The sequence below is a fragment of the Eucyclogobius newberryi genome, unplaced genomic scaffold, assembly GCF_026437365.1.
Source record: "Eucyclogobius newberryi isolate DKJ021-1_F unplaced genomic scaffold, fEucNew1.0.hap1 SCAF_16, whole genome shotgun sequence".
Classification (NCBI taxonomy): Eukaryota; Metazoa; Chordata; class Actinopteri; order Gobiiformes; family Gobiidae; genus Eucyclogobius; species Eucyclogobius newberryi.
This window is the reverse complement of record NW_027315790.1, coordinates 16,845,427-16,917,107: the sequence shown is the minus strand read 5'-3', so window position 1 is coordinate 16,917,107 and position 71,681 is coordinate 16,845,427. Positions and strand designations below refer to the sequence as shown.

The window sequence follows — 71,681 nt, the reverse complement described above, 5'->3', positions numbered from 1 at the left end:
AGTATCTGCGTCAAAGCTTATGGGTAAAACAAATGGTGTTTTCTTTAATCCAATAGGAATCATTGTAGTTTAACATTTTAATACGCTTTATTTTGGCTTTATTTCTTGTTTTGTATTTATATTTTCAAGTGGCAGGGCTAACCAGGCAATAGAGGCAGTTTTTTTACAATCCACTGATGGTAAAAGCCTGGACTCAACTCCTCTCAGATGACATCATGGGACGTTAGTTTGCCTGATGTAAACCTGAGTGACATCAAAAACATCATTTTGATACAGGAGCAGAAAAGAAATGTTGTGGCTAGAAAATTATCCAATTTGTGGCTTCAAATTACCATTTTATTCCCACAAAATGGAATTCATATCCTGAAATTAGTTAAATTGAACCCACAAATTAGCCAGATCGTTCCCGCAGACGGCATAATTAAAAAACAGGGCGTTGTATCAAATTAGCATTTATTCAGCGGGAGCAACTATGTAAATTCATTATTACAAACCAATTTCCTTCTTCTTTATTAGGATTTACCACCAGCTTTCCAGGCTGCTGCCACCGTCAGGTTTCAGGGGCGATTATTAAAACAATTACTAAAATAATAACTTAAATGTAAAATAAAGATTTCTTAAACTGATGATATAATTCATTACGTCATCAACATGCAACATATGGTGCACTCGAGTAGATTTTGCACATATCTACACACCGAGTAGATTATATATTCCATAAACTGTGCCTATATTTGTACAAATTGGCAAATTTGTGGGAATGAATTAGGTGATCGTGGAAACATTTTGGCTAAAATATGGTACAAATTCCATTTTATGGGAACATAATAGTCTTTTGAAGCAACGTCACTCTGTATCACATAAATATCTCAAGTGCATATGACTGGTAAGAATACTAATATCACTATATAACAATTATATTTAAGATTTTTTTCCAGTTTTAATGAAGTTTATAATGTTATGTCCTGGTTGGACTTCTACAAATGTCTCCTGTTCATGGCTCTTGTTACAAGCAACAATTTGATGAGTTTGAAAATGTATTTATTATTAATTTTTCTAGTCATTTTCATCCGACTATTTCTGTTTGCTCAAAGCTGAGACTTGGATTTAAAACCTTTAGGCAAGATATCACCATGAAAAGCGTACAGTACTTTTACTTGTGTACTCTGTTCCTTTCCACCACTGCCATCATGCCGTTACCTTTGACCCCAAGAGCGTTTGCGTACTTCTCCATGGCTGCCTCGTCCCTCAGAACTATGGACCTCCACAGTTTACAAAGCGCCTCTCTGTCCCTGAGTCACAAAGTCAAAAGTCTTAACAGTCGCTGAACATTTCCAAACCTACCTTCATTTCCGTTTTGTTTTTTTTGCTTTTTGCCGTCTTTACCTTTGGCTTAGAAACTCGTACAAGCCGTGGTCCAGCAGCACGAGCTCCGCGTTGTTATCCGGGCCTTTTCTCACCAGAACTGCACCATCAAATACAACGTCACGACAGTTCCAAACTAAAACGTCACAATAAGCACAAATCAAACAGAAGCACGGACCGTTTCCAGGGTGAGGGTCGGCGTGGATGAAACCGGTGTAGAAGATCTGTTCCGCAAACGTCCGGATCAATTTATCTGCAGTCTGGGGGAAAAAAGAAAAAAAAAACATGGTTAGATTTACAAGTGTATATTCACTTTTTCTGATCGCACTCACATCTTTTAAACTTAGTCCTTGTCTTTTGATTTCCTCAACGTTGTTGATTTTGCAGCCGTCGCAAAACTCTGCTGTGAGAACTCTCTGTAGAAGTGTAAAAATGTCATAAATTAGCCAAAACTAACATTCTTTTTGTTGTTATAGCCATTATATTATCATTTCAAAAAAGAAAAGATTTTGAGTATTTATTAATTTCTTCCACGTTTCTAATGTTTAATTCTAACAACCACCGACAAGCACAGAACAAGATACTGTATTTAGATTATATATATATATATATATACACACAATACAATACAATTTTCTAGCCATAAAATTGTATTTGAGCTTCACATAAAGTATTATTTGTGTTTAAGTATTTAATATATCTGTAGATAAAATGTAAAATTATTGTGCGGTCAACATTTTTGTGAATAATTGTCGAAAAATCCTTTTGCCTTAAATTATCTCAGATTTTCCTATGGAAACAGAACAGGAAACATCTTCAATGTAAAGATATCGATTCAAAACTCCTGTAGTTTACTCCCATTTTCTAAAAAAAAAGTTTTTCATCAAGCCATTTTGTCATATAGAAAACAGGCATATCCTTTTTGACGCATATTATTTTAACATTTAAATCTGAAAAATGGACAGCCAATTTTAAATGTCTTGCTTCAATTTGGTAACATAGCAGAAAGAAAGAAAAAAATCTACAGAGAGTATTTTAGATATTTTCTTTTCTTTTGAGTAAACTTGATCCTTTTGAAAACTGATCTAATCCCACCTCGTTCTGTAGTTTTAAAACATTAATAAATCAGGCTTAGAGTTAGATATCAACAAATCCTTCAGTGCGCTTCATCAGAATCCTGTTCACTCTAGGATTGTAAAGTTTGGTGTGTGTAGGTGCTACTTTAAGGGCTGATCTTTATCTGTCTGTGGGGGAAAATGCATTTGAAAGAATAAAACATCTTTACGAGCAGATTGGACAACATAGTCGTTTCCAAATGAAAGCCTATACGTTGAATAAAAGCCCAAAGCTGAAAACGTAAATAAAATACAATAGTAAATGTCACTCACGAATATTTGCCAAAACCACATACATTTTTCATATTTTGTGAGGTGAATCTAAGTTTCATTGTTGAAATCACTTTAAATTCCACTTCACACTAAATGTGAAACTGTAGCATCTGAAAGTCTCACCTTACTAGTTTGCTCCCAAAACACTTTAGGCACGACGATAAATTTAAAATGCTTCAGCTCCTGTGCGCATCTTTCCGAGTTCCGAGCTTCGTTCTCAAAGTCCAGCTCTTGAGCCAGGGTGCCCTTGAGGTCCTGGAAGATCAATACGAGGCCGGGTGAAGTGGAGTGAGAAACAAAAACAAGCCGGACGTTTGCAGAGCGCGCGGGCTGACCTTAAGGACCCATCTGAAGCCGAAGCTGGGGTGCATGAACTCCACTACGTCCAGCAAGATTTCCAATGTTCTGATGTCGCCGTCGAAGCGATCCCTGAGGTCAATGTACTGAACCTGTGGGAAAACAACCACAACTACTCAATATTATCACCAAGCAGAAAGCATACTTAATAGTTTTGTATGAGGTTAAAATACAGTGACTTCCCCCCCAAATGAGTGAAAAATCACCCAGAATACTACTAAATTTGACTTTACTACTATTGAAAGCTCACTTTGTTGTTGTTGTGTGTTTTAGTCTGTCCATTCAAACTTCCTAACAAACTTACTGGAAATATTTATCCAAGTTGCTCAGATTTCAGGAAAAAAAATTGGATTCTTTGCAAAGATAACGCAGTTAGAAAATAAACGTCAAATATTCAAAGGTCTGTGTTAAGTAGAAGAGTTTGCAGTGGTGGAAAGTAACAAAGAACAAAAGTACAAGTTATCTGTACTTGAGTAAAGTTTACATTTTTACTTTCTACTCCACTGCATTTTTTAACTGAACTGAACTGACAAAAGTTTTGACAAAGATATATTCATAAAAATTACTTGTTTTAATACTTTTTCTACAATGGATCACTCTAGGACAAATGATTACACAGGCTTTTTACTCCAAAACTACAGTTATCATGTGGTACTTCAATCATTTATATGTGATCCTCTTACTTTTACTTGAATCCTGTTTTGCTCCTGTATCCGACCAAACTTGAGCACTTTGAGTTACAATGTACTGTAGACTAGAGAGGCTCCTGTTGCCGTGGCAATTGTGCCAGCCAATTATCGAGTGTTTTCTTTGTGGTCCTGTGTCTGTCATTTCTCTGAATTATGAACATGAATATAATCGAAAAATAAAAGTAATACATTTGCTACCATTTAAAACTCTTAATCAATGAAACAAATGCTCTTAAATATCCATAGTATGAGTTGCATGCTAGCTGCTGGTATTAGTTACTACTCTATGCGTTACCATGGCGACAATCTCTGCAGCCTTTATTATAACTCATCGACCTCACCACTGACGCTTTGTAGAAACGAATTATTTGCGATACATTTGGAACTTGTCACGTGATTTGCCGTCGACCTCTAAACTGATCGAGTCGCCGTTCTTTTACATGTGTTTTCGTGTCGGCCGGTGGAGCGGTTCCTTCACCTTGACGGCGACAGTTGTGCCATCGAACAGCTGTGCTCTGTGAACCTGGGCCAGACTGGCTGCAGCGATGGGCTCGTAATCAAACGCCTTAAAGAGCTGCAGCGGAGATTTCTCAAAGTCCTCCTGGAACAGCGCCTCCACCTGAAACCACAAAACACACACACACGCGCGCAGATTTTCAAGCGTTTTATTTTGAAGCCTGCCAGGGTTGTTTGTCCTCACCTCTTTGTACTTCCTGTTCAGCGCTCGGTCTTCCAGGACCTGCAGGGTGTGGACGTACTCCGGGGGCAGGAGGTGGTTGAACGAGCACAGGCCTTGGCCCAGTTTGACGTATATGCCGCCGTTCCTGATGGCGCCGTCCACCATGCGCTCTGCTGCCCTCTGGTGGCACGCCGACATCTTGGACAGGTAAAATGGGCTGTTCTGGCAGGTGAGGTCAGCGACACAAAAGGGGAGAAACAGAAACAAATTGAATGCGGAAATGATCTCAACTTCCCCTCCGACTGTTTTCGCAAGTATATGTGTCTTCTTGATGTATCAACTGTATTTATTGTGTTTTTAAAATTTGTTTTTGAGCTAATGTAAAGGTGGAATGGACGATTTTTTTCAGCAAATGTGTTATCATATTTCCTCGTGGCGTGGATAAATCATTTGTCCTGCCACGTATCAATCATAAAACGCACCTACCGCTCACCTGCAGCCGCGTACGGTTCGTGTCCACGTTTCCGCGTGCCTAAGCGCATGGATCTATCGAAATATAGTTCCCTCAGTGTACGAGGCAAAATGAAGACGGAGAAAGACTGTTCGAGCTGACGCAGAAGTGGACGGAAATCTACGGGAGACGAGCGATGTGATCCGTTGCGCTAATAAACAAACGCACATGTGTGTTGTATCAGTCCGCGGGAGTGCGCATGCGCACTTCCGCCTGCGTTCTCAAATCGCCGAAAAATCGTCCATTGCGCCTTTAATATTGAATTTGGTCAAATCTACTAAAAGTCTGTTAGAAACCCTCCTCTACATACGACATGTTAATATATATTTGGTGTATCTGTCGCCATCAAAAATCTCAACAGAATTTATTTTATTTTATTTTTTCTTAAGACAAGTGTTCCTATGCTCTTGTAGTTCATGGGGCGACCACTAGAGGCGTGCCAGCACCACAGGGTGTTATGACATCATTGCATTTCACCCTTTATTCTTCCCTCCACCCCATCACCGAGTCCCTTATGATGTCACCGACTGTTCCGACTTTGTTCTTCCTTGGCTTAACGACGCAACATCGCAGCTGAGGACTACGAAAAGTCTGAGGAATAAAGTCTGGCGGTAATGCAACAATTGGATGCCAACCGCCATAAAACAACAACAACAACAACAACAACAACATTGTACCGTCTTCTGTGTCTACTTGTGAGCCTGAATAAAGCTACCAAAGCACCTCGTATCTTCTCGTCTTTCCGATCCTCATTCCTGGCCTCCAGTAGTGCTCTGACAGGCACTCTCGAGCAGTGACCTCTACAAACACAGAACTAGCACCGTCCGGAGTTATCTTTCCTACAACAAGTGTCTTTAAGGAGGACGTCCCCAGATTGGAATTTTACTATATTTAATCCATTTTGTCCACATCTGATAAAAGGGAACTATCAAGCTGCTTGGTATGTTGTTGTTAAAAATAAAGCTGTAACCCACTTATTTCCAGTCAAATCAATCATTCTGGGAAGAATCAGGGTCAGTTTGTACTCCAAACTCACAAATAAAAAAATAACCTAAAATAAAACAATAACACTTATTGGACTGTTACTCTATATGGATTCCCGCATGGACATTTTTTGTCCCTAAACCTCATCTTTAGTGAATTTACCTTACCAGCTTTTAGAATGATCAAAACAGAAGAAAAGCTCAAACTAGTGTCAGTCAGACTCCAGCTTTACTCATTCATATTATCTAACAAAGAAAACCTAGGCAGAATCCCTCTGTGCAGAGCTTGTTTGTACTTATAATTAGAGTAAACCAGACATCAGAATACAAAACTACAGAATCTCAGCTTCACAAAGTCTACAGCCAATTGTTTGTTCTCAAAGTGTTCAGGAACAGCTTCAGTTTTAATTAAGGCTCACTTTTTTCATTCTTACAATATTGCTGTTAGAGTTAGATACTTCCAGTAACTCACAACAGAGTTACTGGAAGTATCTAATAATATAATATAATAAATATCCCGATACTCAGCTCTTAATTTCATTTTTACAATTCCCTTAATATCAGAATTGTTCTTTGAATAATTGACCCCTTCGGCGCAGCAGATTCCGGCTGAATGCAGCGGTCAGCAGGTTAATAAAGGTTTAAATCTGCAGTTTAGAATGAATGTATGTTGTTTAAAAATGCACAAATGGAGTTTAACCACACAGCACTTACCTCGTCCATGCCTCGCAGAACTACATGAGTGGTCCACCAATAATCCACAGAAAGACATAGCCCTACAGAGAGTGACCTGGGAAAAAACACAAAAAACATACTGTAGTATTAACGGTAGTTGATAATTCATGACAAAAAAAGAGTATAATGACGAATAACTGTCCAGAAAAACAACAATCTGTTTTGTAAATACAGACTACACTTAAGATTTGAAAAGTATGCCATATTTGTGACCGTTGGAATTTGACCAATCTTCTTAAAATTTCTGTTTTGTAATCCTATAAACTCCAGCAATGTTGACTTGGCTTAATCCAAAATACCAACCTGCAGAAGCGCCCGAGCCCTTCAACCACAATCCTCATTTTCCTCCGGTCTCTGGGTCCCGACATGGCGTACTGGACCCCCACTGCTGCGGGCACGCCGATCGACAGGCCCACCACTGCCCTCCATAACAATCCTCTGCTTTTACTTTGCCTGTAATAAAGACATATGGGTACTTTTTCCATAGCATAAGGCAGGATCTAGGGGGGCCATATCGGAAAACAATTTTTTTTATTAAGATAAGATAAGATAAGATATTCCTTTATTGTCCCACATGGGGAAATTTCATTGATGCAACGCAGGTAGATACAGAGGTAGATACAGAAGAACAGAACAGATCACTTATAGGAAGTCTGAAAAACACTTTCAGTAGAAGATCTCCTATAAACAAAAACTCCCATTGACAAAACCTCCTAAAAAATATATAGTTTTAAAGAAAGAAATATATATAATAAAACAACAAAAACAAACAAAACACGAGCAGAGAGGGAAAAAATTAAACATGAGGAAGGTGAGGCATTCAAATTAATTAAGTTAAAAAAAATAAAAGTCCAATGCCTTGTTAAATTTGTCCATTTTCAGGTTTTCAGGTAGATATTAGACGATATTATGTCAATCCAACAGAAATGTTTTAAAACATGTCTTCAAACTTATTAATTGTGGTTTGATTATCAGATAAATGTTAAATATCTGTAAAAATGAAACACAAATGTTTTGAAAATGTATAACTGAAATTAGTTTCATTTTTGAGCAGCTCTTTTTGTAGCATTTTTTATTATAAACGATGTACTCAATATTCAAATGTTGCAATCTTCAAAACAACATTCACAATATTGTCTAAATGTTGACGTAGAATCCACCTTGTTTATCTTCCTTTTTAATCCCAAGAAATGAAAAACACGTCATTCCAAATTCCAATTCCACGAGGCTAAATATGCTCTGTAAAAGGTCTCATGAGTTTCTGTAAAGAATCATTACCTCAGAGAACTGAAGGACCTGACTGTTTGATGGGACACGGCAGGACAAGGACATCTATGGGGCAACCTTGTGTGATGTAGACACTGCCTAAACTGAAAGAGAGAGAAATACATGTAAACATATCACTCCTGGACATTAAACAACTTGATATTCAAACTAGGGCTGCACCATATTGGGAATTATTGCGATATGGCTGTTGAGAACTGTTAGAAATTACTATATTATTGCAATATTTTAATTAACGTATTGACCAGGGCTGAAACTACCATTCATATTAGCAGTTGTCAAGAGATTACGGTAATTTTATTGTACATTGAAACTTTTTAAATACATTTTAAATCAAATTAAGGTTGAAATATGGTGACTGACTAAGAATATTCATGTATAAAGTGCATTATTGAGGAAACTCTGAAATTGTTATTTTTTGACATTTTGATATAATAATGGTTCAGTTTTTGTTATATATGAAATCTTTTCAAATGTGAAAAAAATGATACTAAATGAAGGCTAATTTAGTTCATGTTTGAATCAAATCTGCTTTTTTCCAATGTTTTCAATTCAAATCCAGCACGTTTCTCTCTCATGGAGGACCTCGTTTTTATTGTGATATAATTACTTTGTTACGATACATATTAGTGCATCAGACAATAGTGCAATATCAATACTTTTGCGATATATTAACTCAACCTAAGAGGAAGAGACGATTGGAGGCTGTGTGTGTGTGTGTGTGTGTGTGTGGCGGACCAAGGCCGAAAAAAGCAGCACAGTGATGTTTTTGTTTGCGTCTGCGAAGGGACAGCGTGTTTCCCCTTCCAATACATGAGGTCAGCGAGACATGTCAGGGACCAGTGAGCTGCCAGAACGCCCTGGACACTTCACGACTGATTAATACCACTAGGACCAACAAGAAACCATCAAAACAAATGTGCACCTGTCTGGATTTACCAAAAGAGTAGCAGGATATTAGATTAGAAGAATGAGATCTGGCAATGTTAAAGGTGCAAGGTGTTGGATTGATGGTGAGATGTTGTTGCTTTTCCTAGAATATTCCAAAAAAACATGTCTTTCTCATGACAAGGCCAGGTTACAGGTCAGATCTATGGAGAGGCTCACAATAACAATATATATCAATGTACTTTGGAGCAATAAAAACACATGTAATTCATTGAATGCCAGAGAGATTATTCATTGTTTTGCTGTTTTTGCAACTTTAGTTATGTGAGTTTTATAAAAAAAAAAAAAAAGTAAATAAATAAAAACATTATTATTCTCTAACTGTCTAAATCTATTCAAAGCAAGTGGCTGACAAGTTACTGAAAAGTAATACAGTAGTGCACCTTTAATAGGACAACAAACAAAAAAAATATGCAACGTTTTTTTGTTAATAATAATTTTAGCATGCACAAAGTTGGATATAAAGCATGCAGAAGGAGAGACTGTGTACAATTGACTGATAATGACTTTGTTATATATGATGTCAAAACTACTTGTGATAACACGAGAGGATCAGAAGGTGACGCCAACAACAGTCTTCATGTTCGTTTTAGCCAACGCCACATAACGCCAGGTAACACGTAAATAAAAGCCAGATCATCATTTACCAGTTTTGAGGGGTCCCGTGGCATGATTATCCCAATTTCAGTCTACAATCTTCATTCACAGCGTGGATTGTCCGTCTTTTCCGTTAACGTGTGACCGAGATGTTTGCGTCACACAGCTGCAACTTCCGACCTCCAGAGGTAGAAGCGAGAGAGTTACGCCCTCTTACTTCCGGTTACGGCCTAAGTTTAAAAATAATAATAAAAAGTATTTATGTTTTTATTCATAGTTTATACAATCACGATAGTAAATAAAAACACATTTTGTAATAGTTTCAGAAGGATACAAGCAATTAGGGCTGGGTGTTGACTAAAGAATGAATTAATAATGAATTAATCATTTTGTTAAATAAATGTAAAGTACAAATGTCATTGACAAAAATCAACGAGACATACTTTTAATAATTACCATTCATTCCTCCAAAGTCTGAACTCTGCTCTAAACGGCATGGTTTTATTGACTGAAGATTGTAGGCCTTATGCTGATCCTGGACAAGAAATGGCTCACTTTTGTTCACCATCTAGATTTTGATTTATTGCACAGTGCTTATTGTGTGCTAATTGCGCACGTTTTGTTTACGGGTGTAGAATAAATTCCCTGGCATGCTACCAGCCTTGATCACACTTCTAAAGCATGAACTTAAACTTTATTAATTTTATTCATGCTGGTGAAAGTAAATTCATACAAAGTACGTGTTGTATATTGGGCCTACATACATGTCACAGTTTCATAAAAGAGAGTATACGGCAATGAAATTACAGCATCTTATTGGGATTTGTGGTATATTCTTTTTACAGTGGGTCCTGAGAGGGAATGCATTACATTATAATGATGCAATAACAACACAGGAGTTGTCCCATCTGAGCTGTCGTCAGTCTCTGTCATCCTTTCCAGTGCCACATGACGTTAATTTGGAAGGCTATTACAATATGTTACATCAGACAATCATGTTCTCAGTTTAGCAAATGCAGTGTCCTTATGGTAGGCCTATTAACATAGTTCAGGAAACTTCTTCAAAAACTGCTTCAGACCAGCCTGTCAAGGTACTGGTATTTACATTTCCTGAAAATGCAGACCTATTTAGCACCACCAAAATAAAATATTTGAGGACCGAATCCTTATGACCACTTGCGACATGCGCAAGCAAACTTCAGCAGTACGCAGCACGCAGCACGCAGCCGTATGAATAAACCTCAGAGACTATTGCATTTGGTCTGAACAATGGCCAGAGTGGATGAGGTGAACTCACGCGGGGAGTGAAATGGTTTATAGTTGAAGTATGAAGTATGAAGAGATATTCCACCGCAAGAGAGCAGTGTCGGGAGATCACAGCATAGAGGCCGTTGTGGAGGGAAAGCTCTCTTTGAATAGACTAAATTAGTATTCTGAATAGGTATGTTGTTGTACGTTTCTGCAGTTACTCCCTCGCTGCTCACATTTTACTTTGAAGAGCAGTTGTCCTGCAGTCCTCGCTCCTCGATGCTGCGCTCGTCACCGGAAGTGGGCCGTGTTGACGCAGTGTGGCGCTTTCCTGTTTACGGGCGGGAAGAGCGAAACACGCTCAGTGAGCTGCAGCCGAGAGCATCACATTTGTTTAAATCGCACTCAGAAACATGCCGCGCAGCTTCTACTGACGCCGTGGACACTAGGAGACCTTCTAGGACAGAGTTAGCGGGTCGTTTTCAAAGTGCTGGGTGTTTTGGAGCTGGCGGAGCAGATGGACGAGCCTCCCGCAGAGTCAGGCGGCGGTGGCGGAGGCGCTGCGGCGGAGGAGGGCCCCGTGGTGCAGGTGGCTCAGGTCTGTTTACCCCCCGGAGCTGTCCCTCTCCGCCTCCTGGAGTGGAAAGTCAAACCCGGTTCTTTCATCAACATGGACTCCGTGTTGGCCCTGGCTGTCCCGATTCCCCAGGAGAAGAAGGGCGCAGAGGGTGTCAGGCTCCCAGAGAAGAAGGTGAAGGCAGACCGTGCAGGAGTAGTGAAGGAGCTGTGCTGTCAGGTCGGACAAGTGCTTCGTCCCGGGTAAGTGAGGAGCCGAGCACACAGGGCACGATGTGGGGATCGTAGACACTATGCACATGGCACGTGTTCCTGTCCTGGCTCTGACAGTAGCTCTTAAAGCCACTGTAACCACTGCACGGAGCTAACAGCGTTAGCTTGTTTGCTAGCATCAGAATTTACATCTGTCAAGTCAATCAGAATAAACATGCTTGATTTTACTACTGCCTTCATAATAAAGCGTCGTCTCGTTTACAATAATTTAACAACCATTTGTTTCGGTGTTTTAAAATAAACATAACTACATCCTGATCTTACAAATAGTGCATATAAGAAGTAATTGCTGAAACCTTAAAGTAAAAGGACGTGAGCCCATGTCCAGCGCCGCGCCGCTTTTACCCTGAAGCGCCGTGTTTGTTTCGTGTTGTGCCGCTGGCGCGGCTGAGACAGGCGATCAGTGACACGCTGGTTGTTGTCTGGAGATTAAAGTTATGCACAGATGAAGGGAAGCTCCAAGTGAGTTTGTCCTCAAGCAGCTTCTGTTGATGTTTTTCTTATCTACAAGTAAACGTTTCCAGATCTGCCTCAAACTGACGCAAACATCCACATTTGACGAGTGAACGTGTCGACTATTGTAATATTGAAACGAGAACATTGTTGGCCACCTGTTTAGTTATAGAATATTTGATGTATGTATGTTTAATATGAACATGTAGGCCTATTTAAGTGAAGTGTTATTAAGGATGTCAAGATTATTCGGTTAATCGAGAATTGTGATTATTTTGCTCACAATATTGTTGTAAGAACCCAAATATTAATCGTGACAAATTTCGAAGCATATTTAGCCCGTTTAAAAAAAATAATTTTACATTTCAAAAAGAGATCTTTTAGTACTTTTAAATATTTCTTTATTTTGTCATTCAGAAAGTTCAGTTCTGGAATGTCGGTCACAAACCTGAGGAATAGCAAACAGCGAGAATGAAAGATAATTATAGATTTTACTGATGTTTGGTCACAGTTTCAATAATCGGGAATAATCATTAAATGGTGACGTTTTTCCTTACAATAATCATAACACTAAAATTTGATACTGTGACATCCTAAAGTTAATACATATTTTTGTGTGACTTTGACGCATCAAATGTGTGTGTTAATATGGTACGCTGTAAAACTGTAATGTCTCTGTAGTAATACTATTTTCTGTATTTTTAGTGGTGTTATTGTCAAAATAGAAGAATGCAGCCATCCTGTGGTAATGAAAGGGCTGTGTGCTGAATGTGGCCAGGACTTGACACAGTAAGTTAATACAATATTCTGTTTCTTGTGGGAATATGACTGTATATCGCTATTTATACCAGTAGATGGCGCCAAACTATAAGAAACAAAGTACGGATTATTTTCCTTTTTAAAATGTTTTTTAAACTATGACCCTAACCCATTATCTTTGGTGAGCTGAAGATAGTAAGCTGGAACCATCACTGTTTCTAGCTTTCTTTACACAATGGCATCTGCAATTATTGTATTGAGCCATATCCTTCCGCCCCACAAATAGTTCCATCCAAATTCGAACCAACATATAATCTTACATTATTATCATTAGCTTTGATGTGCTGCTATGACAGATGTAGACACATCTATGTTTTGAAATGTATCTTAAATGTTATTATAGCTGTAATTTGCAACGCCAATCAGGGTTTGGTCTATAAATGAAGAAAATTTATGTTATATTTTTTTATTTTTATTTTTCTAATATATTTCCCAACTGTAATAGTTGCAACCAAAAAACGTTTGGGATGCAGCAACTTGCATATGTGTCATATAAATGACCCATATATAATATCCAACAAAACATTATCCTAAATGAAGAATTCATGTTGTTTTGTTTACTACAACAATTCATATATATGATCTTGTCATAGGTTAAAGTTTTTTTTGACGAGTGTTAGTTAACTTAAATTGATCACTGACATTGTGAACTTTGACACTTTGATATTCTCATGTATCTTGTTTATATCACGTCACATTTATCATATGGGACACAATACTCTGTTACTGTGTTCTTCCTCATTATCTGTAAACTAGTACAAATAATCTTAAAGCTGACATCATGCCATTACATCTGACACAAATAACAGCTATTTAAACCACAGTTAAACATGCACCTATCATCTTTATATCATGTATCGAGTCATGTAACGATCTTCATGGACTAAACTAATCTTCAACATCATAATTTAAAGAAGGTTTTAATGCCTACAGAGAGGTCCTTGTACACAATATAGAATTTTGGATACTCCTAACATTGTCCATATGATTTGATATATTGTATCGATCAATAAATCAAAATGTATTTGTAGTGCACAGTTCATACAAATTAAGGTACATTACAATAATACAAGCACATTAAAATCTCAATACAATATAAATCATGTACAATTTGAATCATAAAATGTTCATTAGTAGAATCACGAAATCCAGCTTTAATTATATTACCGTAGCCTTTTTTGTAGTTTAATTTTTCGATTCAAGTATGCTTTTCAGGCATTTTCAGATTTCTGAACGCTAAGATAGATAAGGAGACACAAGAGATTAGTATAATATATGCAGTCTTATTTAATAAAGGTTTTATTTATAAAGTATCGCATCTGTTTTGGAAATTTTACTCTTGGTTTCCATATCAATCTACCATTTACCGTAACAAGTTAACATTTCCTATTGCTTACTCCCTACCTGTCTTTTGAAAGATGTTGCAGGGTCGTTTTATTGAAAAAAGCACAAACTCCTTTTTATAAATGTCATTTTCGCTGATTTACTTCAATTTTTTCAGGCTGCAGAGCTCAAACGGAAAGCAGCAAGTTCCCATCTCCACAGCAACAGTCTCCATGGTGCACAGTGTTCCTGAGTTGATGGTCAGCTCTGAGGTGAGTCATGGGATGAAGGTATCTTAAGAGCTTACACAAGAAAAGAAGGTACCTCCACTCTTCTGCTCAAATTACAATGTGTGAGTGCATGCGTGTTCATTTTAACCTTTGACCCTCAACAGCAAGCAGAGCAGCTCGGCAGAGAAGACCAGCAGAGACTCCACCGGAACAAGAAACTGGTTCTGATGGTGGATTTAGACCAGACGTTAATCCACACCACGGAACAGCACTGCCACAGAATGTCCAACAAGGTACTTTCACTGTGGACAGCAATCGTAATTCTTTTTGGATCCTGCTTATTCAAATGTTCTGGGATACAAGCTTTTATTCAGATTTTTTTAGCATGTTGCTGCAAAAAAAGGAACAACTGGCATAACATTAAAGTACTAACATGAAGTATTTACGTCAAAACACTTCTATATATTTAGATATTTGCAGATATGTACAGACGAAAACATTTACCCTCCTCAACATCATCTCACATGCAGCATCGTCCATTCTTTTTGTTGCGTTGCTATTTAATGAATTCAATTTATTTTATCTTATTTTATTAGAACATAAAACAAAAAAACAACAAAAAAACAAAAACAGCAGCAACACAACGAAAACAGAGAAAAACTCCCCCCTAAAAACCCCACAACAAAAACATTAAGCTGGACCAGGGAGAACATATGGTTAAAACAAAATTCTGAATAATTGTCCCACTTTGTCCATTCTGTATCGTCCATTCTCATTCCACATTTGTCATGTCATCATTTTAAATAGATATGGAATTATTGTTAAAAGTAAAGGAGCGCTCGCCAGTGGTGTAGGGGATAAGGCGTTGTCAACTCGTCGGAGTAGTTTCACTTCCCAGCCTCAACCGAATGTCTTTACCTGCTCTCTCCCCATGTCATACTACAGCTGTCCTGTCAAATAAAACCTTTGGGCAAAAAAGTCTTTACAAAAATGTGAATATAAATAGATGCAATGTTCAAATATGATATTGTACAGTCAAGTAGATTATTAAAGGGAAACTGAAGTGTGTTTAACAATGAAACCTTTGAAATAATGAACATTTCTGCTTCTAAAAAGGAAATAAATATAAGTAGTGTTTTGATGAAATCATGGAACATTCTCTAAGGTAACGGTGATACTGTTCTTTTTTTTTTAGGGCATTTTCCACTTCCAGCTCGGACGGGGGGAACCCATGCTCCACACCCGTCTACGTCCACACTGTAAGGAGTTCTTGGAGAAAATTGCCAAACTATATGAACTCCACGTGTTCACATTCGGGAGCCGGCTTTATGCTCACACCATTGCAGGTAAAAGGCTTGTTTTGTCTATTCTGAAGGGTCAGGGTTTCCTTTTGCCAAAATATGAGCGATTGGCTTATATTTATATTTATTTTGACTGTACATAGCCAGTTTCAGGAGTCACACAGAAGACTGTTTGCCCTTGTTCAGGACTCTTAATGCTTTGGCGATTGCACTCTTAAACTGTTATTTGAAATATACTGGCTACCAATTTTCTATCTATTGGAAATGTTGTTTATCTTCTTGCACATCCTATTTATGTCCATAAGGGGGTGGTGTTTGCTTATAAGATTGTATGCTGTTGCTGTAGTGAGGTGTGCTTTATTTAGCTATTCTCAAAAAAAATGTTTTCAAATAGCTCCATTTTGACTTTCCCTGTGTCACCATCTTTAGTCAAACTTACTAAATATTATAAGAATAAGCAAATGCAAAATGGGATCTTTAGCATATCGATGTTCTATTATTTGCAGTGTTTCCGTATTCCACACACACTCTATTCACACTGTATAATATCGAGGCAGTCCTAATCCAGCACAGCTCTGCCTCCATAGAAAGTGATAAATGTTTAATGCATTTTGAATTGGATTTTACTACTCGGCCTCCTTCTGGGAGGTCAGCTGGTTTCAGGGCAGCGCTCCAACTATTGACATTTTATTCTGTTGTGGTTTGTCGAAGCCTGTGAAAGGCATTGCCCCAACCAGTACTTCAGGTCTCCGTTTAGAATGGGCGAAGTTTGTTCTTAGAAGTTTAGGTTTTTGATGGCACCGTGCTGCGTTCATACTTTGTCAGTAATATGGGTTTCAAGCTGTGTTGAAAGAGGGCTAACACAAAAAAAATGTGAAGAACAAAGCAAATAAGTGTTGTTTTTGAGTGATTTTCTAACCTTTGCTATAGAGAAAAACAGAACAACCTTTTTCAATCTGGTTTTGAGACCTGGTTGTTTCCTAAAGCACTATGCATAATTGTCTGCTTAAGAGACTGAAAGCAAAGTGAGCATTGCTTTGATTTAATTCATGTTTTTGAGTTGGAAATAACTCTGCCATTATGCATTTGCTTGTGTCTAAAGCAACCCACTTGCATTTTTTTTTTTTAAATCCCCACCAAATGTAAAAGAACAATTAAATAAATTGATTCCAATATGTAGATGGCAGTATTCTGTGTTTCTAGAAATTAAATCATATTACCTGGTAAACATGCATGACGTAGCATTAACCAGGGAAAAATCTGTTGAGATTGATTCTTTTGTATTTTTTGGCCCATTGGCTTTATTAGACAGGACAATATAGCGTGAAATGGGGATGAGACTGGGTAAGGACATTGCAGCAAACTGTCGAGAGTCTGATTCAAACTTGCAACACTGCGGGTTGCTCATGCATATGTGCTATCCATTCGACCACCGAGCGGCACAGTACCTATTTTTCAAGGGTGATTTGGGATAACAGAACCAATAAAAAAGTTGTTTTATAAATTGCAGTACAATATCTAATAGTTAGGTAATGTATATGTCCAAATGTAACTATATTCTTAGGCTTCCTGGATCCTGAAAAGAAGCTGTTCTCTCATCGGATCCTGTCCAGAGATGAGTGTATCGATCCTTTCTCAAAGACGGGGAATCTTAGGTGAGAATGATTTTCTGTCTTCACACACTTTTGACACCAGTGACTTTTTCCTGTCAAACATACACTGAGCTCCTACACTGAAAGAGACATCACTGCTCCTGGTATTCAAACCCAGCCTCATTATCTTTTCCTGGGAGGTTATTACGGGACAGTCTGCACATTTGATCATACGAGCTGTTGCCAGCACAGAATCCCTCCAAATCATTCCTTTGCTTCTCTAACCGTTTGTACTGCGGACAATCTGTCTCTATCATCTCAGAGCACGGAAGGAGGTGTTTGTCTGCGCGGTGTGAATGGATACATCTGACATCTCTTTTAAAACATTGTAGTATAATGTGGTATGTTTCATTATCTCTGTGCAGGAATCTGTTCCCGTGTGGAGACTCAATGGTGTGTATCATTGACGACCGCGAGGATGTGTGGAAGTTTGCGCCTAACCTCATCACTGTGAAGAAATACACCTATTTCCAGGGCACAGGCGACATCAATGCCCCCCCAGGCTCACGAGACGCTCAGACCGCCAGGAAAGGTACATGCATGAACAATACACCTACATATACCCAAGCACAGGAATCAAATGAACAGCTTTTACTAGACATTTTCTTAGAAAAATGTCTTGTGCCAGGCTGACATGGTGTGGACAAAGTGTTTCTCTCATTTATCACTCACAAGCAGCTCAAAAAGTCTAGGGTTTGAGCAAGGCCAGTGTCTAACTCTGGCTTTACTCTCTGACAATCCCATAAAAGTTATTTCATAAAATAGATTAGTTGTTCTTGGCATGGACATAATTCCTTGCGTGTAATTCGTTTCTGGGGGAAAAAAAACACCAAAATGTGTAAGAAATGTATTGATTTTGTGAAGAGTAACATTTATAAAATGGTCATTTGTTTTTGTTACATGGACAGTGCATTTACACTTGGACCCATGTTTTGGTGTTATATCTTTACATTTGTGAAATAGCAATCGTATTTTAAGGGTCTGGAAATGGGATCTATGGTTTGTAACAGTTTTTATTTATATGATTGTTTAAATGCTCTGCACTGCTGTCTTGTCCAAGACTCCCTTAAAAAGAGATTGATCTCAATGGGACTTTCCTGGTTGAATAAAGGTTAAAAAAATGGAGGGCTGAAGCCATCAAGTATGACGTTTATATAAATTCAATTATATATCGACTAGGGCCAAGACCCTTGCGATACGATACGTATCCCAATACAGGGGTCACGATACGATACGTATCCCGATACTTGTATATTCCGACACAATTCCCTCATTACGATACGTATCCCGATACATTTTTGAAAAAAGGGTCTTAAAAATGTACCAAATGGGTAATGTTTTTACTCTGAATAAGAAAATGTATGAAATTTCATGTTTATCCACAAAGCACTTATTTATAAATCCATTCTGCTCTAATAACTTCATACATCCAACCAACTGATCCAAATAGAAATATAAGGAACATATTCTAGTAAAGTATTACATGTTTCTTGCCAAACAATTGGCCTGGTCTGAACATGCTGCAGCAGCATCTTCTGCACAGATCAGCTTCTGATCAGGTCCACAGCAGCACAAACAGCAGATCAAAAGTACTATTTCACCTCGTTTAAAGCCTACAGGCTGTGACTCAGTATCGATACGGAGTCCGTGACGATATATCGCCGTATCGATATTTTGAACACAGCCCTAATATCGACACCATGTACTGTAGGGCACTGATCATCCAACCTTTAGCCTGTGATTGAATAGCTTCATCATTAGAGCTTGTTGTTGGGAGTCGGCCAGTATGTCTCTGGCCCACCCATTCAAAATCACTGCCATCAATTAGCAAACACCTGCTGTTTCGGTTCATTCTACAGAATCAGAAAGGGCTTATTGCCATTGTCATTGAGTACAGTTTGCAAACATAGGAACTTGTCTCGACGTTAAGGTGCAACATAAAACGATGAATAAGAAAATAATAACCATGTCTATATAGAGTCAAATATGGAATGCATAAATTAAGAATTTACTTGTAAAATAAGGTAAATCTACACAGATATTTAGACGGTATGTACACAGATATTTACACAGAAATGTATAGATGGTCGGAAATAGTGCAGAAAGTGAACAGTGCGTGGATAGTATTGGTTGAATAATTGTTAATGTGGCGTTATGAGGTGTTAAGTGTTCATGAGTCCAACGGCAGAGAGAAAAAAAACTTCTTATGGCAGGAGTTTCTGGTCCGGATGGACTGTAGCCTCCTGTCTGAGGGGAGTGGCCTTCTGCCTGAGGGGAGTGGCTCATATAGTCCATGTCCAGGGTGAGAAGGGTCGGCTGTGATACGACCTGCACGTCCCAGAGCCCTGGAGACGTACAGGTCCTGCAAATTTTGAAGTCTGTAGCTTCTCAGCAGAGCGCAGTATGCGCTGTAGTCTCTGTTTGTCCCTGGCTGTGGCTCCAGCGTACCACACGGTCATGGAGGAGGTGAGGATGGACTATGGTGTAGAACTACACCATAATCTCCAATGGCAGCTTGGCTTTAGGAAGTACATTCTCTGCTGGGCCTTCTTGATGAGGGAGCTGATGGTGGGCTCCCACTTGAGGTCCTGGGTGATGGTGGTGCAGAGGAAGCGGAAGGAGTCTACAGTGGTGATGGGGGAGTCTGCGATAGTGAGGGGCGGCTGGGGGGCTGTGACTTTCCTGAAGTCCACGATTATCTCCACTGTCTTCTGGGTGTTGAACTCCAGGTTGTTACCCCTGCACCAGGACACCAGCCGGTCCACCTCCCTCCTGTAGGCAAACTCATCCTCGTCTGAGATGAGCCCGATGAGGGTGGTGTCATCCGCAAACTTGATCAGTTTGACGGAGTCGTGGCTGGAGGTGCAGCAGTTTGTGTAGAGGGAGAAGAGCAGAGGAGACAGTACACAGCCCTGTGGAGTTTCTGTGCTGAAAATCCATGTTTCTGAGACATTCTTCCCCAGCTGCACGCACTGCCTCCGATCAGTCAGGAAGTCAGTGATCCACCTGCAGGTGGAGTCAGGCACGTTGAGCTGGGAGCATGTAAACAGCGGCCAGAATGAAAGAGGCAAATTCACGTGGAGAGTAGTATGGTTTGCTGTTAATGAAAATATATTCCAAAGCAGGAGAGCAGTGTTTGGAGACCAGAGTCACATCTGAAGATCAGGCATTGTTAATTTTAAAATAGACTCCTCAACCTGGTGTTCTGTAGCAGCGTTTCCAGACACAACTCAAATTACTGTTATTTCAAGAGTTCCTTTTAGATTTAGGCAGTGATCAGAGCAGGAACCAGCATTTAAGTCTTATTATACCAGGGCATTTTATGTCATTTGGCGTAATTTTCTCTTTCAGCGAATTGTACGACTGAATAGGCGACTCTGCTTGTTGTGGTTTGGAATACTAACAGATCTTTTTCAAATGACCAACAAGACACTGTAACATTATTAAAAAGATGTTAACGATGGCAACAGCAGGTTTCAGATGAATCTCCTTTTAAATGTTCTGGCATCCGACGTATCTTATCCCGCATGAACCCTGCCTTGCCCCAAACATTAGGTTGGTCATAACAATTATGCTCTTGGGTATTTTTTACTGAACTATTGACTTTTTCTATTGTCAGTAGGCTGCATGTCAAATACAGGAAATGTGCTGTGTAATTTCACTCTAAACATTGAGCGTAAAGGTATGTTGATCAACCTGATTGACAGAATAATTCCCCGTAATGCGCAACTATTTTTGCAAGATAATCAACATAATTAAACCATAAAAGATGCACACACTAACTACCCTGACCCCAGCACACAATTTGTCAACCTAATGATTTAAACTGAAACACGTCTTCTTTCTCGTCTCAGGAGCGAAGTTAAGTCGTCTGGCCGAGAGCGCCGAAGCGTCAGGACCAGCCGATGAACAAAACAACGGCCTCAGCAAAAGGACAAAGGAACACAGCGCGGAAGATTCTGCAGGTTCCAATCAGGGAAAATCCGCAAACGAACAAACGCATCCCTCTCGCGCGGGAGGAGATAAATCCGCTCAGGGTAAAGGCTCCGAAATGGAGACTGTGGTAAGCAGCGCAACCGAAAATGAGGAAGACGACAAAAGGACACTTGTTTCGCAAAACGCCAACACCAACTCGTCCGCACCCGACCACAAAACTAACAATCTGGATTTTGACCTTTCCAGCGACAGCGATAGTGACTCATTATCAGACAAACCTACCAAAACGGACAGCGACGGTGAAAGCAAGGCGACAAAAGACAGGAAATCTAAACTGGAAGGGGAAGAGTCCGTGAAAGAAGACGAGACTAAAGCAGGGACCTGTCCGGAAGACGCGCAACTTCCGGACACGAGCCTCGGTAACGGCTGCTCGGAAAAACAAGAACCCGAAACGGAATCTCAAAATAGCGAACAGTCGGGCGTCACGACAGGGGAGGAGATTTTGGACCACAACATGGAGGACGAGGAGGAAGATCCTGACGGGGACGATCACCTTATTTATCTGGAGGAGGTGCTTGACAGGATCCACGCGGAGTACTTTGCCCGCTACGACCGCTACCTGAAAAAGGAAGTCCCAGAGACGCCGGACATTCGGAAGATCGCACCGGAGCTGAAAAGCAAAGCGTTGGAAGGTACGACGGTGGTGTTCAGTGGGCTGTACCCGACCAATTATCCAATGGAAAGGACAAGGGAGTTTTACCATGCCAGAGCACTAGGGGCGAACATCAGCAAGAACCTCATCCTCAATGTTCAGGATCCAAACCGGACAACGCATCTCATAGCAGCTCGAGCAGGTATGTAATGGCCAGAGTCAATTTTACTGTCTGACTTCTAGTTAAAAAAATGGCTACCACTAACTGTCGCGATACGTTTTTCTCTCTTATCAAATTGTGTAACACTAAATTACGTTGAGCAGACACAGAGGGAAAAAATTGAGATATAGCAATACTGAATATTTTTCCATGATCTCAATAATGATTTTCTAACAAAACATCAGGAATATGCTAAAATGTGCCTGTAAATGTCGTGTTTGAGGTTGAACCATTGCACAAAACACGAATGGACCATTAAATGTATCACTAAAGTGCTCAAAATATCACTTTATACCTTTGTTTGTGAGATTTCAGTTGATATATCTGTCCCTCTCGAAGCTCATTTTATTAATTTTAATTATAGACAATATAGTCGATATTCTAATTTTGCAGATCCACAACCACAATTGCATGTTTCCAATTTGTGTTATCAATAATATATAAAGTTATAACTTACTCAGATATGGCAATTGCTTACTGTATGTTAGTTTCCATTCACCCACTATAATAATAATTCAAACTACTTTAGACTAAGGACGTAAAAATAACCATCAAGTATAAACAATATCCATGCATGAGAAAACTCGGACCACCAGCATCACGAGCCAGTGCACAGCTCTTACACCCGAGACTAATGAGCGGAGGGATTCAGATTGGTGTCATTGAGCTGGACATCAATAAGCGTTGTTCAAGCAGAAAGACTACTCTCAGCGGACTGGCCCAAACAAAACAAAAATGATCAGTTCCAAAGACCATCCACACTGATTTTCCAGCATTTGTAGGTTTCAGCTTCCTGTTTTATGCAGGATTTTGAGACTTCTCCCCATTCAAAAGATATGATGTTTTGTTTTAGATGGTTAATCGCTATGGTAACGGCTCTTTCTCATCCTTCTGAAACCCATGGATAAGAAGCATTGATTCAGCAAACATCCACAGCCTTCGATGTTCTTGATTTTAACCTTTCCCATCATAGGGCAGTGTAAATAACATCTTGATAAAAGTTTGCTCCAGCTACACTGATGTTAGGCTACGTATCGTGTGGTTTATGTCTTTCTTTTTAAATGCATGATTTCCAGCCCACATCCCTGTACTTTGTTGCAGTTATTTCAAAAATTAAGTCTGAGTGATACATGCATGGTTCTAAAATGTCAGACATTTTTCCAAATGAAAAACCTGTAAATGACAATCTGCAGCTTGTCACAGTGAAATGTCCCTATGAAGAGGCGGAGCTTTTCAGTTCTACAGTTTGCATTGGAGGTTAATGGACCTGTTTCTATTATCAAGCCGTTTTAGATCAATATTGCAGTTATTATGACTTATGTTATAGTTCAATACCAACTGCCTGGAGAAAAAGCACATTTTGCTCTTTTTAAAATGCAGCCTAATAATTATTGACAGAACAGCTTTTTGGTGACTATTTGTATTAACCACCCATCTGCGTGGCTCAAACGGTAGAGATGGAGAATGAAAGAGCTAAATGGAGCTATCTTTGTTAGTGTTTTAGCTGTGCTCTCAAAACTCCTGTACTTTGGTGTTTTTGGTATTTAATCAAGTCTGGTTAAGTGCTGCCAATGACTTGCAGACACCGTGAAAGCCGAGAAAACGATAAACTAGAATCAAATCTTAGTATTTTTGTTTGAAGTTGTTGCTTGTCTGCCAGGCACAGAGAAGGTCCGGCAGGCACAGGCATGTAAACACCTCCATGTTGTGAACCCCGACTGGCTGTGGAGCTGTCTGGAGCGCTGGGAAAGAGTGGAGGAGCAACTGTATCCCCTGAAGGAAGACTTCTCCAGGGCACCACGGTAATGACGGCTCTAACTAATTGTAATAGATCACTTCATACAACGAAATGAACTCACAACTATGCTTTTCTCACAACAGGAGCAGTAGTCCGGCCGCATTCGCAGACGCACAGGGCTCAGTTACGCAGTCAGTTTTTCAGCCCTTCCCTGTCCAGGCCAGAGCTTCACTCCCGCCCCCGGAGGTCCGCACCTACGACCCGGTTACAGGGAAACTCATCCGTAGGGGTCCTCCACCGGGTCGGCCTTCACCCTTCCTCCAAAACTCACCGTCTGACCCTTCTAGTCTCAGGTACAGAAAAGCTAAATCAGGTGAAGCAACAGTTTTTCGGATGTGCAGCGTATGATCAGTGTTATTTCTGAATTTTGGAACGGATAAACTGTAACATAAGCTATTACTTTTGGATTAGTGGCAGCATACAATTTCTATAGAATAAATCATGCATTTTTGCTTTTGGGAGACTCTTTTTTTTATTTATTTTTTTACATAATTATTTGGATTACTCACAAGTTTGTCAATGTGGTTCTCAGGGGAAGTCCACAGAATCAAGCAGAAGACGCCGCAGGACTGAGCCCAGACGATGAGCAGCCAGGGCCGTCTCGTCGGGATCGGCAACCGAGCATGTCTGAAACGATGCCTCTGTACACAATGTGCAAGGAGGACCTGGACAGCATGGACAGAGAGGTGAGCAGCATTTAACTTCTCTATTCCACTTTTGACTCCTGGTGTAGTGAATAGAACATCCAGTAGGTAAAGGCAAGCCCCTGGATGTTTTTGTTCCTCTGCCTTGTTAAAAAGGAAAGTGGAGCGAGAAAAGTACCACATTTATAGTTGTAGTCTCTTGATATAATTGGTTAAATAACTACAGTTGCCAATACTTTCGCGCCAGGAAAACAGGACAGCTACCCTACTCCAATTTAAACCGTGTTTTCAACTTTTGTGCATGTAAAACCCGGGAACTGCAATGGAGTTATCTTGAGTAGAATCTCCAGATCCCATAAACATATCTGTATCTGTGACATGCCAGATCCCCACAACATGTCCAATCACACTCGGAGCAGACTTGGAGAGGCATTCAGCTGCACAAAGAAACAGCCAGGGAAATATTAGACACGCCCCCCCCCACAGCTGTTTATCAGAAGGAAAGGCTTTGTGGGCTGTTCACACAAGCTCCCACTTCGGACAGTGTATGAAACAAGAAAGGTTTCAACAATATCAAAACATTATCTTGTAATCTTGCTCAATGAGTGTGCTAAAATGTGTACCATGCAGTTAAGTGTACGGTAATTGCACAGAGTTGCCACCAGTGTGATTGGCCACGCTCGAGCGGACTCTTTTTGACCAAGGGAAAGCATTTTGTCTGCTGTACAAAGTCAGCTGAATGGTGAATGTAAGTAACTGTAGCTGCAAGCTGAAGGAGTCGTGCAAATTTTATCCCGCCAAAATGACTGACCTAGAAAAACTGCCAAAGCCAAAAGCAATTTAGCACTTCACTCTTATTACTGCTAAAGCTTCAAGGTGGCAGAAATGTACTTGGAGGGATCTTTTGAGATGCTTATGCTAATGTACCTGCATCACGTGGGTTTGCGTGTACAGCGATTATTGACAAAATGATCGACAGTCTAATCTTGTGGGGATTTGCTGAAAACGGCCATTTTGTCAGTGTATTATTGAAAACAGGACATGAGAACAAACATATATTTATTTATTGGTCAACATAATTTATATATTTGAACATTTAAGCTAATACAACAGTTTTGTAATTAGATGTAACACATACCGTATGATTCAAACGTAATTAGTTCGTTTCTCCTTATAGCAGTGGTCCCCAAACTTTTTGACTCGAGGGCCACATTGGGTTCTAAAATTTGGCCGAGGGGCCGGGCCAGGAAAATATGGTGTGTTTTTGTGAACGAATGAATGACTATAAATTACACGCAAGATTTGACCTGTAACTTGTAACAAAGCAAACAAATGCAGCAAATTGTTTTCCAAATGCATTAAATAATTAATTTAATTACATTTCAGTTGAATAAACACAGCAGGAAAATTGACCTTCAATTTCAGTGGGAACAGTGTTGTTGATCTCCCTGTTTTGCATCAAAGTCTGGTGTAAGTTTTGTTGTGGCAATTCTCAGGATAGATCCTTTGGTGTTGGTCAGTGAAGCTGGATCTGTGATGGGCTTTGTTAATGTTCATGACACTGAATGTCTCACATATGCAGGTCGAGCCAAACAAGACCATCATCTTCTGTACGTCCTCCGGAGGTTTTATTTTGTTCAGTGAAGCATAAAAGTCGTTAAGTTTAAGAGTGTTGGACCGTTTTTTTATCAGCATTTCTTCTACCCATAAATTATCTAGTAGTAACAGCATGGAATGATTAATATCCATAAATAAAAAATCTTAATAAATGTCACCAGAATATGCAAACATTTTGACTTTAATATTACATTTTTGCTCTTCTGTCCTTCTCACATCTCCAGTGGTTGGACACTTTGTCCAGGTTGATGCTGCGTTTGCTTCTTGCTGTGACTTTATGCTCATCAACTGCTCCAAAATGTGCCACTTCATGGCCATTTCTGGATGATATTATTCATAAACTAACAGGCCGCACCTGTCATAAACGCAGGTGCCCACATTGTAATATGAGATATTTACACAGAAATAAACGCAGTTTTTATGCGTCTTTATGAGTCATGCGCACCCGCGGTCCGCTTTAGTCCTGCTTTAAACCCGCTTTAGAACAAATCACAGCTGTCTCCAGTGTCCCCTCTGTCCTTGATGACTCTGTGTGAGCTGATTTACCTGTGTCTTCACATCAGGATCATCTGCTCCTGAGCACGTACTCATCGAGTGAGTGTTACTGTGACATGAGATATTTACACAGAAAATGGTCCAGATAATGATGCACATGTGTGTTTTGACTCGTGAGTCAGGTCTGGCCAAGAAAGTCTCATTTACACAATAGTGACACGCCAGTTGTCTATTGAACGTGTCCACTCTGCGCTGCGGGACTAATAAGACTAATTTCTCAGTGAATATGATTCTGATTGTAATAAAACACGCAGCGTTTTGAAACTGAAAATGTAGAGAACACGACGTGTCCCCTGGACAGTGCTTCTACTGTCCATAAGATCTTCAGTTTGTCAAACACTTGCGCTTCCTGCTTGATTGGCTCCAGTGGCCGTTTGTGGTGAATTTTATTTTCTGCGCGCCATAGATCTTATAGAGGGAACAGTGCCATCTCTTGGGGAAATGTGGGCATTACAGGCGAAAGGTAAAGTGAACTACCAGCCACAGTATCATGAGTTTGACTCCGACATTGGCAAAAAAAAAAAAAAAAATGTATTATTTTTTAATATAACTTGGACAAGCTTGGCGGGCCGGATTGAAAGGCCCAGCGGGCCGTAGTTTGGGGACCACTGCCTTATAGTCATCTCATCTACCTAAAAGTTATTTATATTTAGACAACATACACTCAAGGTTTGGTAGCCACTGAAATATTTATTAGCTCTCTGAATGTAGGTAATAACAATAAATAATAAGGGAAGTAGTCTTGGTATACAATAAATGTTAAATGATTTGGTGTTTTTAGATAGTTGTCTGGTCGAGTCATTTGTGTTTAGAAAGTCTCTTTCATGAACTATTTAAGTGACTCTGCTGGGAATAACAACAGAAGCGTCCCGCAATGTCTGCTACTATTGTTCTGCTGTGGAGTTTATATTTTTGTAGTGTGCTAACAAGACAAGAACAAAACATTATCAAAGGTTTTCCATCTTTTGTAGGTTTGTATGAACTAGCTAGACACTGGAATAACAATGACAAAAGAGTTGCTTGTTTGGAACACTACACATTGTGGGGAATACACTGTTTTATGTCAAATGAATCGTGTTATTAAGTGCCAAGTACATAGCATGAAAGATGGTGCCGGTAATGTGCGTATTACTCATCCCCGTGCAGAGAATAGAATGATTTATCAGTTCTGTTTTATCACTCTGCACATGGAGAATCTTGAGCTCTATATGCTCCGTAGTAGAATACTAAGAAAGCACATTCGTTCACAATGTAAGGACAATACCTTCTTTATATAACTATTGTCTTTGAGAATATGTAATGGCAAACTGAGCTCAACATTAATTAACCATCCTAATTAAAGCAATCCTTGTATGAATTTACTGTAATCTTGCTGAATGGTCTGTGTAATGAGCGCTGAAAACACTGAATTTGTTGTTGTTGTTGTGACAACGTGACATTTCGAGCGTTGGAGACTTCAGAAAGGAAGCTACTTCGTAATCAAAGACCTGTACTTTAGATATTAGCTCATACATCAAGTTTGCTTCTTTGGCAACAACATAAACAACACAAAATATCCAATTAGAGGGTAACTTAGCCCATTTTGTTGTATAATAGTATACCTGTGAACAAATCCTTAAACACCAGCATTGGAAGTGATTGCTTCAATAGCTTTTCCATGTAAAAATGGTCTTATCCATTATTCTGTCTTTATAGAAAGAGATGCTTGTGTCAAGAACAACAAATCCAGTCTTTTTTGACCTACCTGAAAATGTTACCCTCATCTCTTTGTCTGAACCCTTGAGACTTCATGCATTCCCGGTCGTCATAGACGTAGTTGACTGTAAGTAAAGAGATTGACTCCCTTCGTAGATTAAATGCCATTCATCTTGGACTGTCTTAGTAAAGGGCATAGTGCCATCCCTACACACTGCAGATCCCTGGCTAAAGGGGAGAGAAATGTCTGTAATTGGAATGGTAAGGTACACATCTGAGGCAGGTATGACAAGCTCACATTTAAATGTCAGCGGTTACATGGAGCTGTGTCAGTCTGCACTAAAAACATGTTGCCCATTGCAGACTACGGCAGTGTACCAGCCGAATGACCTTTATCCTCTGTTCCGGCTGATTTGTTTGAGCACTGTGACAAGATCTATTTACTTTACTCTTTCTTTGAAGAGGCAACGTACAAAGACCTTAAGATAATAAAAGCAGAGCTGTTCTGCTCGCACTTTACTTACTTACTTATTTACTATTGTCCCCAAAATAATACTGTGTATCATAATGCACAAAATACATGTTCACATTTCACCGTTTACTTTGAGTACATTAAATTTTTGTACCCCAAAGTGTTCATTGCTATGCTTTTCTAGATATTTAACACAAGCCATGGGATGAACTGAATGTTGTTATCTTTAAAAAATCTAATTTACAAGCTTGACCTACTATTACTAACTTTAGACCACCTCACCTTGGATAAGCGGATTTACCAATTTATACTGATATTATACTGTGTGAGTTTATTGAGACAAAGTGACACTGCTAACATTGAGTGTTTGGTCTTTTCAAGTCCACAATCCCGCTAACCACAAATGTTAAAGTTTTGATGATTCTGTGAAACATAGGCAAAATAATAAAAGTAAAAATAATGATAAGAAAGGTTGAATCTTTTGCATTAGTGTTGAAAACGAATTATGATTTCCTCAATGGCTAAATAATACATCACTTAATACTTTATGCATACAATACTGGAACCCTTTTACCAGCACTCTGCTACTCCCTCAAGCCTGCAGGTGCTTTCTATAAAATGTCAGAAAGCCCATGTTAGTCAAGCACACTATGACGAAGTGATTGAGGGGCAGAAGACGTGACTGGCTCAGTGAAGATTAAACCCGGGGTCAGAGCATGCGGTGCCACCGGGGCCCAGACACGGCTTATTAGCCCCGGGATCTGAGACTATCCTGGGCTCTCATCAATCACTGTGATCTTGGCCACAGCTCTGCCAGCACCCATTGATCCAGGACCCATCCAGTCAATGGCCATAACACACTTCAGCATGAGTCTGCACTGTAGTATTGCATAAAAGCAAATGAATCCTACAAATCTCTAATGGCCCACGTACAGTATGTTTTAAAGCCAAAACGCTTGCGCATGTTACTGCAAACTGTGCAAAAAATATCTCTGTTTCTTGCTGCTGTAATGCATAATTTATCCCTTTCCTAAGCTAGTAGCTTCCCTCGAAGATTGTTTTGAGCAGTTAAATGTCAGACCGTATTAGATCCCCCGTTGGAACATATCAAGACCATATGATGTGACATGCAAATGCCCACTGAAAGAAAAGGGAGTAACCTATTTAAAACTTGTTGACATAGTGTGTCGTGTCAAATGGAGATGAGCGAGAGGATGACTGTAAACTGTCAGAGGCGGGATTCAAAGTCACAACACTGTGGCCGGCTGCACATGGAGCCCGGCATGTGTGTTGCCGTGTTACCACCAGGCAGCACAGTTTGTCTAGATTTAATCAGCATGTACATTTGCCAATGAAATTCTAACCTGGTTTAAGTGTCCCTAATGTTAAAATATCAAAGTTGGTCTTAAATACTTCATACTCTCCACTGCAATGCTTTGGCCCATGTCCTGTTCAGCAACTACTGTTGTGTTGCGCTGTCCATGGTACTGAAATGACAAACCTTTTCTCCCTTCATCACACTGTGTCTTTAGCTTGTCTAACTTGAGCAAAGGTATTTCATATTTAAGACCCATCTTCATAAAATGTTTTTTTCTTCAAGTGAGTCCATCATTGACTTCGTAGCGCTGGAAAAGCTCTGAACTGAATGAATTCTCTAAAGTATTCCCCTGTTCCTTTCCAAAATAATGTGTTCAGTTCAGGTTTATATAACTCTCCTCGACTAACCTCGAACTTCAGCTAGGCACATCTTGCTCACACCACAGTGATGAAGAGCTGCTTAGGTGCTTAGGATCTTTGAAAATAGCTATTGTGTGAGTGTGCTGAGGCTGGGATACGATGTCGATTCAAACTGTTTGGTACATCACTGTGAGTCCACAGCTGAAAGTGGCCTTTATAACATGGCCAAGGTAAAATACACTCATTTTGATAATTTTTCTTTGTGCCCCCTTGACACTGGCATTATCACATCTACCCTTCAGATTAAATACTCATTCATTTGTCTCCCTGTTGGGCTTTGGGTGAGAGGGTCTTTATAAACACAAAGCCGTTCTATGCCCTCTGCTCATATGGAGTGACCTGTCAATAGTAATATTCGATTCAGCAATAAGAAGTGCTCCTGTCTCTGACTCACCTCCCAGAGGACACCGTCAGGGAACAAGGATCCTATAATCCAGGCGCAGTGGGAACTATTTCTTCTCTCTATGCGGCAGTTTTCAAGGAGGACAAATATATGTACATCTTTGTGTCATTTTCATTCAGTGAGCCGAGAGCATCTATCTGCTTTAGTTTATGAAAACAGGTCTCCATCGGGATAGAATACAGAATTCAACATATTAATATATTTTTCTCTGAGATTTGTTTTGTTGCCATTTGAGATTCTTGGACATTTTGATAAAAAATACTTTTGTCGCATCAAATTTCAGGCGATCTATCAGTGCAGGATCACACATGTGTTCACTCACAGTGGTCAACATTTCTTTCAGACTAATTGCAGACCACAAAGCCATAATCTTCTGTCTCAAAGTAACGCCACCACACAGCTGAATGTTTATATTCAGATGCAAGATGCATCTACGCACGAACTGTTAATGAGTCTGTTTTATTTCATATCAGCCCTCCCCTTTTTGTAATCTCTTTTGGGATTGGGGGAAAAAAAGGCTTGTTTCTCATCATGTTAAAAAAATATATATATTATTTTATTATATTAATATATAAATATTTCCATAGGGCCCTGAGTTGTACAGTTTAGTTTGTAAGCTGTTATTTAGAGACAAAGGCACACAGTATGAATCTCAAAAACAACGTCCCATAATAAGCAGAAAGTTGTTGTTTTTTCACCTCAACTACCCAATTGTCAGCCCCACACTGAGCATATCTTTGATCATGTTTGGGAACAACACAAAGGCTTTAAACTCAGGGGGTGAGGCTTTGTGCACTGGACACATCATGCATGGCAATAACTGGCAGCTGTTTTTGCCTTTTTTTTAAATTGTCTCCAAAAAAAAATGTGCAAGCAATACAAATGGTGATAAATGTATTGTGATTCCTTGATAAATGCAGATCAAGTGTAGATCAACTGCATTTTTTCTCAATTAAGAGCTGTCAAAGCACTCAACAATAACATGATCTCAGTACTGTATCAATTGTGGTTTACACTGCAAAGTACAATTTAAGATAAGATAATCCTTTATTGTCCCACATGGGGAAATTTCATTGATGCAACGCAGGTAGATACAGAGGTAGATACAGAAGAAAAGAACAGATAATTTATAGGAAGTTTGAAAAACACTCTTGAAGATCTCTTATAAAAATCTTAGGATGTCCTCCGGGATAACGTGACGATCTCCGGGTAAGACGGCGGTTTTCCGCAGTTTCATGAGTTCCTCCTTTGTGTAAACACGGTACGGCGCCGGCCAGGGGGCGCGGGGGGCCGGGGGGGCTCGGAGCCAGGGCACATCGCGATGACACGGCGAAAACACTCAATCCAGCCGAACAAAGTCAAAACAAGTTGAATTAAAGCGATTCCAGTGCGTGTCCCGATCGTTCATGAAGTTCCTCTTTTGTATAAACGTGTACCCTACAAAGCTGGTATTCAGTAAGTATCCAGATGCTATACTAAAGTCAAATTGTGATGAACAAACATTTTAAAGTTGAACTTTGTAAATTTTTTGTTGTGCAAGGAATCTTGCATGAGTCATGTGGGAGTTTGAGTTTCATGATTGTTTTAGTTCAAAATGTTGTTCCGCTAGGAATAATGAGAGGAAAAGGGCAAAGAACCAAGAAAAAGCACTTTGCGAGATCACTGCAAGTTTTATATATTTACTTTTGGTTAGACGTGTGGACTTTACACTTAAAGTACCGTACATCGGCAAATAATAATATTTCCGTTGTCAGTAATTTGACCAAGACCCGGGGAAGTCATACCATTTATTTTAGCATTTAGTCCAAAATAAACAGTGCTTCTGGGACATTTCCTGTGCCCTTTTGCAGTTTGCACCACAGAGCCCAGTAGCGTGACCCCCCTGCAGCTCTGAGGGGGTGCCATGCTGCGCTCTGAAAAGTTTGTGTGTGGTTTGGCCTTTTGATTACCGGCAGAGAAAAATGGCTGTGGGATGTTTGCAGCGCTGTTGAAGGGACTGTTAATGCTTCCTTTTTTGACGTGGTCAGAAGGCCTTTATTGACGTGAGGAACTGTAGATTAGTTTAAATTTGTAGTGTCAGGTAGTCCATTTCTACTGGACTGGTGGTTTGGTAGTAGGAAAGCGCTCTGTTACGTACACAGCGGATATGTTTCAAAACTGGGCCTGTTCTATAAATAAGGATATTGAATTAGCATGATTTTAGAAAAAAAATGACAAAGTGACGGTGATACACACCATGGATCAAAAATACAAAACCTTTTGTACCTTTGTTTGTCGCTTGGCTTGCAAATTATTTGCATTGGTTGGACAGTAATAATGCCCATGACATGGGAGGGCAAGCCTTTTAGCGTGAGGATGGAGTAATTTGTTTTGGAAGACATCTTAAATTGTGTGTTCCTGATAAATGGACCAGAGAATCTCTTGGTGGTCCTCCTGTATAATTGGTCTGTACCCGGAGAGGGCAATCTCATTGAAATCTTCTCTGCTGACCCCATATCCTTAGCTTGCCCACGGCGCTCCGATCTTCCAACCTGAATGATGCACAGTTTGCCGAACAAAGGGCCGTAATGAGCCGGTCTTGATGCCACTAATGATCCCATCTGTAGCCTCAAGAGATTGTCCCTATCCATTAATCCCAGTTTTCCTCTACAACATGTGCTAATGAGCTATTGGACCGCTGACTACTTATTTGTTGTGGCACTGTTCACCTGAGTTTTTAATGATTGCATTGCTTCCTGCATGACCTTTAGAGAAAGGACTAAGAATCATTGGATTGCATTATAATGTTTTCTTGTACTGAATATAATCTGTGGAAAATGGTCAAACAAATGTACATATCTGTTAATACTGTCATAACAGTCAAATCTATATTGAGCTTGGGTTTAAAAATTGTTTCAGATGAAGTACATTGCTGTATACTTTAATTTGATGCATATAGTAGAATTTACGCCTAAACTAGATAAATACCTTGGCCTTTTTCTTTTGAAGCATTCTGTGTGAATTTCTAGTTCACTGCTGCCTCACTTATTATAATATTAGTACAGCAAATACGATGTGGAATAACAACACAAATGTCAAAGTACAGTACAAAGTAACCTACTTCTTTTATAGAGAGGAGAGGGAAGCATTCCCCTTATATAATTAGATGCATCATTGGAATTTTTAGTGCATCAAGGGAACGGGCTAATCCATAGGCATGCCCTTGATAAGGCTTAGATTTAATTATTTTGTTAATTAATGCTTCCAAACAAGTCTTGTTCCAAATAATGATGATAATGTAGTTTACACTGGGAGTGAATGTTCAGCACAAATAGTTTGGAGGCAATGATGCATTGATAGTGTGTTAATAAAATGGAATAATTGTTAAAATGATTAAAGGAAAAAGTATTAACAGCCAAAGGAAGAAGCTATGCAGTTTTTGTAGTCTAATCTAATCTGTGTCACATCTAAATGCAGACAACACTGGAGTGATACATGCGGTTTGGAGGTTTTACATCCAAACGCATAAAACATGTACTTGCTGGCTCAACAGGTGGACGACATTCTTGGGGAAGAGAGTGACAATGATGACGGTGAGAGCCAAGCTAAGGACAAAGCGAAGAAAGAAAAGAAGGACGGCGGAGAAGAAGAGAGACGGAGGAGAGCAGGCGTTTCATCAGGGCTCGGACCTCAGGCGCCGAGTTCAGACGAGACGAGCCGACCAACATCGAGCCCCGCCACGCAGAGCCAGTCAGACAGCCAACACAGGTACCACTTGTTCTGGTCGTAAATGATCAATCCAGCCCCTCCTACCTTCTTTTCAAAGTGTCTGAAGCCCTCCTCACAACAAAATAATTTAGCTCCATTTTATTGACAACCGCTCACTACAATTTATCTTCATCTTGTGACAAAAATGTGGTAAACATCTCCTCTCCGATATCGCTGTATCAGTCTTGTTTCTCTGATTGAGTTGTGCTCTCTGGAACTGAGACGAGATACCAGACTCTTTGTAAAGTGAAGTGTTGGGCTGGTCAGGCTAGCGCTCCATGGTCTTCTTTCAGGTCTTGGTTGTTTTTTCTAACTTTGATGTAACTTTAGAGATGGGGCTCCCTTGTTGAAATACAGTATGGTAGTTTTTATTGAAATAAGGCGGTACAATCACATACAGAAACATTTTAAGTTGCAAAGTGGTTTCCCAGGTTAGTGTCCTTGTGGTTCTATTTCATCCCTACTGACCGCCAGAGGCGGTGCATAAAGCACTGGATGATCATCCTTGCGCATACACAGGTCGAGAATTAATAACAAAAAAGTCACCTTTGACCCCCCGGTGGCTCACGTGAGTCTATATAGTCACGTGACACCGGGAGCTCAGTCCTTTTTCACCTTCTCGCATGCAGGTTGTATACGTGGTTGTTCGGCTAATATTGCTGTTTCCCACAAAGTTGGTTCGTTTTGCCGCTTGTAGCCTGTTAGCCCTGTGACTGTGGTACAGTCGGTGCAGCGAGTTCGCTCGCCCTCCTGGGGCTGCACAAGCGTGTCGGACCTGTTGCAATAGGAGGTATATTTACGTTGTTTTCTACGACTGGTAAGTACCCCTTTAATGCATTTCGCCGTAGCCGTGCGCTCGGTAGTTTTTTGTTGAATTTGAACCGTACAATTGTACCCGGTTCTGTGTTTATCCGTGCTAAAGCCGGTTGTTTGGATTACTGATACAGCCGCGCGGCTCTAAGTTCTAACTAGCCGTGTTCGGGTCATTAGTTCTGAACCGCTTTGTTTTCAGCCAGTTACACACCAGCGGTGGCGTTTTCGGCTCGACCTGGTGGTTACATGTAGCTGGTTTTGTGTTTATATTGGGTCATTAGTGGCGTGCTCAGCTCAGTCTGATCCCGCGCGTCTCATTCACATAGCGGGTCATTAGTGGCGTTCCCTGCTCGACCTGACCCCGCTGCGCCCCTCTTACCGGGGTAGGTAAGAGGTTTTACATCTTAGAGTCGCTAGTGGCGTTCCGCTCGACCCGACTCTATTGGCTCCGGTCTTATAATGCTGGAGTCCCTGTGCTGCCGGTCCTGCCTGGCCCCGCTGCAGCCTGACGATGGGCATGATCTCTGCCCTGCTTGTCTTGGAGTGGATCATCTTCGGGAGGCACTCTCCGATGATGCTTGCTCCAACTGTTCGGTCATGCCCCGGTCTGTGCGCATGGCGCGCTTGACGGCTTTCGAGGACGCTTCAGACTGGTTGTCTGTGGCGCCTCCGAGTCAGTTACCAGCTGGCCAGACTGGGGGCCTCAAGCGGCCGTCCACGGCTACTCAAGGCGGCCCCCCATTTAAGAAAAAGAAGGGCCCCGGGAAGTTAGCGGCTCAAGTGAGCACGCTGACATCTGAACTGGCCCAAATGCGGGCAGTTATCCAGACTCTCCAGACTGATGCCAGTCGTGTGGTGGCACAACGGCATGAGGGGCATGGCACAGCCTCAGTATATGATGACGTCATATCTGTGGCTGCTTCAGACACGTAGTTTCAGCTGGAGTCTGACCTTCTGAGCTCCAGAGTTTCAGAATCTGGCTCACTGGCCTCTGCCGGCTCTCAGGCCGACAGTGATGACACTGTCACAGCGGCTTTGCGGACGGCACTTTCCCGCTTAAAGCTGGATGTTCCGCGGGATGAGGCGGCACCCTCGAGCGCCTTCTTTCGGCGCCAGGCTGCTCCCACTTTGCAGTTCCTCCCTCGGAGGAGTACATTAAGGAAATGCACGCCTGTTGGACAGACCCAAAGGCATTTTCGAGGCCTTCTTCAGATGGCAGGGTTTTGGCACTGATGCAGGATCCTCAGAAGCTTGGCCTGGGACATATGCCGGCAGTGGAGCCGGCTATTGCCTCCCTCATCGTCCGCCCAGAGGAGACTTTACGGACTAATGCGCGGTGTCCACGACCACAGTGCCGGGTTACAGACGACCTTCTGTGTAAGGCGTACGACATGGGAGCTTGTATGGGTCGCATTGGGAACTCATTGTCTCATTTAATGCTTGGCCTGTCGGTTTCCCTTGAGACGGTGCCAGTGGACCAACCAACACATGGGCTAGTTGATGCCTCCTTGCAGGCTTTTGCCCTCATGTCAAGGGAACTAGGGCGACTGCTCTCTACATTAGTGCAAGCTCGCCGCCAAGTATGGCTGGCACAGTCTCCGCTCTCTGAGGCCAGTAGGAAGACCTTGAGGGGTATTCCAGTTCTTCCCGGAGAACTATTTGGCCCGGCCGCCCTGGAGGCTCTAGAGCGCACGGCCCAGGCTTGCCGTACACGGCAACAGTTGGCGGGGCTTCATAGGCGGCGGTCTCATCGACCGGCTCAGGCCGCCCCTCCCGTTTCTTCACGGAGATGCACACCACCGCCCCATCATGACTCAGACTTGCAACAGGCCCCAAGATTTGGATTTCGTCCGTCCCGTGCGTCCCGTTCCTCACAGCCCGGCCGTGGCCCCCACAAACCCGGGCGGGGTCGAGGGGCCTCCAGATGAGGCCACAGGGCCGGCGGTAGGACATTTTTCCCCAGGACAGCTGGAGTACTGGACGGCTCACTCCCCAGATATTTGGGTGCTGGCCACGCTGTCCGAAGGGTATCGTCTGCAGTTCCGCCGCCGGCCTCCTGTTCCTGGTCGGATCCGAATGACAGTTATTCAGGATTCGGCCAAGGCGCAGGCGCTCTCTCAGGAGATTCGCACCTTGCTGGACAAGGGGGCGATAGTTCCTGTGGACCCCCTGCTGGATCCAGGGGGCTTTTATTCCCGTTATTTTTTAGTACCCAAGAAGACGGGCGATTTACGCCCAGTTCTGGACCTCAGGGGTCTAAATATGTTTTTAAAGGTACTCCCTTTCAGAATGTTGGCGGTCAGACAAGTGCTCCAGGCGATCTCCCCAGGCGACTGGTTCACAACAGTAGACCTGAAGGATGCATATTTTCATGTCCCCATTGCACCGCCACATTGGAAGTTTCTCCGCTTTGCTTTCCGGGGAGAACACTTCCAGTTCAGGGTCCTGCCATTTGGGTTATCTCTGTCCCCTCGAGTGTTTACAAGGTGCGTCGCTGCAGCCTTGTCCCCCTTGCAGGCCCAGGGGTTGCGGATTCTGCCCTATCTGGACGACTGGCTCATTTGTGCGCCCAGCCACGAGCAGGCGCTTCAAGATACAGAGACTGTGCTCAGGCACGTGGCCAACTTGGGGCTGCGGGTGAACTTGGCAAAGAGCTGCCTTGTGCCGTCACAGGTAGCAACTTTCCTCGGCATGGTCCTCGACTCCCATACAGCGACTGCACGCCCTTCGCCCAAGCGGGTGGACGATATTTTGGGAATGTTGCGGGACTTTCGACAGGGGAGTTCTCTTCCCTACGTCTTGTTCCTAAGCCTCTTGGGCAAGCTGACTGCGGCCGCAACGGTGGTTTCTCTGGGGCTGCTGTCTTTGCGCCCCCTTCAGATGTGGCTCAACAGCCTACACCTGGACCGCACACGTCAGGATCACAGGCGGCAGCGGCTACCCGTATCTCCCCAATGCCGGGTGTCTCTATGCAGGTGGCGGAACGAGGCCTTTATGACACAGTGCGTTCCGCTGGGGCCTCTTCCTTCCAGGCGGGAGGTTGTGTACACCGACGCATCCCTCCTAGGCTGGGGTGCGACGTGGCAGGCACGGATGGTGCAAGGGTCATGGTCCCAGAGGCAAAGCAGGCTGCACATCAATGTGCTGGAGTTCTTGGCTGTCGAGCTAGCGCTGCGCCATTTCTTGCCACACCTTCATGTCATGGTACGGTCCGACAACACCAGTGTGGTTTTTCACGTAAATCACCAGGGCGGCACTGGGTCGGTGACCCTGTTCAGGATTGCACAACGGGTCCTGACTTGGGCTACCCCGCGCCTTGCCAGTCTGAGCGCTGTTCACATTCCGGGGGTTTGGAATGTGTCCGCGGACTTCCTGTCTCACCATCGGCCGCTGCCGGGGGACTGGCAGCTTCACCCGGAGGTGGTGAGGGACATTTGGGAGACCTTCGGCAGGGCACAGGTGGATCTTTTTGCCTCCCGCGACGCGACACACTGCCCTCAGTGGTTCTCGCTGGCGGACAGGGCCAGCCCACTGGGTCAGGACGCACTGGCTCACGACTGGCCGAGGACGATGCTTTATGCATTTCCCCCATTCCCCCTGATTCATCAGACGCTTCTCAGGGTCTTTCAGGAGGGCCACAGTCTCCTGCTTGTGGCCCCGTTTTGGCCAGGGAGGACATGGTTTCCTTTGCTGCGCAGGCTCTGCTGCGGCACAGCGAGACGTTTCCCCCCCAGGCGGGATCTCCTCTCTCAACTAGGGGGTCAGATTCTGCACCCCAATCCCGAGCGCCTGAAGCTCTGGGTATTGCCGCTGCAGGGCCCGGCCTGACCTTCTCGAGGTACGCCGGGGAGATTGGGAACACAATAAGCAATGCTCGTGCCCGGTCTACCCGTCTTCTGTATTCCGGCAAGTGGAAACTGTTTGACCCCTGGTGTCGCAAAAGCGGGGAGGATCCAGTGCATTGTGCTGTGTCAACGGTGCTCGCATTCCTGCAGGAGCTACTTGGCCAGGGGCGCTCTCCATCTACCCTGAAGGTATACATTGCCGCAATTTCTTGTGGGCATGTGGGGTGGAATGGTTTCTCGGTTGGCCGTAACCAAGATATTTCCCTTTTTCTAAAGGGTGCTCGGCGTTTGCATCCGCCGGCCCGGTCTGTGGCCCCGGCGTGGGACCTGTCCCTGGTGCTGGAGGCGTTGCGATCCTCTCCATTTGAGCCTCTGTCGCAGGTTGACCTTAAATGGCTGTCAATGAAGACGGCATTCCTTCTGGCGATGGCCTCTGCGAAGCGGGTGAGTGAGCTCCAGGCTTTGTCCGTGGCAGACTCCTGTTTTCGTTGGCACCCCGACAACTCTGGGGTTTCCCTTTGGCCGAATATAGATTTTGTTCCAAAGGTGATTTTGTCGGAGGGGCACAACCGGCCGCTACAACTTGCACGTTTTGGTGCGGGATCTGCTGCCGAACAGCTGTGTCCTGTCCGTGCGCTTGAGGCATATGTGCGTGCTACAGCGTTGATACGCAAATCTGAGAGTTTGTTTGTTTGTTTGTTTTGCCGGCCCGCGCAAGGGCCAGGCTCTGTCCAAACAGCGTCTCGCGCGCTGGATTGTTGATGTAATCAAGGGCGACCGTTGCCGTCCGGGGTGAGGTGCCACTCCACAAGGGGACTCTCAACTTCGTGGGCCGCTATGAACGGGGTGTCCTTGGACGTGATCTGTGCGGCGGCCTCTTGGACATCCCCGAATACATTTGCAAGATTCTACAGAGTGAATGTGGTTTCTCCACAACCGCTGGAAGAGGTTCTCCGGCAACACTCTTCTGCGTCCCATTGAGGTATGGTTTTGTCTATTCCTCGGGACCCTGCTGGTATTCGTCATCCAGTGCTTTATGCACCGCCTCTGGCGGTCAGTAGGGATGAAATAGAACGAAAGTTACGACTGTAACTACGGTTCTATGAATCCCGGATGACCGCCAGAGCATCCGGTCCCTCGGAATTCTCGTGCTTTGCAAGAAGGTTTCCAGGGACTGAGCTCCCGGTGTCACGTGACTATATAGACTCACGTGAGCCACCGGGGGGTCAAAGGTGACTTTTTTGTTATTAATTCTCGACCTGTGTATGCGCAAGGATGATCATCCAGTGCTTTATGCACCGCCTCTGGCGGTCATCCGGGATTCATAGAACCGTAGTTACAGTCGTAACTTTCGTTTTCTGTTCAGAGACAGCAGGGGGCAACAACGGACATTTCAAACACTCAAAAAAATACATATTTAACCATCACAGGGACTTACAAAGGCATTTAGTAAGGTAGAAATGTTACATAGTTCTTTTTTAAGGAATGTTAAGAAGATGCAGTATTTGTATTTATGTTATAAATGATCCTAACGTGGCTTGAAGTGTTTTATCCCAGAAACCAGTTCTTGTTTCCCATGTAAGATACTAACTGAATTAGTGAAACAAAACTGCCCCAAAATGATTTATTTGTATACAAAGATCTGTTTTGCAAGACTTTTATCCCCCTTATATTTGTGTCTATATTTATGGCCAGTATAATCCGTTAGAATCAAATATTTCTCTGGAGCTTGGATAGAATAGGCCATTATCAGCTTCATGCAAAGAGTTTTCCCAACAAAAATCCACCCCATCTAAAATGATTGCGAATATATGGTATAGCATATTTTCAGAACTCACTTTTTCCGAAGCCCATCATCATCATAACACAGCACTTCATCAGCGGCCAGACGGTCTGGTCCGTTTCCATGGAGACTAATCCAAACAGGCAGCAGGCAGTTGAGGAGTTCTGATGGTATAAGAGCAGCGATGGGAAGAATGCTTTTGACAATTACAGAATACCTGCATTCAAATGTATTTAGTTATTTGTTCGGATACATCAAAGTACTGTATTCTGAACACTAACAATACTGTCAAAATGAGTTGCATTATATTGGTGTCAGAATACTGGGATGAAACCAGTTTTTTGTATTATTTTTTGCACCCTGCATTTATTTACCATTAATCAGAGAGGGAAAAATCACACATTCATGATTTGATTTTAGGACAATATTCAAAAATACCAAATGTAAGAGTAACTGCACTGAAATACTCAAATTTAGTATTCTGAATGTGTATATTTGGTACAAACACTGTATAAGAGTCTCTTGTTGCTGAAGGACATGCTCAACCTCATTGAGACTGACTGGCTTCTGTTAGTACACTTTATAATGGATTTAGGTCTGAAAGCTCCAAAAGTGTATCAAGGCCAGTTTATATATTGTGTATTTTACCAAGGAACATGCTTGTTGTATCAGTAGATATGCACCATCCCTCTTTTGATTACATTTTACAAATACATTCTGTCTGTGCAAATGTTAAGTAGCAGCACACATATTAATCCATGAAAGTGTCAGATCTGAAGTATATTATCTCTTTAAAACCTACCTCCCTTTGCTGACATGGCCTCTGAGTTACTTCTTAACTCAGTACGAGGCATAGATATTTTATAATGGTTAGTTTGATCAGATCAGACAGAGCCTTTTTGTCCAGATGCTTTTAGAAGCACCTTCTGCTCGCCTTGTCAAGTCTGTGTGAGGAGCTCCAGGCGACACACCTGGACTCACAAGTTCTCACCAACAACACTGCTCTTGGACAGTGTTATTATCTTTTTTTTTTGGCCCACTGACTCATCAGCAGTAAGCAAGGCTTCCAGACTTGTCAGATATGATAAAGGGGGAAAACAAAGCAGCGCATTTGCAGAGCCCTTCACGTTAAGGGACATTGTAGTTAAACGTGTCGTATTCAATTAAGTCTGCTGTCGTAGGTCTAGAGGTTGTAGAAGCATTCAGCATTTAGATGCACTGTACCTGATTTTTACCTTTTTTAAAAACATGAAAAACACAAATGGTTCTTTTAAAATCCTTATGTATTGCTCAGTTACCTAATGCATTTGTAGAATACTAATTATTCACCACAATTAGCTTACAGTATAAACACGTTTCATAACTTTCAGAGGCCAGAGCTAATAGCAACTAGCATGCTAACGGCGCACTTCCTGCTTCAGGGTAAGGCTGTTTAAAAAATAAATAAAAAGTAGTTCCCCTCAAAATCATGATGACCATTTGTGTTTTATGGTGGTTTGGTGTTAGTTTTCATGATTTTATTGTCACTTTTGCTGGCTTTTGCCTCCGGCTAGGATGAGTTCGGGCCCCGGGGGCTAAGCTGTTAGATCCAGGGGTTGAGTTCTGAATCAAAGTAAATTTAAAAGAACAGGGTGGGCAAATTTAAAAATAAATTTGCAAAATATATAAGCAAATAAAAACAAAGAGAGCGTGTTGCTCTGTCTAATATGACCAGTTTTTGTTGAAATTAACCTGTTTAATGAAAAGTTCTCAAATAAAGAATAATCATTACTTCAGAATATTGTTTTATTATTTTCAATTTCTCGCATTGATAACTAGAATTGTGTAGATAATGTAGAGAGGTGGTAGTAGGGCCTATATTCTAAGAATCCAAGAAATGTATTTAGTATACAATTTTATTTTTAACTTCAACTCCAACTTCTGGATGGTCGGAGAAATATATATGGCGAAAATATATATTTTTTTAATGTTTTATTCCATCCTCCCCTCTTAAAAAATGTCAAGGAAAGTCCGTGAAACAACTTTCGCCATACGTGAATTTTCACCAATGTATTGTAACCGGGTAAAACAATCAAAATGTCCTGTATTTGGGCCCAAAGTTATATTATCAAGAACCACAGCGGCTCAGAGACTGCTTTTCTACAACCCAAAAATCTGTGAATCGATTCCAGCTTGGACCAGTGCTTTCTGTTGTTGTGTCCTTGGGCAACACACTTCCTCCACCTTGCCTGTGTGAATAATTAGTTGTGTAAAATGTGCTGTAATGTTGAAACGTTTGAGAATGTGTGTTTCCAATGAGTAGCTCTTGTTATCACTACTAATATAGCAAAACAGTCTAACGCATTAAGGAATTTCATGGTGCAACTTCCTTGTTCCTTTTGTGCTCCGTGAACGCTGAAATGTTCTGACATTCTCCTCCACCTCCAGACTAATGCACTTTCTCCCCCAGCCACGGCACTACCTTGTCTCCTTCCAGCGCTCTCGTAATAACTGCCACTCTGCTGTTGTCATTCTTGTTTCACCGCTTTCTTACATTTGCCAGGAAATAGGCATACATCAGTTGCTAAGAGACTGTGTGGTCCGGAAGTCTGTCCTGTCCTTGTCATTATTTACTTATTTGGCTCTCCTACATACTTTTACAGAACATAAACCGCTGCTCCACTTTGTTTTTTTTGTCAGACCTTTATTTTACAAAAATTGTAAATGTGCTTGTGATTAAGGTGTGTTTGTCGTTTTTTCCTCACTCCACAGTGATAATTTGTTGGTTCTTTGCTTAATAATGAATAGGTTTGAAGATTGTTCCTTGCACCTCATGTCTTAGGCCTTGTTTTTTTTATCACATTGTTTCGAAATTCTATTATTGATAAAATATCCTAAAATGTTTAGTCTTGTCCATTAAAATTGTAATTTTGACTATTTTGATTTGAACACTATTTGCCCTTGATTGCTTTGTTTATATCTTAGAACATATTAAAATAATGTAGGCACTTTGTAAAAGCCTATTTAAAGTTAACTTTTACCTTAGTAGAGAATTCCAAATTTAACTACCGTAAAAAGAACCAAAGTAGTTTTTGGAGTTGACCTCCTCCAATCAAAAACAACCTTCATTTCGTTTAACCTCACGTTAACCATGGGCATCCAGAAGCTCATCGTCATGACGGTGAATCCTTTCAGTGCAGGTCAGCCGTTGCTCCTAATGCCAGGAATGGTTTGGCCTCTAATGATTCATGACAAACACGTACGGATCAGCAGGTTTTCTGCTTCTTGAAGGAGACTGAAATGTGTCTTGAGAGGTCACGCCAGTCTATATCTGAGCTGGTTATATTCTTCATGCCTCATTTTCAACTTTTCAGACATGACAAAAAGTATATTTCCTTTGTGAAATTTTGACATTTCTCAATTACATTTTAATTTAAAATATGCACACTTTAGTTTGGTCCATTCATTTTTGCTCGAGTCAGATGAGGTTATAACATTTACAACTATTAGTCCAACAAAAACATCTGTCATGATTTTAATTTCCTGTATAACAGCCCTGGTGTTATAGGCGTCATTATCGCTCCTTTTCCACACGCCTCTCATCTCTGGAGTGCGTTTATTTCAGAGTAAAAAGGAAAGTGTGAATCTTGTCAACTTGAGTGAGCACATTATTACTCCTCAAATATAGTTTTTTTCTTCTTTCTCTCAGGTTGTCATACTTAAAACAGGTCAAAGAAGGGTTGGTGTTCACAGGTTTGCACTCTGTTTTCTAAGAGATTACTTAGGAAACCTATTTGGTGGTGGTCTTTGTCCTGGTGTGCATGTAAATGACCTTGAGTGCTGGCAAGCCTGTCTTCTGCTTATTGCTATCATTCTGCTCTTCTGGAACATGCAGCATTGTGAAGACGAGCCCGGCGTATAGTTTCTGTGTTCTAATGTACAGCAGTAACAGTGTATGGCCATAATGAAGAACTAAAAAGCAGACTAAAACTTTCCGTAGTAGTCTGAACATTGCATAAATTATGACCTTTAACATTATATGGCTCATGCTAAATTGCTATCATCTTAATATGTCCTATTAATGTTACCCAAGTTTTACTCTGTTTAGGACATAGATGCCACACTTGACTGAAGTGTGTATTTTCTGAATATGCACTGTGTCTAAGTGCACAAGGGCACAAGAGGTAAGCCGGAGAATTGGAACGTCTGCACTTCAGAACATTGTGAATGCAATAACGAAAAGCAGCAGCGTAAAAGAACTGTCAGCGGTGCTGTTCAATTAATTACAATTTCAGTCTGGATAATCGGCTGAATTTAACACAAACAAATGAGAACAAGCCTAACGTTTTTACAGAGATTTATTTATAATATTTTCAACTGTTAAAACATTCTTTTATATCGTTTTCTGTCTGCTCTGGCAGCTAAGTTGCTATGGTATAAGTGCTGTGCTTTTTGAAAACTTCAATTTCAATGAGATGCATTGTGGGGAATGTTCTTGCCTGAAGTCTGCGTCCCTCCAAACTTACAGGAAGTGCGGCGCAAACCTCTCGTTCTCTGCTTATGGAGCACATTAAGATGGAACAGGAAGTTTAAATGGACTATATCAGTATATTCCAGCACATTGTATAGTTCATTTAACAACTTAACTAACTTTTCCACATTTTAGATTAGTTGATAACAGTCATTATGTTTATCTGTTATTCAAGATAGTTTGCTTGCAATAAAAACAATTATTTTAACGTGGAAAACAACAAACCTTTTCATCACATTTAATCGATACAGCAGGGGCCCTCTTCACTTGTCGTGTATTGTCCGCTTGCTTAACCAAACCCACATATTAGTGAACTGAACCTTACCTGGGAAAATATTATCCCTTTTCTCTGGCTTTGTTGTTTGTACTATTGAAAATAACCTAAAAAGAAATCTCCATCTTTGCGTCTTTCTGGCGTGGCGGCCGTATTTGGGACGACTTCTGCTCCTGGTTTCCCCCGATGCACCTTTTTTTATTTCTATGCGTTTAGGCTCGGTCAGGTACTGTACATGCTGCTCACGGTGAATGAACATGCACAGCACTAAGTCCAAAATGTTTGGCGAAGAGACAAACAAAGGTGGACATTGGAAATCAAAGCCCAGCTGGCACATGATTCAGTTTCTCCCACACACAATATTTTTGTCATTAGCTTCCCCATCAAATCACATTATGAATAAAGAACAGCTTCATACGTCAACAGAAGTCTGAGTACACATCACTCCAGTGAATTCCCCAAAAGAAAAATATGATTCATATGTGCTTGTAGCTTGTCAAGGACCATTATTTTTTTTTGTGGTCTAATATTGACCGAAAGATCACACTTATTATCACATCCAATCTGCTGCTAGACGCTGGCAATTTGTTTTTGCTCTATTCTGAACAATATAAAATGTTGAATCCATGCTTGAATTATCTGATGTTTACAGACGTTCATGTCTTAACCTTAGATTTAAAAATAAAACCTTAATGATATTGGTAATTAGTGAGTGTGGTTCTTTTGGTCAGTAAAGGCCCTGAATCATTTAATAGTCCGCTTTTGCAAGTTTGCATTTGAAATGAAATCTTGGGTCTGTGGGTTCAGTTGCCTTCTTTCATCTGTTTCTGTGCTCATATCAGTTCAATACAAGCTTTCATCTTGCAACAACAGCCATGACCTTACTTTCAAACCATATCCATGACCAAAGTGCACACATTTCTTTTCAATAAGAAAAAAAAAAGTTTAAATATCCTTGGCAGTCAAACCTTTAATTCAAACAAGGTTTTTCTGTGAATGTTCTTGTTTTTTGTCGAAGTAGTCAAAAAAAAATAATAATAATATAAATATAAATAAATAACAAATATGTAGTTTATCTAAATGTAACACAACAGAAGGAGGGGTCAATAAGCATGGATATGGCATGATCTGCTTCTGATGAATTTGTACATTTTACTATGATTAATTATTGAGCGTATAGCTCAACTGCTTAAAGGTGCCATAACATGCTTTTTTTCACGTTTCGTAGTCTATCCTAAGTGTATAATTGATAATAATAATAAGGGTTGTGCAACACCCTTAACATAATAGTTAAGAAATATCACCCACTCCCCAGGCGGGAGGCGGAAGGGGGGGTGGGGTGAGGGGGGATGGTGACGCGTGTCTGCCCTTATGACGCGGTCTTGCACCCACCCCTGTCAGTTTGGAGATTCGAGGAAAGGAAATAGTCTGTACTAAAGCTAAAAACTGCAGGAATCGATCAAAAAAACACTCTGGGTACATATATGAAGCACAAATAGCAATGTAAGAAGGTTAAAAGCTCTGAAAAGTCGATTTTGCATGTTATGGGACCTTTAAGTATTGTTGAATCTATGTTTAGCTGATAAAACTGGCAGAACATTATCGGAAATGTAAATTGACAGATGGAAGAACAGGTTTATTAATTTATTTACAAAATGTACCCTTTTTATAGCTAAATAAAAGCAGTAATTGTACATGAAGAACATATACCAAGCAAGAACTCTACACTATTGTGTTCATTACAGATGATGCTGCGTAGAAAAAATTGTATTAATAGTCTCTCTTTTCTCACACGCTGAGACCTCCAATATGCCATAGTCCAGTTTTCTGTCCATAAACTATAAAACCCATTTTCTCCCACCAGCTCTTTTCCAGGGATTCATTTTTCATCTCCCGCACCTCAGCATGTTGTCACAAATTTGTAGGGAAGCTCTGCCGTGACTTCATCTTATAGCTCGTGGCACCTGAGATTAATTACAGTAAATGGGCTTGTAACACCGGGCAGTTCGTCAGGGGCAACACAAGCCGACTCTCATTACAGCAGAGATAATGAATTTCCCTTGTAGTACACTTGGGCTACTGCGGTTTGATCAAATTCACATGATTGATGGTATTTTACTTTCCATCTAAGAGTGTTAATCTTGTTTGTTGTTTTTTTCACTATTCATTTTCAAAATCATTGGTTACTGGCACAAAACGCATGCTACTTTAGTAAATACAAGCTACTACACATTTCTTTCTCTACATTTTCTTTCTTAAGTTTTGCAAAATGATGTCCAAAATATGATCTCCATAAGATGTTTATTTATTGGACTTCTACCACAAAATCCCATATTGTTTCAATAATATAAGTTATAAGATTTCATTAAAGTGGACATGCTGGTTGTCAAATCTGTATCCTCTTTTGATTTATTTCACCCCAGAACTAAAAGAATACGGGTGTCCGAACAGTTTCTTCTGCACTTAGAAGTAATTTCATTTTTGAGTTCTTAAGGCGATCGGTTGAGACAGAGATTGATACTATCGCTATAAGTGCCAGAACTGTCAACTTGAAAACAAAATGGGCTGCAGTGCTTTCTGATGCTTTTCTGCTCCCTGAGAGATGTCCTAGCACTGGCCTGACTCATCGCTCACTTTTGTATTATAAAAAGAAAAATTAGCTCTGCAAGTTTCATTGTTTGTATAATAATCAAACAGTGTATATTCATAAGCCATGATGAGTGGTATAATTGGATATCACTGCATGAACACTTCAAAGCCCTTTCAAACTGTAAAAATGCTAATATAGCCACTATCTGACTGTTCTGCAGGGCACTTTTGTCTCCGCTCGTTTTAATGCATTTTTAAGGAAACATGCATAAAGGGATTAAAGAACAATCACAATTTCAATCAGGACAACTTGATTATAAAGTTACTTAAAACTAATTAACTGGAAATAGCCTGAATCTTAATGTTTAGGATTACAAAATATAATGATATATACCAGCAGCATAATAAAACTTTTTTTGTTTTTTTTCCCCTTATAATGAATTGTTGTTATGGATACAAAATCTGAATAGGTTATCACCCCTTCAAACCTGCCACAATTTGTCACCAGTGGCCAGTCCATTCGCACGGCAGCAAATTAATCTATCTATAGTCTATATTGGGTTTGGTTTACTTTTTCTCAGGTCATAGTCCTTCTGAGTTGCTTAGCAAATATTCAAAAAAATAATAATGTTTTCCTCTAGCCTCTTTTTGTGGTTGTTATGTGTCATGAGAGACGTGTTCATGTTTTTATTTGTATAGCAAGGTTGTGAGGAAGGGGAAAGTGAAGAATAAAGCCTAACAATTAGGCTCTATATTTGGTCATAATGACTTCATCAAATGGGTGTAAAGCACAAGTTCCTTCACAATGCAATATAATAATTCATAAGACCCTTTAGGATGTAGGGTGCAATGAAATCACAATGATGCACAATATAGTCTTCAATTATATAGATATGCTGATTTAACAACTTGCCATCTGACGAATACAAGTATTATTTAGATTTGTTGCACTGCTTATTTTCATGTGTCAAATATTCAAGTGGGATTTAGTACAATATTTTGAATAAACATATTACTTTTATGGTCTTAGTGTTTGAAAACCCACCACTAGAAAAGCAGTTGGTTAAAGGAAGGTGTTTACCAAGGAGTTGCCTAGTTTTTTTGTGACATTACACTCACAGCACATTCTGAAACGAATAAATGTTGTAATAAGTGTTTCATCATGACCTCTCTGTGCCCCTCTTACTTAAAACTATCCGGCTATTCTTTCATGATTTTTTTTTCCACACACAAGCACGCTATTGTCATCCGAATTTGTTGCATTTGTTCGCCGTGTGCTCAGAGATGAAAGCGGAAAGTAAAAATACACCTTTTCTCCGCGTTGTGTGAATTGGCCCGGCTCATTCTCTTTCTTTGCCGCTGTTCTTTTCACCCACCACAGTACTTTTGTGTTTCTCTGCAGGCTATAGCGCAGTACAGGAGTCTGCCGCGGGAACGGAGAGAAAAGCCTGTATGAATAAATGCGGACACGATGTCTGTCCTTGTATTAATGCATTTTAGCATTCACTGTGAAATCTCACTCCCTTCAGCGCCTGTTATATAATGATAGCAACATCTAATTATTCCTGTTATGATGGAAATATTTGTGCTTAAACAATGAGCCAAAAGACTTGATAGATTGAAATACGTATTATTACAAGATTTGATCAGCAAGACTAAGACTAACAAAGAATGGCCGGATTAAGTTGTCTTAACTAATGATACTCTATCAGACCAAGGTTTCTTTGTTTTTGTTGTTGTCATACCTTGAAAACCACGCTATAGATCGGGGCAGAGTCTAAGTTGCCACCAGTGGATAAAAGAGGCAGTAGAAATCCGGAAACATGCCCATATAACACTAAACCGGGACGAGGGGGCATTCTCACTTCCTCATACCCTTTTAAAAAAGTCAGACTGCAGAGGCCTTCTTCTTCCTCCATGATCAGCTTTTTTGTTCTACTTCCTGGGAGAATCCACTACACAGCACTTTGAATTTGATTTCCACTCCGTGCACGTCCAGTAAATGGGATGGACTCTTTTATATGTGCACAAACGAGTCTTTAGATTACACATGTGCGCTTGATTCAAAAAGCACTTATTATTAATCTTCTGTGGTGGCTGTATTTTTTTGCAAAAGAGTAAGCTTATGTATCTGTTGGCGTTTTCTGACACGCGAGTAATGGACGCACTTTCAACCAACCACGCATTCTGTTTAAATGGACTATGTCAGCATATTCCAGCACATTGTTGAAGTTTAGTTCATTTGGCGCGAGGTCCTTCCGTTTAACAGCTAGGAAATCAGTGACAGATGGAATGTTACTTTTTCATCTGAACCAATTTCATTAACAGCATGTGTCTTTGAAAAATGTATTTAATTGGATTTAAGATGGCAGTACAGCTTGCTTTTAAGGCTTTTGTTAAAACCGATACATTTTCAACTTTCAAATTCAATGTTAAAGATGATCACCCGTTATATACAAACGCAGTTCCAAAACCGTAGTGTTATGTTTGCATCTTCTGCTTTCCTGTCACCCACTAATGTATAGAAAAGCCAATTCAAGACAGTGAGAGGATACTGTTTTGGCCATTTACATTTGAGTGGCTGTTATTTGAGTTGCTCACTTCCTATTATTCTCTTTTGTAAGTTAAGTGTTCCCAAGCTTTTGACCTGAACATCTACGTCTGTGCTGAGGCGTGTGTTTTTTTATGTTTTTGTTTTTTAAGATCACCCAAGCACTCTTTGTAATGGCAATATTCTACGTTTGCAAAACTACCCTAATTGCAATTATGAAAGTGGTTGTCAGACAGTCTCGTCTCTTAATGATGATCGGACTTGACGAGGGGGTTAATTAAACGTCTTCTCCTCATTCACGCGCGACCCGCCAAAGCAAACTCATTATTCAGGAGTAGCTTTTCAGGTTGCAGCTTTTGTTTGTACCAAGTTTTATTTCGAACATGTTTGCGAGTTCCCTGTCCGTGCGGGATTAATGCTCCAGTGCCGCTGCTCAGCCACAGAATCACAGTTGGTTTTACCCACCTTAACTCTCAATTGTTCCTGCCACATGTCCAGAGTTTACTTTCCGAGACTGCTGGAGGTGAGTAGTAGTTTGCTGGAGGAATTATAAGGTCAGCTGTCATATCGCTTTAGGGAATAAGCTGTGCAGGTTTGTCTCCAGACACGGAGAGAAAGGGGAAAGAATGAATTTGTGGTTTCGAGGTGTAGAATAGGAATCGCAAGGATCGGAAAGGAGAGAAGGAGTTTGTGTTGCTGCCGGTGACAGACATAGATTTAAGATAAAAAAAATCCATCGTTCATCTCCAAACCACCATCAAACTTGATTAAAAAAAAATGTTGATGTTCATAATCTATTGACATGACTACTAGTAGTTCTAATTATATAATTTAAAATGTGTCTAAAAACTAAATTCGTTAGGGCTGCATGATATTAATGAAGATTACAGTACGCGACATGTTACTACTGCAATATCAATATTTTACTGGTATTTTTCTATACTTTTTGATGTGAGCATTTCATATGCCTTAATTTATTAGTCAGACTCTGCCAAAACAAAAGCTTTACAATGAAACTATCACAATTAAATCAAGGCTAATTTAGGACGTTTGAAAAAATACTTAATAACATCTGTTTTTCATTTAAAAACTACTTTAAAAAAAGTACATTTCTGCTACATGAGGGATCTTGGTGTTATTGCTATAGATTTAGTTTGTTGTAATATCGATTATTGCGTCAGCTGATATTTATGTTATAGCAGTGTAAAGGGCAGCCCTAATGTTCATCCTTTTTTTTTAAATTGAAGCTAATGTTATTTGACTGGGAGGGTGTTTGACATAAAATGCTTCAGAAAATACCAAACAATTACTAGTGCGTGACAACTCCTAACTGAAAAAGTAACAGTATAAATGTATAAAAGTAAAGCATTTATCAGTTGTTTTCAGTTTAACAGGAAAAAGGCAAATGCGTGTTCTTTCCAAAAATGATGAACAAATGATGAAAAAACTTATATAAAAAGCCATTTCTCACTTGACACACTTCAGGCTCCATTAATCAAGTGATGCAGCTCTTCGTTTATGTGAAGTAGAAGCCCAATCTGGGAAATGTCAAACGGGGGAAATCCAGATTATGAATGTGACAAAAATTTCACGAGAGACTGACACTGCGGCCACTGAACAGCTGACTGTGCCTGTCCTGTTCACGCACAGCTCAGCAGCGCCTGCACGGTACAAGCGGGGAATAGAAATGCTTACTCAGGCTTTTCATGCGGATATAATGGAATACAGAAGTAGGAAAACTGCAAGTAATGTGACCCAGTTTTCTGCAGCTCATTGCGTCACGGTATAGGTGTTTATTTTCAGCTTGAGGCTCAGGTTAATTGCAATATGAAGTTTATCTCCAGGCGGCACTGGCCTGTTAATAACCATTGTTTGTCTTCACTGCTCTTAAGCCTCTGCTCAAAGATTTATTCCATGGGGGGAAAGTGATGATGACTGTTTGTAAGGACCTTCTCTAATCTGATCGTTCTTTCCCATATTTTCTGAGCACTGTCACCACACAACCACCTCTGCCACAGGGACATCACCTCAACTCTATGATTCTGCTTCAGCCGTCAGTTATTGAGCTATGCCTCCTCCCACTAAACAAGTGAATTGTATGCTGCAGAGAGATCTCTTTGTTTTGTTGTCTTTCTTTTTCCATTCTCGGTTTAAAACTCAGCAACGGGGGAATAAATGGCTTCAACACATCAATGCACTTATTTCCCAAAGTGCTGGGTCCTTTGATTTCCCTTTCAAAATGGGGGTTACCCAAGATTTGTCTGTCAATCTACAAATTTACTTGGGGGAAAAAACACTACTCTTGAAGCAAGAAGAGTATGTAAATTTTGTAGGATTGTGATTTTTTTCTTGTTTTTGTTTTGTTTAAATATATTAATCACAATTCTGATTGTATCATAATTAATTAGTCATTGCATTTATTGTAATTTCATTATTTTCTTTATTATAATATATCAAATTGTAGATTTAGACATACATTTTTTCACTTTAGAGGTTAACAACACAGATTTTAAGTTAATGTATGTTTTTTGTCCAGTCAGATTTACATTGACCTATAAATGAAAAGGTTAAGGTACACTGTATTTTATTTTATGTATTTATTTTTTGGTCCCCATAAGGAAATCTTCATTTGACCCAACATTCAATGTAACGGGGCACCACACCTTCAGATCTTGAGCTATGCTTGGTCAGGACTGTAGCTGGAAGATTTTTTACATATTGTGCCTGTTTTTCTGTTGATGGGGGAAATGGGAGCGCCAAGAGGAAACGTTGCATAACATTTTACGTCATACCTCTTGATTCATTTAGTTGCTTTTTTAATTTGGCCTCCACATATGGTGGAGAAATAAACTGTAGTCCAACATGAGCAGGTGCTGCTCAGCCAGTCACAGCAGGGAACAATCAACAATAGGGAACTCTTATGAGCCAATCTTAGCAGTTAACTCAAAGACTAATGAACTGTAAATAATGTAATGATGAATTAAAGATATGTGCCATAGGCATACACCTGATTAGTGAGGACACTGTCTATAACTCGCAGGATCATTAGCCACTCTCCCTCTTGCCCTGGGCCCCAAGACCGGTTCACTTCGGAGCGTCTCGGGCCACTTTTGTTAATAGTGGATTCAGTGCAAGGGCCCGCACAGGGGTCTGCTACCTGAGCATCTGATGTCACCCAAACATAACCAATGTTTTCTTAATTCATAAAATCTAAATCTTGGTGACGTTTAGTAATTTCATGTTTGTGGCGCCTTGAGAGGTCATAACTTCTGTTTTTTTGCCACCTTTTTTGCATTCATTTCACTTCTCTGCACTTCCACGTGTTTTCACATCTCTTCATGTAATGTGATGGATTTGGATTGTGGTATGAGCATTATGCACTGGAAATATAATATATTGTTATCAACACTGGAAATACAGTGGTTTGTCAAAAGATCATGTCAGTGTTTGGAGAGAACAAATTAGTTTTTGCCATTTTGTTTTCACTTGAGTGCATTTTCTTTTGTTCTCTTGTCTATTCATCTTGCGTTAAAATTGAGCTAGCACCCCTTGGAAGCTAATACCTCTCATGGCCCCCTTCGGACCTCTCACAGAATGCATCACTTCTGCTCATTAGAAACACCACAGACTGCACCGTACCCCATCTCCTAGGGAGATGTCCCTATTCACAGCCTTTGATGGAGTCTAGCTTCTACATTGCATTTGACTGACTCACAGAATAACCCAGATTGTTCAGTGTAAAAACAAACCAAGAGTCGAAATCCAAGACTTGACTGTCAAACTTTCCCATCATAAAGAGGCATGCGAACAATGTGTAGAATACCGTGGTAACCGCATTTTACCTTTTAATGGTGTTACGCGCACATGTCCGATGTAATTTAACTGTTTAATGATGATTTTTTTAATGTTTTCACACCAGATAGTGTTTTTAAGAAAACGTAACCGTATTCTGCCATCAGACTCAGCTTGAGTTTTGGGTGCCAACTTTCGATGCGTTTGCTTTAATTGAATCTCGTCAATGAGTTAATAGATACACAGCACAGATGTAACCGCATAGGTGTGCATGGATGTTTTAACATAAGCCTACAAACAAAGCACCGTGTATCAGCTTACCGATAAAGAAGAACTGAAGGTCTAGAGTTGCCCTTATATCCACCCGAAAACAGTAAATAACAATAACAATAATCCATGTCACAGTCTGTTGTCCGTTGAAGCTAAAATGAGCATTATCAACACTTGCTGTAATCACCTCCTCCTCGGTCCAGGTAAACGCGTAAACCACAAGTAAATGTGACGTGGTTCAAATCCAGTGAGAAGATACTGTCAAGTTCAGCCCAAAAATATGATCCAATCTGCCATAATCCTCCTCCTCTTCCACCCATTAATGGCTAGTAAAAGCATTAGCACGTGCTGTGCATCAATGTCGTATATGCGGAAACAAAAGTGAAACATGAGAATCGGCTGTGGGCTCTCTCCAGGTGCTTTTCAAGATGCCTTTTTGGCGTAATATGGGTCATTAATGTACACACAAATACTGTCGCTTATGCCTGCTGTTATTATATATATTTGTCGCTGTAATTCAAGTACAGCCTCAATTTACATGCATTATTATGGGACACCGCATATACCGCAAACCGTGGTGCTGAGGCATGCAAAGTTACCGCGAGGGACATTTTCTAACCGCAGCAACCCTAATAACGGTAATATGTGTAGCTGCCAACAATGGAGGTGTAAAGAGCATCTCATTAGGCAGCGTCCTGTCAATTAGTCCACTCTGAGAAAGAATCCCACTACTGCTCAGGGCTCTCCATCCACAGCACGCACTGATGAGGAGGACATGGGTGGAAGGCGGGAGTATCAAAAGTATTCATACCTGCTAGCTGAACTATTTCTCCACATTTTCAAATGCATTCTGAAATGTGGAGAATCCGCTGTTCTTGTCATGTCTGAATGCATAGATTATTATTATTATTATTATTATGTGTATGTTTTGTTCCGTTCCATGCTTAGTTGAAAGCGGCTAAGTTTGGGACAGGCGAGATGCTGAGGTAGGAGTGCTCTTCCCGGGAGCTATATGAGTCATCACAAAAGTTCTAAAGTTGGAGGTTTATCTCTCTGTACATGGAATAACATCAAATTCAAAGTTGAAGGCCTCAGTCGGGCAACCAGCAATGTTTTGTTTTAGTTTTTTAAACTGTATTTCTGTGCCCATTATTTATGTGTAGTAATTGACTTAAGCGTTATTTGCAATGTTGGATATATATACTTTTTCTTTTTACAGGCAGAATATGCAAACTGTATTGTTGATTTCAGTTTTATTTTTTATTGGTTGCACCCGATTTGTGGTTTGGCATCAAGATACGTTTGAAAGTGCTTGTCCTGTCCACGGTTATAATGAAACTGATTTGATTAAAAACAAAATGTCACCATAAATTGTTAGAATAAAGTATGTGATTCCAAATAAAATGGTGATTGACATTTCAACATTTCAGGCTCTGTCAAATATGAAAGCATTAGAACAGCGATTTGTGCAATTTCCACTGTTTTGTGGAGCAGCAAATGCCTCTTCAAATACAATGGGTAAAAATGCAGAAAAACAATGTGTGGATGAACAATGCTTCCGGACAGTGTTAGTCATGTTTATAGATTTCCTGTTTTTCTGAGTGAATGGGCTGAACACAGAATTCACTCCCCAAAGACTCAATAGATCCATGGATGTACTGAAGCATGTGTTGTTCATTGATTCGTTGTGGACCAGGTTAAAGCTCTCGTCGTGTAGCATTTACACTAAGCACCATGGACGTTACTTCTGTATTCTCGCGCAAACCTCAGTGACGGGCATTTCAATTGACTGAGTGAATTCAGGCCAACACTTAAAACTGTTCAAACTATCTTACTAAATGATCCCAATCCTTACGTTTAGGTTAATTTAATTAGTCTTTGTTTTTGCTGAGGTTCTACTGACATTAGATGCATTTAAATGCTTCTTTGAGAGGGATTGGCATTGATGGCAAGGCAAGTACACAATATAACTCAAAGTGCTTTATAGATGGATAATAAATATAACTGCAAAATGTGTTTTAAAAAAGAAGGGTGCAGATACAATTTGCACCTCTTTTAGTTGCATAAAATGTATATGCAGATTTTCCATGTTTAGTACTGACTCTGGTGTGTGACTGCTGACACTTTCTGTGGGCCAAAGATGGTGATTTCAACCTTGTTTGAGCTGGATGCAGTGACAGAGTGAATCCTCTAGTTAATATTCAAGTACAGTCAGTGAATGTCTGCATAGTTGTGATAGGGCAAATTATTGCTGACAGCAGCATGTAGAGATTAAATGAAAGTGGTCTCAGGCTTGACCCTTGTGGGGTAATACAAGGAGTTGTATTTAATTTAATTCTGGAGGAAATCTGACTAGTTATATTCTCCATCTTATTTCTTATTCTAACATGCTTTTAAGGCTCTAGGTAGACATAAAGTATCAGTAAGATCTCCTGTCAGCAAAAATGTCACAATTATGCAGACAACACTCAGATCTATGTTTCACTGTCGGCAGGTGATTATGGACCAGTGGATTCACTCTGTCACTACATCCAACAGATCAGTGTGTGGATGCATGTGAATGCATTTTTCCTGTTGTGTTAAGCACTTTGAATTGCCTTGTGTACGAATTTTGCTCTACAAATAAACTTGCCTTAAAGTCAATAATCTTCACCACACTTCATTTACCTTCACAAATAACTACTTGCTACTGTGTTGCCTACAGCCATGCTGCTAGTTAGCATTTTTAATATGGTTGTTTAATTAATTATGATCGTGCTGTGCAAACAGGGTCAGAGGCCTGAAAAGGTATTATGTGCGGCCTTTAAAATGTAAATATCTACTGGTTGTGTCGACGCACCAAAGATGTGAGTTTAATAAGATGGTACCCTTGGGTCCTTTAATCTGATCCTATTTCTACAGATAGGGGTTGTTTTTCACACAGACTGGCAGCAAACATGACTTTGAATCACACCTCTTTCACACTTTTGGACTATTTGTTTCCAAGTAATTATGTCTAAAGCACAAAGCAGCCCATTGCCAGAGCAGTTACTAAGAGAAGACTTTAAAATAATCTACCGTAGTGGTGTACAGCACTGCCACACACTAACATCTATAAAATCCAGTACGTGCCACAAATGTTAAAGTGACTAGAATGGAAAATAACCTGTCCATTAAAGTTGCATAAAACCCTTTTTCTTATAATTCTTTTACAAGCCTCGTGACACTGCCGGGGGTTCACGGCCTTGGGGAGTTAAGTACATTTGCCTGTGTCAGCATGTCTATTGCCTGTGCTGAAAGTAGGCCAGTCAGGCATGCAGCTTTCACCTCAATGAATGAAGGCAAGAATGATTTTTTAGAAATGGTTCGCACGACCCCTTTAGCAAAGTAGCGCTTTTTTGACAAAATGTTTGGCCGAGCTTAAAAATGGACACGATAAACTCGACGCCGAACAGGGCATTTTCAGAAGTAGTTTAAATAAGTTAAGAATGTTGTGCTCTATTTGGTTTCATTCAACTTTGGCTGAACTCGGAAATTAATTTTACAAGGAAATTGTGCCAAATGAAAAAATCATACTGCACAGGGGGAATATAAGTAGGGCTTTGTGATATAAAAATATTATTGTGATTTAGATTTTTTTTTCTTTTCTTTTCCCTCCTCCCATTTGTCATACTCTGATCTGAGTGACAGGTGGATTCAACCAATCACATTGAACTGTGAACTCTCACCAAAAAACAGATACTTCTAGTTTGACAGCAGAAAAGTCAGGATAAAACAACGTTAATTTGTGATTTTTGAAAATCTTGAAATAGCTTTTTGCATATTGCCCACCCCTAATCCCTGGCCCAGTAAACAAATTGAGTTTTATGATGAATTGAATAATGCCAAATCAACAGCACATGTCGGCTGTTTATATTAAAGCTCAAATTGAACCTTTGAACAGGGCAATTCCACAACAATTCCGATAATAATGTTTATCACTATTATCTATAATGTGCAGTGTTGAGTTGGCTTAATCCTTGCTCTTTTGCTGTTTTAATCACTGGGCGCTAAGCAAAAGTGACATATTTTCAGCTCGATAGTACATCCCGCACATCAGCGGCTCCGTGCTTTTATCAGCCCCTGTCACTTCTCATAGTACTCTGATATAATGAGGGGCAGAGAGAGACAGATAAAGCTCCTGTAAAAACAATCATTTCACTGCGCTGCTTATCAGGGCTCTGCATGCGGGGCCGGCCAATCCACGAGAGGCAGGGGATCCATATCGTGGAGTCTGCGGGTGACACGTGTGACAAAAATAATACGGGAGGTGGAGGAAGTGGATGTGATTTAAGACACTCTGGAACTCGCTGTCATCATAAACCAGTGGAATTGTACTTCATCTATCTTGCATGCAGTTAATCACAGCGTTTTTTTATTGCTAAGAAAATACTAAAACATGCTTGCTTACTATGAGTGGTGTCGCCTTTCCACTGATCTAGCGTGTAACTTGGTATTGGTGGTGCCATCATAAGTGTAATTCCATACTTTGTAACATTCGAGGCAGAAGGCAGATTGCGAACCTCTCACCAGAAATGGCACTGCTAAAGAAAAGGCTCTTTGTAAAGCCCTTAGTCATCTGGCATTTGAATTTGACCCTTTGAGGCTTTTGTACTTTGACTGAAGTTCAAATGTTGTGGGGGGGGAAGTTTAAACCATAAGTGCATTTCTTGAAGCACTTTGGGAATTTGACATTTAAGCCTTTGCTCTCTGGGTTTTCTATAGAGTGCTGTGGAGTAATGGCATTAGTAAGGAGTGTTATATTATATATTACATATGTATATTCTTTAAGGTTTTAAAACTTAGTCAAATTCTCACTATTGAGCACACCTGAATAATCAGGTGTGCTCAATAGTAATTTTAAGCTGCACCTACTAAATTAACAGAGACTAAAGAAAAGGTACATACATCTGTCTATGAGCCGCAGGTGTCCACGTCGTAACAGGAGATATTTAAACAAAATGGTACACGGTGGTGATGCACGGTTTTGACCAGGGGGTCTCGCGGGTTGGGTTGTGACGGGCCAACAAATTCTCATTTCATTGCGGGGCGGGTCATAAAATGCTGCCGTAATGCCTGTCCACGCTCCATCTACTGGTCTTTGGTCTGATCACTTTTGCTTCGTGACAAAAATCAAACTTGCATGTGTGGTCAGACTGATGGATTTTACATGTAAATTTGACCATGTGATGTCAGCGTTGCTCCTCCCACTCTCAGGTAAGCCTCCCTGCATAAACTAAAAGAGCGTGTTTGGTCAAAACCGACGTGTGATTAATCGGCATCAATCCGTGATTAATCGCTTGAATTAACATGTAGAACATTTGGCATGCTAGTTGTTGTTAGCATTACCGCGATGTCACAACTCCGCTCTGGCCTCTGAAAGTTGTGAAACATGCTTGTAGACCCCCAAAAAATGAAGAATAACTCTGGACTGCTACAAACCTTTTAAAATTAACTTTTTTGTGTTTATAAGGCAGGTTCAGCACCTTTTAGTCAATGTTCACCAGAATCTGTAAAACGTTCAAAGCAAGTTGTGTAGTCAGAGTTTGAATGTGTCCATGGTTGTTTAGCTATTACTTGTGCATGTTTCCAGAAGTGTCCAATACGTGGATGAGGCACTGCAATGACCCGTATTGGAAATCATTGTGCATGAAAAGCTTTGTGAGCTCTCTGGAGATGGGACTTTTGCATCTGGACCGCTGCTCATCTCTGTCCTTGAAGTTTAGCTCATTATATAGCACATTACCTCATGTTTTCCATACTGTGAGCTATTTTATATTTATTTTTACCTACTGTAGCTGTTTTGTCTTTGTTCTGGCCCAAAGCAGAGCGCCGCAGAGCTGTCACATGCGTTTGAAGTTAGCATCCTCCCTGTGTTTCTCTAGCCGCTCCCTTTGCTGATTTCAAGTACAGTTCTGCCTGAAGTACACTTTCTAAAGTTATTTGGTCTTGATGTGCTTTTATGTGGGATAGTGCTTCATGATGAGATGGAAACCAAGTCTTTTTCTGAGGGGATTCTCATTATTTGAAGCCTTGAGTTGAATAGATTGGTTACTTCAGGGAAAGCAACAGCTACATTTAAATTTTAGAAAAACCAAACATTTTAGATTAGTAGTATAACATTTCTCCAGTTGTAAACCCTTTGACGAGCTGGCCCGTGTCCAGGGTGTGCCCCGCCTAAGGCCCAAAGTCACTGGGATAGGCTCCAGTCATCCACGACCCCTAATGAGAAAAAGCAGTAGACAATGAGTGAGTTGTTCTCCAGTATGTCATGGTTTTCAATGTGTTTTTGGTTCTATAAAAACCCCAGGATATGTTTAATGCCATACCATGGAACATTCCAGGCAAGCAGGTGGTAGACTTAAGACGACGCACAAGAAAATCTACATTTTGCTTCCAAAAGTCTATTGAATAAGACTCACAATTCACACTTATGATCAAAAATCCTTGATTAAAATCTATAAAGTGAAAATTACTTCTTTGTCACAAAAATACCATTCAAATATTTCACTAAATTGTCATTTTGTCTTGGAAGTTGATTCAGAAATTGTCCTTGATGGTCGTACATTATGAACATTGTAATTTGGAACTTTTGATAAAACTTGTCGTAATGTAAAAACCCCAGGCTCATGTGTTTGTACCTGTTATTCACAGTGAGAGCTCGAGGAGGGCCATCTCTGGGACTGTGGGTGGTGGGATTAATACTCGAGGATTTAGATTGGATTTAATGACGCAAAGCAATGAAAGAACTCAAGTCCAAACACCCCCCACTGTCCCCTGTGTCTCCAGTGTTAATATTTGGAAATGGGGTAGAGCCGCTGGGGCCCCAGGGAGCACACATGCACACACTCACTCCTAATGTACCACTTAGCTACTTTTTCTTTTTTATCAGGTTATCATGAATCACTTATCCACTCACAGGCCACATTTTAGATGGAAATGCCTCATGAACATCCCTGAGCAATATGGATTTTAAGAGAAGGTCTGAATAAAGTGGCAAGTCATAAAATTTTCAAAAACATTTAGAGCAAAACAAACAACACAAGGTTCACATTTGCTTTACAAGTGTTACAGTATTTACAAAAGCAAGCTAGTGGCAGGATTTATCAAATTATTATATCATTATGAAAATTATGACATTAATTTCAATGCTAAAAATGATAGAATATAAGATCATCATTAATACTTCAAGATTTCAACATAAATAGTCAGTTGTAATAATTAGAAAGTCGCACCTGAAATGACATGAACATGTTTTCTTACTGAGCACGCCTCTTCACAGATCTGATTTGTAACCTGTTAGCACCTCAATTAGGTCTCCATTGGGATAAAAAGCGAAATGCCAAACTGTGGAATATTCCAGACAAAATCTCCAGGAAAACATGTGGCAAACCCGCCTCCTCCAGAAAAGTTCCATCGAACAATCTCATTTGAAAAGTTGTCTGACGCTCGGGTTGAACAGCGTGAACAGGTTTGCCTTAAACCGATCACGGCCCAGTTTGTTTACTGTCTGCTATTAAAAGAATCATTAATTGCCCGCGTCTGTTGCCGTGCGATTGTTCATCTTGGATCTTGTGGGTTTTGGATGTCAGAGTGAGGAGCCTCTCGCCCACACACGAGTGCGCTGGCCGTAGGTGTCATGTCACCCAGCGCGGCGCCCACATTAGCCGACATGTGACCTTTAATGAACAGAGGCGGAGCCCTGCTGTTCAGGGAGGTTAGCCCTGTGGGTGATAGCGCGGCGCGGGCTAATGAGAGGGGCCTATGTCGGACCACCACAATAACCACGCCACAGCCCTAAACGCCTCATCTGCACCAGGGAAATTCATCAATGTGTGAGTTTCCCTTCATGTTATTGTTTTACAGTCAGTTAAATTTACCAAAAAGCACCTGAAATCTATACATTAACCTTTTTAAAATAATGACTAAGCAGACATTGTGTTTTTTCACACTTTTTAACAAACACCAAACAGAACAGTATACAAATAATAAAAATTACAATTATGATTATTGTTGTTATTATTGATGTAACATTGTTAGAAATACAATAGGATAAAAAGAAAAAACAGACAAAAAAATAAAGAAAAAATAATTCTAATAATAAAATACGAAAGACGGGACCAGAGAGTAAAAGCAAATTTTGTAGGATTGAAAAATAATAATTTAGTGGAGAAAAAATAAATAAAAAAATAACCCAAAAAGATAGGCGTACGATTCAGTCCAGTTTCTATTCAAATTGTCCGTTTCTAAGCTGAGTCTAAGTGATTATTTCCCCCAGTGTCTGTATGTCAGTTATGGTCGTCCCAAACTGATCCGTTTTTAAATGTTTTAATTGGATTTTTACATGTTTCTTCTTTTTGCTCGAGTCTTTTACATTCTGATTCTGCTCTGCTGTGGTGCGTCCATCTCAGGAGTGCTCCGGGTCCCAAGCGCTTCTCAGGAGTGTCGTACAATTACATTTGTTAAGCGATTTCCTTTTGCCAATTTGCTTTTACTAACCGTCTTTGCAAAGACATCGTTATTTGGGCTGTGTTTTCCTGGGTTCCATTTGAAGTCCTCGATAAACACGGAAGTACTTTGTTCTCCTTCTTTGCTGGGTTTTTGCACAGTTCTTTACCTTGAGGCGTGAACTGGCACAGAACATGTCTTTGTTTATTCTAAAGTACAGCTCTCAGGGGGCCACGCTCGACTCAAAGTACAGGACTGCAAATCACGCCCTTTCTTTTCATCCGTTATTTTTTGTTTCTCTGGGCCAAACAAAGAAATCCATGTTGCGCATAATTATTGGACCTTAATTTGTTGACTACTTTCATGGACGGAAGCTTAATTATTTTCTTCTTCGAGTAACTTCCCCTTGAAAGTTCTGAACTGTGCAAATTGTAAATAATTGGCCTCTACGAGACCTTTTGAACACTTCAAAATGTGAAATTGTGAAGAAACGAAAAGCTGCCCTGACCTCGTCCAAATTCAAGTTTCTAAAAGATTTGCACGTTTTCGATGTGACAAAACTTTTTAATTAAAACTATTCTTTGATAAACGTTTTTACTGTTAGGAAATAAAATCCACAGAGAACTGCTTGTGGTGTTAAACCAGAATCATGTCTGCATTGTCTAAAAGTTAGTCAAAAAAAATATCAAGTCAACTGTATATCTGTTTCATAAAGGTTCTGACAAAATTGGGGCACGAGAAAGCAAATAAGCAATTTTTCCATTTCCGTTCACCGCAAAGACAAAGAATGGCTCATTTATAAAGATGAATTTCATTATAGCCATTTTCCTAATCTTCACTATGTCGAAACGGGGCCGTAACGCTTTGGCTTACGTCTTTTCCATATTGGGCATCGCTGCGAAGGCTCCCAATCCGGCGTCACACCAAATCCCATTGTCGACTATAAAGCAACGCACGGAAACCTGCTGTTTTTTGTTTTTAAACCGGCTTTTCTCCTCTTCTTCTTTTTCACGCAGGGGCCACAAACGCAAGCACGATGAAGCGAAGGAGGAAGAGGCGGAGGAGGATGAAGGAGCAAAGGCAGCGGCGGGCTCTGATGAGGAGTCCTCCAAAGACTCTAATGAGGAAGAGGAAGACAGCGGCTCAGAAGCAGACGAGATGGCCGCCGCTTTGGAGGCGGAACTCAACGACTTCATGTGAAACGGAAAAAAATCAAACCAGGAAATGGACTGCGATTTGCGCTTATCCGTAAAAGAAAAGGAAAAAAACTGTGGTACATAAAGTTATTTTTCTGTGCGTCCCTGAGAGCCATGACGTGTGCTGAATGTCTTGTACAGAGCTGACTCACTTTGTAAATAAGTGCATAGATTTTTGTAGCATTGATATATGATAGCTTTTTTGGAAAAACACTTTGATGTTTTATTATGATGAAACCTATAGGAGAGATACGATTTGATACGTTTTGTTTTACTTACTAGTGTCAATTTTTATATTGATTTAAAAAAAAAAAAATAATAATAATAAATATTAAAAGAAAAAGCTGGTCGAAAATGCCAAAGACTTTTGAAACAGGATCGCTAAGATGTGCAGCTAAATATTTTACTACAAAATTCTACTTTGTTTGGGCCTCTTTGGCAGGTTTTTGGTGTTATTAACTCAACCAGTGGTTCTAGACATTTGAATGTGTTTTCTCACATTTCTTCCACTTCGGATTCTATTAGGTGATGTTTTTTATGGACTATCGTGCACTAATAACTTAAAAAACTTTTTCTTCGTTTGCATTTAGAAATGTAAACATCTTTGACATTCATTAATGAAATTCATCTTTTTATATACCTTTGTGTATTCATTTTGAAGACAAAGTAGGTTGTTTTTACCTTGACATGTTCGGGTGAGCAACAATGTGAAAAAAAATCTACTTTGCATTCAAAAAGGACAAATACTTTTTTCTCAATTTCCACATTCTTACCAGCGAACATAGTCATAACAGAGAGCTTCTTTTGTCCTAGAGTAAAATGATAAATGGTCGCTATTTTTCCCAAAAGAGACATTTTTTTTTCTTTCAATCGTCGTTTTGTACTAGTCCCTTAAGGAAGTTTGCAAATGAAACTACTGTTGAATCGGAACGACCCAAATGAACATACTATCACTTTATTGTCATCAGTGAATCGCCTTTTTTTTCGAGTGACGTGGCCCGGTTCAGTTCTGCTCGGTGTGTGCGGACTCGTTACGTGTTCAGAGCGACAAACGGCATAAACACGTGTGCTTTGGAGAGGGCCATTTTCACTGTAGAGTCGTTTAAGAAAAGCTAGTACGGTGTTAATTCTTATTCATTCTTTGCCATATGTTTCTGTTATGGCGGGTGGATTGACTCTGATTGGCTAATCCACCTGTCAATCACACCCGTCTGAACTCGCGGACATGAAAAGGCTTATTCTACTCTCTCTGCTCTTAAAATGGACCGTCGCAATGCCAAAACCAAACTGAAACCGACCATTTCACCTCTTATTGTGAACTTATTGTATATTATTTTGTGATTTCTAGTACTTTAAACCCCCTTGTGCTGAATAATATCACTTCCTATGCATTTGTATTATTATATTGAAGAACAGTGTTTTTTTCCCCCCTTTTCGATGCACAAACTCATCAAACTTGTCTCCTTTTTTTTTGGAATCACCCTTCACCAGCTTTGTTTTATGCTCAATTCAACGGCTGACATGTGTAGTGTTTGTAAAGTCCGTTTCCTACTTGGCCCGACGACACGAGTAAAGTCAATTTCAACGAATAATAAATATGTTTGAACCTCTAACCCCTCTGGCTTGCTTTTCTGTTTAACCTTTTCAAAATAAACAGTGTAACCAAATAGAGGGCTCGAACATTAGCCTTTCGCTGCCCTTGGTTTTTACGATGCTAAATTATGATTATTGCTCATAGCTCGCCAGGAGACAGCGTGTGCCGCTTGGTAACTGTAAAAAATGACGGTCAAACTGCGCGCAAAAGATCACAATCTGCTCCTAACCTTTCTGTTTCGTGTCAGTGCTAAACGGTTCGCAGTTTCCCACACGGGTTTGACGCCGCAGATTCCAACCGAATCTAATTGTGTGATCGGCGTAAACATCTGCGAGCGTTAGACAGGTTAAAGAGGCTGTTTTCATGTCATTCATCCGGAATATAATGGGTGAAACGCTGATTGCAGGAAAGCTCATAAAAGTCGGTTGAAAGGCGCACGGAGATGTTATGTCATGACACGCTCTGTTTTTCACTCCACAGCAACCGCCTTAAAAGGCAAAGCAAATGGCAATAAAGGAGAGGATCATCAGTGATATGACCCCAGTGTCTGCGTCAAAGGTCATTTGTTCTCCCCCCCACGCAAAGTGAGAATGAGGAAATATTTTTTCTTTCTGTTTTTTTTTTACGGATAGTTGAAATCGTAACTTTTCACTGGGGCTGCGAGATGAATCACGATCAAAATGGCACACGTTTTTGTCATAAATTTCATTCAGAAACGGCTCTTCTGCTTAAAAGCTGTAGATGTGTATGAACATGTTCTGAAATCCATGAGATTCTTTTATTAGTTTGTCAGTTCATAGCGCTATTTCAGTCTTTATTGATTCTCCTCAACTTTTTTAAAATTTGGACTTTTAATAGAATCTTCATCTTCAAAACATGAATCGGAAATTGGATCAAAATTGCAATAATTCTATATTTTTTCCAAAATCCTGCAGCCCTATTTTTTTTTAACATAGAATTTTCATAATGTTTGGATTATATTTTTAGCTCATACTCCTTTCTACATAAAAGAAAAAACTACAACAAAAGTTTATACTCAAAATAAAATACATTTTTGAAACGTCACTTTGTTCCATATGTCACTTTGAGCCTTGTTATAGCTTGAAAACAGATTGTTATTAAAGAAAATTGAAAGTGTTTATCTGTGCTTGTCACATGTGTTTGCCCTGTTGTCTGTCCTATTTTATTTTTATTTTTTTTTTAAATTGTCAGCCTGACACCAAATCTCATAAATAATTTCCAATTGTCCAGAGCGAGAGTGGAAACCAAGTAATCTATGAGAAAAATGGCACGAAAGTCATTCTGTTCTGTCAAGTCGCTCTTCTGTGCACAATCATCTGGCTATGTTTAGAAATAGGACATTTTTATAGTCGTATAAACGTTTAGCTGGCTCAAAGGTGTGCTTCAAATGAAAGTGTCGCCTGGAGAGATCATAATAAGAACGTTTGTAGTGACTGCAATTTACTGCTTGTGAATGTAAATATGGTGGTCTTTTATAGCTACAGCAGCAACAGGGGGTCAAATTGTAATCATTATCACTAAATATGTCGGTGTAATCCCTCATTCGTCCAGGCGTGTTCCATAGTAGAAAAAGCTTCAGTTGTAGTCATCTGGACTCAGTTTGAAAAAATAGACGTTTTGACTCTCATCCAAGAGTCATTGTCAATAAAAGAATTTAGATCGAGAACTCCGATATTAATACTGTTCTGTGGTAAGACCCGCCCATTGGGAGGAGCCTTCCTGAAGTAGAAAGAGTTGTTTGTTTCAACAGAAACTCCTCCCTTGTATCTACCGAGCCTATTCAGAATTTTAATGGACTCTTAGAATCCTCTTTGTCTTTGTGAGACCCTGGCTCAACCACCCTGAGTACCTGATTAGCATCTACATGTCCTGGTCCTGGTCCTCTACCTTTCCAGGGGTTCAGTATTCCATTATAGATACCAGGAAGATAGAATCTGAGCCCTCCATTTCTGTTTAAAGAAGGTCTTTCTTTTTTAACAAAAATAGCTTCCTTGACTCCTCTTTCAAACCATCTTTTCTCCCTGCTTAAAACCTTCACCTCACCGTCTTCAAACGAGTGATTAGAGGCTTCAAGATGGAGATGCACGGCGCTCTGAGGTCCTGAACTTGTATTTCTTCTGTGCTGATAAAGCCTCTTGTGTAGAGGCTGTTTTGTCTCACCTATGTAACGTTCTTTACAACTTTCTTCACTGCATTGGATCGAATAAACTACATTGCTCTGTTTTTGAGTCGGCAACTTGTCCTTTGGGTGAACCAGTTTTTGTCTTAAAGTGTTTCCTGGTTTAAAATAAACAGGGACTTCGTGTTGTCTAAAAATTCTCTGCAGTTTTTCCGACAGTCCAGACACATAAGGGATAGAAACACCCTTCCTTCTCTGTTCAGTTTCCCTTTTGTCCTGCTTCTTGGTTCTCTTCACTCTGTTGAGAGCCCAAGCGGGGTAACCACAGGCTGAGAGGGCATTTCGGACATGTTTTTCCTCTTTCTTCTTGCCCTCTGAGCTGGTGGGCACACCTTGAGCTCTGTGTTGTAAGGTTCTGATCACCTCCAGCTTGTGCTGTAGTGGGTGGTTGGAGCCAAAGAGCAGATACTGGTCCGTGTGTGTAGGTTTCCTATATACTTCTATTTGGAGTTTCCCCATCCTCTCCTCTGATCGTGGAACAATCAAGAAAGGCCAAGCGATTCTCCTTAGCGTCTTCTCTTGTAAACCTGATATGTGGGTCCACTGCATTGATGTGATCAGAGAAGGTTTCCAGCTCTTGTTTCTTGATTGTTACAAAAGTATCATCGACATAGCGGAGCCACAGTTTTGGGGCTATGCCTGAGAATGAGGACAGTGCCTTCTTCTCAAAGTGCTCCATGTTTGAAAGAGGAGTCAAGGAAGCTATTTTTGTTAAAAAAGAAAGACCTTCTTTAAACAGAAATGGAGGTCTCAGATTCTATCTTCCTGGTATCTATAATGGTATACTGAACCCCTGGAAAGGTAGAGGACCAGGACCAGGACATGTAGATGCTAATCAGGTACTCAGGGTGGTTGAGCCAGGGTCTCACAAAGACAAAGAGGATTCTAATAGCCCATTAAAATTCTGAATAGGCTAGCTCGGTAGATACAAGGGGGGAGTTTCTGTTGAAACAAACAACTCTTTCTACTTCAGGAAGGCTCCTCCCAATGGGCGGGTCTTACCACAGAACAGTATTAATATCGGAGTTCTCGATCTAAATTCTTTTATTGACAATGACTCTTGGATGAGAGTCGAAACGTCTATTTTTTCAAACTGAGTCCAGATGACTACAACTGAAGCTTTTTCTACCATTATCACTAAAGATGTTTGAAAACTGATGGTCTGCAAATTATGATTTCCTTTTGAATTCGAGAATCTGATGAAAAAGTATATTTAAAACTGTAAGTATGCCGTTCTATTGGATAAAAATCCCTTGGAGAAAATATCATGCAACAGTTTTATCAGTACTGAAAAAAATGGCTGCATCAGTATTGAGTCGATATGTTGGCAGTACTAATAGAATCACTTTTGTTTTGATCTACTGCTTCTTGAATTAAAATATTTATGTATTTTTGTAGATCACATTAGTCCTGTTCTCAGGTCTCTGCGCTGGCTCCTTGTGCCTCAGAGAATAGACTTTAAAGCCTTAAAGTCTCTCCATGGCCTAGCACCAAAGAACATCTCGGACATGTTTGTTCCATAAGAACCATCTCGGACTCTGAGGACCTCAGGGACCGGCCTCCTGCTGGTGCCCAGAGCCAGGACTAAACATGGACCGGCCTCCTGCTGGTTCCAGAGTCAGGACTAAACATGGACCGGCCTCCTGCTGGTGCCCAGAGCCAGGACTAAACATGGACCGGCCTCCTGCTGGTGCCAGAGTCAGGACTAAACATGGACCGGCCTCCTGCTGGTGCCCAGAGCCAGGACTATACATGGACCGGCCTCCTGCTGGTGCCAGAGTCAGGACTAAACATGGACCGGCCTCCTGCTGGTGCCAGAGTCAGGACTAAACATGGACCGGCCTCCTGCTGGTGCCCACAGTCAGGACTAAACATGGACCGGCCTCCTGCTGGTGCCCAGAGCCAGGACTATACATGGACCGGCCTCCTGCTGGTGCCAGAGTCAGGACTAAACATGGACCGGCCTCCTGCTGGTGCCAGAGTCAGGACTAAACATGGACCGGCCTCCTGCTGGTGCCCACAGTCAGGACTAAACATGGACCGGCCTCCTGCTGGTGCCAGAGTCAGGACTAAACATGGACCGGCCTCCTGCTGGTGCCCACAGTCAGGACTAAACATGGACCGGCCTCCTGCTGGTGCCCACAGTCAGGACTAAACATGGACCGGCCTCCTGCTGGTGCCAGAGTCAGGACTAAACATGGACCGGCCTCCTGCTGGTGCCCAGAGCCAGGACTATACATGGACCGGCCTCCTGCTGGTGCCAGAGTCAGGACTAAACATGGACCGGCCTCCTGCTGGTGCCAGAGTCAGGACTAAACATGGACCGGCCTCCTGCTGGTGCCCACAGTCAGGACTAAACATGGACCGGCCTCCTGCTGGTGCCAGAGTCAGGACTAAACATGGACCGGCCTCCTGCTGGTGCCCAGAGCCAGGACTAAACATGGACCGGCCTCCTGCTGGTGCCAGAGTCAGGACTAAACATGGACCGGCCTCCTGCTGGTGCCCAGAGCCAGGACTATACATGGACCGGCCTCCTGCTGGTGCCAGAGTCAGGACTAAACATGGACCGGCCTCCTGCTGGTGCCCACAGTCAGGACTAAACATGGACCGGCCTCCTGCTGGTGCCCACAGTCAGGACTAAACATGGACCGGCCTCCTGCTGGTGCCAGAGTCAGGACTAAACATGGACCGGCCTCCTGCTGGTGCCCACAGTCAGGACTAAACATGGACCGGCCTCCTGCTGGTGCCCACAGTCAGGACTAAACATGGACCGGCCTCCTGCTGGTGCCCACAGTCAGGACTAAACATGGACCGGCCTCCTGCTGGTGCCCACAGTCAGGACTAAACATGGACCGGCCTCCTGCTGGTGCCAGAGTCAGGACTAAACATGGACCGGCCTCCTGCTGGTGCC

The 71,681-nt window shown here is 40.9% G+C and overlaps 2 protein-coding genes across 2 annotated transcripts in view; one reads left to right on the top strand and one right to left on the bottom strand.

Annotated features, from left to right (window-relative positions):
* Positions 1-9,704, bottom strand: part of adck5 (aarF domain containing kinase 5) — a 12,143-nt gene extending 2,439 nt beyond the window's left edge. Inside the window, exons 1-12 of the mRNA XM_072447727.1 lie at positions 9,587-9,704; positions 7,986-8,077; positions 7,011-7,160; positions 6,687-6,762; positions 4,500-4,700; positions 4,278-4,418; positions 3,089-3,202; positions 2,877-3,008; positions 1,698-1,781; positions 1,544-1,625; positions 1,387-1,465; positions 1,201-1,292 (exon numbers count right to left, since the gene is read on the bottom strand). Of these exons, the coding sequence (XP_072303828.1) occupies positions 1,201-1,292; positions 1,387-1,465; positions 1,544-1,625; positions 1,698-1,781; positions 2,877-3,008; positions 3,089-3,202; positions 4,278-4,418; positions 4,500-4,700; positions 6,687-6,762; positions 7,011-7,160; positions 7,986-8,077; positions 9,587-9,610 (1,267 nt within the window). The 5' untranslated portion in view covers positions 9,611-9,704. The remainder of the gene's footprint in view (positions 1-1,200; positions 1,293-1,386; positions 1,466-1,543; positions 1,626-1,697; positions 1,782-2,876; positions 3,009-3,088; positions 3,203-4,277; positions 4,419-4,499; positions 4,701-6,686; positions 6,763-7,010; positions 7,161-7,985; positions 8,078-9,586) is intronic.
* A 1,330-nt stretch (positions 9,705-11,034) lies between these two features.
* Positions 11,035-64,982, top strand: ctdp1 (CTD (carboxy-terminal domain, RNA polymerase II, polypeptide A) phosphatase, subunit 1). Its single transcript, XM_072447726.1, has 13 exons — positions 11,035-11,603; positions 12,792-12,875; positions 14,407-14,500; positions 14,623-14,751; positions 15,654-15,804; positions 17,324-17,414; positions 17,777-17,943; positions 21,266-22,201; positions 23,880-24,021; positions 24,101-24,310; positions 24,550-24,703; positions 34,673-34,887; positions 64,797-64,982. The coding sequence occupies exons 1-13, from the start codon at positions 11,302-11,304 to the stop codon at positions 64,978-64,980; spliced, it is 2,859 nt and encodes a 952-aa protein (XP_072303827.1). The 5' UTR covers positions 11,035-11,301; the 3' UTR covers positions 64,981-64,982.
* Positions 64,983-71,681: the final 6,699 nt, after the last annotated feature.

Coding starts and splice junctions, on each gene's coding strand:
- ctdp1 (XM_072447726.1), top strand. CDS start 11,302: ATGGACGAGCCTCCCGCAGAGTCAGGCGGCGGTGGCGGAGGCGCTGCG. Junction 14,501..14,622: donor AGTTGATGGTCAGCTCTGAG/GTGAGTCATGGG, acceptor GACCCTCAACAG/CAAGCAGAGCAGCTCGGCAG. Junction 22,202..23,879: donor TCTCATAGCAGCTCGAGCAG/GTATGTAATGGC, acceptor CTTGTCTGCCAG/GCACAGAGAAGGTCCGGCAG.